This window comes from Corvus moneduloides, chromosome 3, assembly GCF_009650955.1.
Source record: "Corvus moneduloides isolate bCorMon1 chromosome 3, bCorMon1.pri, whole genome shotgun sequence".
Lineage (NCBI taxonomy): Eukaryota > Metazoa > Chordata > Aves > Passeriformes > Corvidae > Corvus > Corvus moneduloides.
This window is the reverse complement of record NC_045478.1, coordinates 20173967-20246055: the sequence shown is the minus strand read 5'-3', so window position 1 is coordinate 20246055 and position 72089 is coordinate 20173967. Positions and strand designations below refer to the sequence as shown.

At 37.7% G+C, this 72089-nt stretch overlaps 1 protein-coding gene across 1 annotated transcript; it reads left to right on the top strand.

The window, feature by feature from the left end:
* Positions 1 to 11775: 11775 nt before the first annotated feature.
* TPO (thyroid peroxidase) lies at positions 11776 to 49051 on the top strand. Its single transcript, XM_032101390.1, has 13 exons — positions 11776 to 11869; positions 14591 to 14675; positions 16297 to 16466; positions 18733 to 18865; positions 23573 to 23702; positions 26407 to 26613; positions 32600 to 33115; positions 38705 to 38963; positions 39486 to 39656; positions 40441 to 40678; positions 44306 to 44514; positions 45343 to 45513; positions 48742 to 49051. Exons 1-13 carry the CDS (start codon positions 11776 to 11778, stop codon positions 48900 to 48902), a joined length of 2544 nt encoding a protein of 847 aa, XP_031957281.1. The 3' UTR covers positions 48903 to 49051.
* Positions 49052 to 72089: the final 23038 nt, after the last annotated feature.

Below are 72089 nucleotides of genomic sequence, written 5' to 3'. Positions count from 1 at the left end.
CAGAGGTTTTTAAAGCATATAAATCCCTCATTCTATACAAAATTGTGATGGAATTCAAGAGAATGGTTAAGTGACAATTAAAAGAGACCCACAACAGAAGAACTAAGGTAAGGACAAAGAATATTAAATCAAATAAGGAGGGAGGAGGAGAGGGAGGGAGGGAGAGGTGAACGTAGAAAGGCAAATGGAGGATGGGGCATGGGAAAGGGCTGGAAACTGGAAATAGAATGTGGGATCAGAAAGAGGGGCATACATGACAACACTGAGAGATGTAAAGGTTGGAGAGCTAAGGGATGTAGGAAAGGTGTCCTTGCCTGGAAAATTGGCCAGTGCCTGTACCTTTGGTTGAGAATTAGAGGAGTGCTCTCAGACATTGATACTGAGCTGATGGAGGCATGTTACTGGGGTGAGGGGCAGGAAGTAGGATGGAAAAAACTCTGAATAGAGCTCGGTCAAAAGGCTTTGTCAGGTAAAACATTTCCTGGTAATGCAGATAAGTTAATACAGTTTGTTACAAGCATAAAATTACTCAAAATTAATAGAAAAAGATGAAAGCTGGAAGGAAGGACCTTAAGAGGCTATGGCCTCATATTTTAATGTCGTGCTCACAGTATTTAAATCTTACAATTTTTCAGAGTTTATTTGTTGTAATTTGTGCTCTTATCCAACTCACTTAGACATTAAGTATACTCACTTTAACGAAAGGGTTAGACAGTTATGTCTCAAATCTTTGACCAAAGTGGGGAACACAGAAAGGTGAAACTTCAGGAGATAAATTTGATCAAGGTAAAATACAGCTGGAAAGAAAGGAGGAGAAACTAGTGATGAAAAGCAAAGTCGGAGCAGTCTGTTAAGGGCACAGACAGCTGAGCTGCCTGAACCTGTTGGCTTACACTCATGGGTCAGGTTAATGCTGACACATAAAGCAGGTTTAAATGACAGCCCACAACTTTATTTTTGCAAAAGTATTGTATCTAAGCATATCCAAAGAGTCTTTGCCAGTTTATTCTTACCTGTTTAATTCTCTGAGCATTTTGTTCTTGAAAACTACTGTACTTGATCAATACAAAATATTCTGAAATATAAAAAAATAATATTAGACATAGGATGTTACTAATAAAACTTTTAATTGAGCACCTTTCACATTTCTGTAAGAGAGCCCATGTAACTACAGCCCCTTGTTCCTGTGCCTCTTCAGCCTTCCAGCATTTTGTAAAACAACGTCTGGCCTCCAGATCTCAGATTCAAAGTCTTCAGTACCCAAAACTGAGCAAACCAGTCAATTCACTGTATAGGATTAGCCACGAAGTATTGGGCTCTTATGGGAACAGATAAGTTCTCTGTCTTCTACAACTTCTCCTTCTTGAGTACCCACATTGAATCTATATATCCCTGGCATTCTCAGGGCTAAAGGAGCATATGTACACCTATGCATGGCTGTACATACTGGAATATCTATAGCTTCATGCGCATCTCCTTCCTGTCTCTCAGAGAAACATTCCTGCATCTGCTGCCCTACAGCCAAGATGAGGCATCTGTTAAACCATTACCCAGACCTGCCACATGTACTATTTAAAAAAAAATGTTATGGCACAAGCGGTGGAGTGCAAAAGTCGTCACAAACTATGGTCTCTGTGGGGCTCTAGCCATCTGCTTGCTAATTATGTATACCACAGCCTGGCTGTTGCACAGAAAACAAACATTGCTTCTGGCAAGTTCGTTCTGCCATATAATTACTGCGACTGGCCCAGGCAGAATTCCAGGAAAGTTATGTCTTTTTCTGCCCATTGCTCTTGCCATTTTTGTGTGTTCCCCCTTTAAAGGATCCACCTGTTCTTTCTGCCACCTTGTACCTTGTTCTAACCTGCTTGCATCTGCCTTTCCCAGCCTGTGCTAGTCTCTCTCTCTCTGACAGTTAAAGTACATAACATTACCTAGGACATACTTGCTATGTGGCAAGAGCTTTGTTCATATTAAGCTAGTGTTGATATAGCAGTGGAGTATTTAGCACCTTTGTGCACGTTCAGCTAATGTTGATATGTCAGTGATGTATTTAGCAACTTTTCTGCAACTTTTATTAAAGTCATCTTTGTAATAAGGCGGATATGTTCACTGCCTGGGCAAATGAAGCTGTTCTTTGCCTCAGATTAGATCTCAGAGGTGACAGTTAATTCAGAGCAATCAACAGTCCTTTGTACTCAAATCTCCATGAAATACCAGATCTGCACTCATCAGCACTTTTCTTTCCTCCCCTCTGCTTTTCCCTGTCTGAGAATAGTTCTCCCCTCTGCCCAAATAGTTGCTAACAGGGGACAGTCCACTGAGTTCATCTGTTACAGACAGGCTTGAGACAGAACAATCTGTGGGAATGAGCATTGGGGCAATGCTCATTCCCACAGGTCACAGGCTGTTTGGGTTGGTGTTGCACTGCTGGCTAGTTATCCTGCACAGGCACACAAATATGATGACTTTTAATTAATGAAAATTCAGGTACTTGGGTGCTATCACATGCAGCAACTGAAAAAAAAAGTGAGGATCTAAACCCCTCTGTGCCTCAGGGGGAAGGGAATATGGACATCATTCTTAGATTTATGTATATTAAAAAAAGCTACCTGGTGTCATAATGTTATTTTGTTTTAAATGATATATGAAGATTATAAAAGTCTGTATGAGTTACACACACAACTTCAGACCCTACTTAATAATTTCTGCAGGGAGAGGAGTCATTTCTTATTCATGGTCCTTCAAGAGTATTGCATTATATTTGTAACATCCCAAAGCTTCTACTGGTCCTGTCGTCAGTGTGTTCTTATTTATGAATGAATACCCACAACAAATTGATTAATCATGTTCCCCTGTTAGAGCTCAGGGAAGTTCATTTCGTCCTTCAGAGTGGTCATCAGGAGAGCCTTGGGACTATTCGATCACACAGTGGAGAGTCTGATATACTTCTGTCTTCTGCAGTGGCCACATTCAATCACCTTGAAAAATTCATTAGAGACCACCCTTTATATACCAAGCTGTTTCTCTAGTGAAGACCTTTTTATTGCTCCAATACTAGTAAATTAAACTATATTAGGAAATGGTTGGGATTTGGGTTATGGTTACCCGTAAAATAAACTTGTGAAAATTTTCTCTGATATGTTTTTGCCCCAGGCCAGTCAACAGTGTGCTGAAATGCCCCTAGGCATGGCTGAAGAATTAGCACAGGCCAGATGGTGTTTTTTACAAGCTCATCTGGAGTTGGAGATCTCCACTAGTACGGATGAAATTTGTAGTGTTTCACACACCTTTAATTTACTCTACAGAAGCAGCTTTCCATTTCAGGGACCCTGGTATTCATATACAAGCTCCACCATATGGCATTGGTGCCTCATACCAGAGAAAGGCACCCATGTCTTCCATGCACTTATTTTGAATAAGAAGTTCTTTGATCTGTGATGACTTTGATGATAACTAGAAAAAAGAGCTGGGTATCAAAATCCTGCAGAATTGCACAGTATAATCATGGTATGGACTTACAGCCCTTATATTACAGTAATATAGATGTGTGTTTTGAGGGCATTCAGAAGTGCAGTGAAATAAGGTTACAACTCTTTTTGGGAGCACCTGTTGCCAGGGTGCTACAGCTACAAAAGCCACTTCCCATGAAAGCACATTTCAATCAAGTGTTTATTCCTCATTGAGACAAATTTTATTATTTCTCATGGGAACTGTGATCCTCTCAGAAGGCAAAAAATTCTGCTGCCAAATACTATTGATCTAAATAGTGCATAGATTTTGTTTTTCTGTTATTCAAGAAAGGGCTACCTTGCGCATCAGGGGTCAACTGCATACCTGAAGAAATGAGCGGTATATTGCTAGGGAAAATGGACATAGATGATTTTCTAACTGTGGTACCTACAGTTGCAAAAATGCCCTGCTGGTTTACAGCAATGAGCTGATCTGCCAGACAAGACCTGATCCCAGATTACCCATAATTAAATGCCTACATACCATCACATACCATGCAATAAGCTGGTGAGTAAAAAATCAGCCAGATGGGTGGTCATCGGTGGGGGATGCCCAGGCAGAGCTCATCGCTGCTTGCTGAAGAGCAGGGCTGGGAAGCTGGGCAGGAGCATGGACAGGGCAGCAGGTAAGTGTTGTATACCAGTCTGCAGGAGGAGTAATGAGAAGATGGGGAGGGGGGCACAAATTTGGTGTTCTTTCTGTCAGTTCTTGGGTTTGTGCTCCTCACACTGAGCTGGTGCGACAGTACTGGCTACTGTGACCCAAGGGAATTGCATGCAGAAGCCCTGAACTAAGGGATGCCCAGGGGGTCAAGACCCTGTGAAGAAGGATTTCCTTCTTCTCTTTCTTCTTCACTGCACACGCTTGTAACCCCTTTCAATTTTTAATTGTATTTTTTGCTATTTGCAAGCTATGTTTTATTTCAATGCCAGGGTTGTTTAATTCCAGTACAGCTCATCTTCTTATACGTTTTTCTGCAGAAATGAAAATTTGCTCCCTATGGGTTTGTTGTTTTTTTTTTTTTTTAAAGTGTAAATGCTCAACCACTTACAATGCCAAAATTCAGCATTTTCTCACCAAACCAAGCACCTTCACTCCTTTAAGCCTCACATTGTTAAAGCTTACTCACAGTCTGCAGATCTCAGAAGTGGATGGGATGAACTTTTAGTAGAGTTACCAATCCCAAATATTGACACCAGGTCTTTCTTTTTTTTAATTCTCCTTTTATATCTCAGGGACACACGTTATTTTCTCTTGCCAGAGCATGAACCTGAAAGGTCTGTTGAGAATCAGTGATAAATGGTCCCTTTATATCTTTTTCTTTCTCCTGAGTCACAGCTTCTCCAGATTCTCTTATTATGTGTTTATTATCTCTACAATTTATTTCCAAAGACACTACTTTATATTTGGCTGTATCAAAATATTTTTGTTGGATTTGTCAGTCTATCATGTATCTATTATTAATTTTGCCTCAGTTCAGGTATGAAGACTTCAATGAAAAATGTCTTCTTTTGTTGTGTCTATGTAATATATCTGTGTGTGTGTTTGTGTGTGAGCGTATATATTTTTTTTTATGTGTATGTACATACAAATACACACACACACTCTTCTTCCCTGTTCCTTCACTTATTTAGTAACCTCAGCTTATTTTTCACAAATTATTGATTCTTATTAATGCTCATTTACATATGATAGGTTTCATTCATGTTATTAGCTACTGTTTAATACTGCATGCTTATTTAAATTCTTATGTGCGTTTTGCATCTGGATGTTTCAACATAGAAATAAGAAAGTTGTATCATCTCTTGTTTGTTCAGTCTGAGAGTTTTCTAAAACATACTTTAGCTACAGAGTGCTTCAAACCCATCAGAGCATTAAAAACAACAGTTCAAGATTTTTGGAACCTTGACATGACGTCAAATAGCCAAGATGTTTTTATTACTCAGTCATAAGGCTCACTTGAACACTAAATATTCCAGAGAGTAGTGCTTTGTGACCTCTTAATATCACCACTCATGAAGAATGTTTCATTTAACTTCTCCAGATCATTTACTTTCCTGATTTGTGACAGTCTAATGGAAATTTGGAGATTAATTTGGAAGCATATTCATTTGCCTGAGTGAATATGAACTTGGATGAAAGAGTTCAAGAGTAACTCATCAGATTTAAAATGTGGTTTTCAATTAACAAAATATGTTTATAATGTAAGATGTGTCTAGAGAACAGTCCATTTAATGAGCTGGTGGCCATCTTGAGATCATCAAACATCACTGGCTGTTTGTTTCCCTTTACTACCTCTTTTTCCAAACTGATAACTCCAAAATGATTCCTGACTGTGTTAATATCTGCCACTGCCTTTATCTCTTAATTGATAAAAACAAATAATTAAAAATTAAATAATAAATTTGGAAAGTCAGTGCCGCGCCTGGGAAAATGCAACCTACCAGGCAGGTCACTAAAGCAGAACAGCAGAAAACATTTAAGTGTGAGGAGGAATTCAAGCACTGCTTTCCAAGTTGTTGCAACATTTGTGTCTACGGAGGGGCTTCCACATCACAGCCTTGACATCTGTGATGCCTCATTTTGGGGATGGTATACAGCCTAAAAATCCCCAGACCTTTTGGTTTAGGACAGTGCAGAGAGAGAACAGTGCTCTTCAGAATGGACTGGACCAATGTTGTCCTACTGAGATACCGGATGTAGCACATGAGAACAGCTGAGAACACACAACTAACATAAAATGTGCTTCATGATATAGCATCACACTGATCTGCAGGGCGCGTTCTCCCTCCATTATGATTCCCTGCTCTTCTTCCTTTATAAATTCCCCCCCCTTTTCTTGAGCACAACTTTTTCTTTCCTTTCAAATGATGGGTACAAAATGCAAACGTCTTCACTGCCTGGATGTTCCCAGTAAGTCGGTCCAGGGAGGCAGGAGGTCAAAGACATTGGTCCAGTTCCTAGTGCTATCAAAAGAGCTCCTAAAGTGAGATATCCATGTGTCATGATTCCTACCATGGAAATATTCACAGAATATTTCACTACAAAAGCAGGACAGAAACATCTGCCATCCTTTCAGTATGGCAATGAATCACTATCACTTCTTGCACTTCCCAGTTTTCCCTCTGGAATCTTAAATTCTTTTGTGGATTTGTCACTAACCATGTTGAGAGCCTCATTCACAGCAGGCAGAATAGTAAAATTGGTCTGTCATAATTTTATCATGTGGTCATTGTTTTTATTTTGCTAAATCCATTTCTGTTTTCTCCTAAGTTACAAAAGATCATGTCCTGTTAGTATATGATCAGCTTTATGACTATGTGACATATGGTGTATCTACTGACCATAAATCCAAGAGATAAGCTTGGTCATACGAAACTGCAGTGGTCTCTGCAAGAAGGCCATGCTTTGGAAGAGGGAAGAAAAATCACCATTAAGCTTGCAATTAAAATGATCTGTCTGAAAGAGCCTGATTTTGGTCTGAAATCAGTGCTCTATGAAGATAAAAAAATCAGTGCTCTATGAAGATAAAAGATTAATTTTCTGTCTCATTTTAAAAGAAAAAGTTTTCGTGATTCAAGCCACTGAATTTCAGACCTTCTATAAACCTTAAAAGTTGTTCATCTGTTCCACAACTTTTCACATAAATCATAATTTTCTCATTAGTTAAGGCAGAGTTTTCAAACCGTGATATACAGGATTAGCATGAATTCAGACAAGAAATTGAGTGGACTCTTCTCTGTAGTTAAATTTATCTTTAGATAGTTTTGTTCTGCAAGTTGGGTTACTCCAAAACAACTGAACATCTGAGGGATTCTTCCTGTAACTAGAGTCTCAAATGCTTGCTTGCATGAGATAAAACCTCAACTTGGGTTTAAATCAACATTTTAACAAGACAGTCTCGTGTTCTAGAAATGTTACATTCCGTCCGCTTCTGAGAAAAATAATTTATCTGAGAACATTATTTCGACATCATACACTAAAATTAGTATTTAATGACCAAATCCCATTGATCTAACTCTGATCCAGCCTGTCCAGATCCCTCTGCAGAGCCTTTCTACTCTCCAGCAGATCAACGCTCCCACCCAACTTGGTTTTGTCAGCAAACTGACTGAGGGTGTCTTCAATCCCCTTGTCCAAATAATTGATAAAGGACTGGCCCCAATACTGAACCCTGGGGAGCTGGCCACCAACTGGATGTGGCAGCATTCACCAGCACTCTCTGGGCCTGGCCATCCAGCCAGTCCTAAGAGCCATTTAGCATTGTATTTTTTATTTGACAAACCCCGCCCCCAAACAGTAGTTAATGCTGGAAGAAGCCTGTAAAAAGAGGATAAGAAAAATTCCAGCCATAGTCAATTTGTGATTCAGGGGTCCCTGTTGTAAATCTTTTACCTCATAGGCCTTAATATATTCTTATTTCATAAAATTGTGAAAACATTTATATGAACTTGTATGCAATTTTTTACCAGAAACCAGCAGTTTCATGGTATAACTTTGTGTTTTCTAAATAGCAGTACTTTTTTGTTTATTTTCAACCTTTGTGACCTTTAGTTCTCTACTGGAATAGACAGTGAATGATTGTTGCATATTAACCCTCCTCACCCCATTTCTGGCTTCAGAGACCTCTAAAGGGTCTTGTCTATCTAAAGAGAGTAATAGCAAAAAACCCTCCCTTTCTAATAAAATAAAATTAATTCCAGAAAAAAACTAGGTGCTTAAAGTAACTAGAAGTAATGGCATCATTGAAACCCAGCTAAACTGATCTTTCCCACTAAGCTACTTTTCTTTCACCCTTTTCTTGCCTTTTTTTACTTGTGACATTTTGCTCAACTTATTAAAATGAGGCTTAATGTTGTTGCTTCTATGTTGTTAAGCTGGAACTTCAGCAACATTGCTTCTGTTGAAGTATTTTGCAGTTATATGCACTTTCTTCCTCTTCTCTTGCAAGTGTTCTTAGAACTTTAAAAGCCAGAAGAGATTAGAAACTAATTTTTCTATTATAGACATCCATATTAACAGTGTCCTTCACGCTTTGCTAGACCCCAGGATGTCGCTAAATGCTACAAAACAGTGTAATCTGCTATCAAAATAGCCCTGCAGCAGCACGATTTGTGTTGGAGGTTCTTTCATTCTAATCCAGTGCTTGTAAGAACTCATGCTGCCTCAGAGAGCCTGGCAGAGCTGCAGGCTGTTACAGTGCAAATGTAAATTGTTTTGAGGTTATAGAATTGTGTCCATTTCCTGTATCAAACATTAGTTGAATTGCATAATATTTTAGGTATGGTCTAACTTTTTCTGAACACCATAGTAGGTCTGTAGAAATTCATATATGTAGTAATCTGAAGTTCTGTTGCTTTGGGATATTTCCTTGAACAGAATTTATCTTTTTATCATCAACTCAAATATTTATTTTATAGGTATTTAACTTTTAAGAACATAGAGCATTGGTCTTCATGTGCAGATTTAAATCTTGGGAATATAGCAAATTGAACAAGTCAATTTAAAACTTAATAATGTTAATATGGTTATCTGTTAAGGTTCATTGCTTCTTTTCTCAAGAGTGTTGTTTAGCATAAGGACTGTTTTATACTGGTCCTGTTCTCCATGTTTAGACCATCCTTGAACTGTGCAGTTTCAGTGCTGAGCATGAAGGTCTGATATCCTTTCTGCAGGAAGAATGGCTTAAGACAGACAGCTAACAGAAAATCTGGGACAAAGGGGGTACATTCAGCAGGATATTCATCAAAATTCTCTGCACTTAAAATGGCAATATGTGAATCATGGATTAAAAAAATTAAGGCTGTTCTTGAACAACTAATTTTTACCCTCCTAATTCTCTTTCATCAGATTTCAATAACAGGATTCTGAATGAGCTCCAGTAAGAATAGGAATTCAGCTGTGCCTGTCTTTGTGGGTCCAGTGTAATTAAGACTTCACACATTTTTTAACTAAAACTGTTATTTGTGGCTCAGTGGGCAGTTAAATATTCATGCTCAGAAAAATACAAAATAAAAGTTGTCATTTAATGTTTTCATCACAGACCAGTTTTTTGGATGTAACTACTTAAGGCCCACTGTTGACAAATACTTCAACTGCAACCAATGAGCAAAGGTTGAGATCCTTATTCAAACAAACCTTGATGTAAGTATGGTCTTTTTGAACTAAATGGGGAAGCTTTGATTTTTGACTGTGAAACTGCAAAGAAAATCAAACTGGTTTTTCACTTTAGGAAAGTCTCTCATCTCTCAGAAATTAAACTTGTAGTACTTGTGAAGTATATGAAAGGATATAGTGAGAGCTCCTTATTGTATTAGGTGCTCAGATTGGATCTGCTTTTCTCAATGCTTTGCTGTGCCTTAGAAGAAGTCAATCTTCTTTATACTTTCTTAGGTAAGGAAACATCATCTTAAAATATTTACAATTTGGAACAGGCTTAAAGAGGTTTTGCAAATTTGACTTCTTGTCTGAAATCTTAAATCCTCCAGCCAAGGAACATAAACCTACGTTTCCAACAGAGGTTTGTTTCCCTTTGCTCTGTGCTTGCTTCTCATCCATGTCCACTCATCTTTGCAGTGAACAGGTTATGGATGATATTCCCAAACCTCTATAATAACATCCTGGAGTTTGTCCTCCAGTCAGTTCACATGCTCCTAGGTTTTCTTTCACCGTACTCCACAGCCTCAAACTCCAGGATGCCTCCTGCTACCCATCCCCTACTTGCCTTATCCCATCCGGCAGAGATCAAAACACTGATCTTTGGCTCCACCTTGTGATGTCCCTGTCATGACCAGCAAAGATTAAATGAGGGAATCTTCAATACTGATTCCAGATCTGATCTTTATCTCTCTGCCTCTATAGGAAATAGGAAAAAAACCCCAGCCAAATAGATTCTTTAGGTCAAACTACTGACTTTAAAAGAATCAATAAGGCTGAAAGGTGTAACTAAAGAAAAATAGCTAGGCTCAGAGAAAAAGATAGGTAAAAAGTGCTGGAAGTTGGTGGGCAGCCTGGGGATTATCATCTGAATTCAAAATGGCCATTTTGGTAAAGCACAAATTATAGAATGCATAAAATAGGACACAAAGTTGGGTTTTTTTGTTAAATACAGAAACAAAAATAACTAGTGAAAAATAGTTTATCTTACTGCATAATGACAATTTTTCTTTTTCTTCTCATTTTCAGGAAAGTAATTCAGATATAAGAACTGACTATGCAGTTATCTTTTGGTTCCTAGCAGGAAAAAATAAACAAGTCAAGTATTAACGTCAGTTTCTGCTTTGTGGGAACATAACTGTGGCCAAAAAGATTTTGAAATAATTTGCACTGTTAAAGCTTGAGTGAGTACCAGTGCATAAAGCTGATAGCCTAAACTGGGCCCCTGGAAGGTACTTGGCTTTCATAATTCAGAACAGTTACTGCCACCGATAAAGTACAGAACTGTGGAAGATAATCTCCTCAGCAGACAAAAGGTCAGACAATAAAACTTTTTCTTGCCATTTTCCAGAAGAAATTCATCATATTAACTCATGAAATGCAAAAGGAAGTGGTGTTTGTACATTGAATTTCTATGGGCAATATAGTTTCTCTGAATTTTCAGACTTGATTAATTTTTTTTTTTTTAATTTTGGTAGGATATGGAACTAAAAATATTTCAAATCTTTCAATTTCCAATCAACATAGTGCATGTGTAAAGTGATACCTCTTGGAGAGTTTATATATTTGCACTGCTGTAAGAACTGCCAGAGTAGCAGTACTGAAATGGAGAATGCAGCTCACCTCAGCTGTGTGAGCATATTCACTGTGCTGCTTTGATACCACAAAAATCTATGGATAGGAGCATAGATTAGGGTCTGATTAGTGTTATTAGTTTGGCCATTTCATTATCTTATGTGTGATCACTAATTTACAATCAAATCAGTCTAATGCACAGAGAAGTTCAAAATGAATGGTGGTAAAATACTGATGTATTTCTCATATGTAGGCTAAGTGCTGCTGGTATCATGAGAACATATTATGTTGTAAAATAAAGTTATGTGTCTCATTGTGCTAGAAGCTTCTCAAAATGTAAAAGAAAAGTAATGAGTAAGGAAGGGAAAAAGAAAATGTGAATTACTTTGAACTTCAAAAACGTAGTCAAACATGGCTGGAAATCTAATTTTAAAGTAAAATTTTCTCTAATGGGAAATTATTTATAGTCTGGCTTATAATTAGAAGATGCATATATATATATTTTCAACAATTATCTCTTCTTACTTGTAGATGAAAATTTTCATTATTTTGGGATTTTCAGCAGCTATAGCCTTCACAGCTGTTTTCTTTTCTTTCCTTGAAATAGGGAAAGACACCATCTTTGGTAAGTAACAGTAAAAATACATGTTAATTTCTTATGTTGACTGTTAAGCTGAAAATACACTGGCACTGCAGACAGTATAGCAATATCAGTATAGCTCAATCTCTTCTGTGTGCAAAATACACTATCTGGCTTCTGTGAGAATTATTCCATGGATGTTTCCCTTTAAAATGCAGTTTCAGAAACTCAGTAAGTAAAGCTTTGTATGTGTAGTATATCTCTAGTGTATCTTGACTAGGAGTGGTTTTACTTTCTTAGTGACGTTCACATGTCAGATGACATGTTGACAAGCACGATTGCTGGGTTTCTTTCCCCATCTGCTAATCATTACCTTTGGTCATCCTGGGCTAGAGGCAGTTGCCATAGAATGTCCCACCTGGCACTCTCCTGCTGTCTCACAAGGGTGCTTCTCTCCCATGGGTCTGTTGGCTGCTGGTACTCTGTGGATTTTAGAGCATTTCAGATTGCAGTATTCCCTATGCTCAAAAAATGTAAGCTTGTAATTTTTACCATCATTTGCATCTGCTCAATTTAAATCAGTTCAATCAAATAAACTAGAAGTGTAGCAGATACTAGACTGAGTTTTAAAAGAAATCTGCAGAAGCTGATTTTACATGAAATTAGGGCAGAGATAGTAAAGAAACAGGATTTCAAACTACAATCTCTTATATAGCTGTATACATCATTCATAAGGCATGATGATATGATTCCCTAGGAAAGTTTTCACCTGAAGTTACTGTAGAATCACAAATAAAATAAAATTATATACAAACATATTAAATTAAAACAAATTCCCAAGCTGTTACTTCTGACGAGAAATCTTTTTTGTACCATGACTGCAAAACAGGAGATCAAGTTTTCTTTCCAGAGTGAATTCTTTACTTTGAGCTTCCATACAAGTTGTTTGGAAAGATGTGGCCTAAAATGACCACATTATGTTGTATGTTAGTTAATAGAAAATGAATCCAAATATAATAGAATGGTTTAGGTTGGAAGAGGCCTTAATGATCATCTTGTTCCACACCCTCTGTCATGTGTAGGGATGCCATTCACAAGACCAGGTTGTTCAGGGCTTCTTCCAACCTGGCCTTCAACACTTCCAGAAACGAGGCATCCACAACTTCTCTGGACAACCTTGTTGCAGTGCCTCACCACCTTCACAGTAAAGGATTTCTTCATAATATCTAATCTAAACCTGCCCTCTCTCCATTTAAAACCATTGCCTCTCATCCTGTCCCATACCTGTCCATATAAGAAGTCCCTCTCCTTCTGTTTTTATATGCTTCCCCTAGGCGCAGGAAAGCACCAATATATATAAATATACATGGACTATAGATAAATAGAATAGATAAAATGTGATTCTTTTTATAGTAGGTGTTCTTTGTTCTGATGAGACAGTACAAGATAATGTTTATTACTCAAGAACCACATTTTTGAAGAGAGTATATTGGTACAAAAATCATACTTCTTAGAAGCAAAGGAAGACAGACAATGGAATTTAAGTATGGCAAGTAGATGTTCTCTTCAAGATCAGAGTCTGAATCAATATTACATGACAAGCCATACTTCAAGCATATTATATTTCTCAGAGCTAAGCCCCTTAAAAGTAATTTAAAAACATGCTATATTAAATTCTAAAAGATATACTTATTGTATGGCCTATGAAAATCCAACTTGTTTTTTAACATAGACTCAAAAAGGTTTTCAGAAGTACCAGAAATCTGAATGATAACATCAAATGAATGATCTGAATATTTTATTATGCACAGGTGAAAAAGAGGAATAACTACTGCTATACTTAGATACTGAAAACTTTAGTAGAGAATAATTTAGCCCAGGAAAGATTACTCCTCATCACACATTTCTCTTCCTTGAGCTGAGTGCCCTATTCAAAAAATAGATGATAGAAATAGCACAGTATGGACTACAGATAGAATATGCTCCCCTAAAATTACACTGTGCATAAATGACAAATGATTGTACATAAATGACTGTTATTATTTGTTACGATTCATTTTCTAAGAAAAAAATGGGCCATCCCACAAAATTCAGATAGAAATAAAACAGTTGGACCTTAAAAATTCTTTTATTATAAAACACGTACACAGAAGAGGAATAAACTAAACCACTATAGTAGTATACGAAATAGCACCGCTGAAGTATTATTATGTTCACATATATTCTTCCATCAAACATAGGTGAAGAAATGAGAATAGGGCTTTCATGCACTGGCCGCATCCCAGGTCTTAGTTTTCTTCTTTCTTTCATATGGACTTGAATTCTTCATATGGCTCAGACCAGCTCATATTACCTGTGAGGGAGGCTCAGATTTGTCCTGTCAATCCAAGGACAGTTTGATGAAAAATACATATGAAGCCTAAGGAACACAGTTGCATCCAGAGAACATGTTTCAGCTGGACCTATTATGTTTGGTACTATACATGTCCATAACTGGATTTATACTTCAAGAAACAGCAAGGAAATCTAACTCTTTAAGTCTTATAAATTATGGAAGAATTTATTTACTGCCCTTACTTTACTTTTCAGAGAGGTCAGAAGCCGCAACATTAATTTCAGGAATAAAATATGGAGATGGTTTTAAAGGGCAAAAAATTTCACCTTAATATTAGATATTTATATATTTTCTAACTGTAAACATTTTAATAAATATATTCTATATTAACATATTTATCTTTGTTTCTTTTTATTTTTTTCCCTGTTGAGAACAAATTGAAGATAACTGCATTACTAAGGCTATCCAGAAGGGTTCCAGTCTGGTCGATTATGCTGCACATTATGAAATTAAAAGGTAAAAAAAAAAAAAAGAAGAATCTATTCAGTAAAAAACCTTTCATAACAGAAAAGTTAGTCAGTCTTCCTGTTCTTGAGAACCCATATAATCACAGATTCACTGCTCCCATTACCTTTGAGGAATCTGGTCTAGAGGAAGGTGGCTCTGCCCATGGCAGGGGGGTTGGAACTAGGGGGTTTCTAAGTTCCTTCCAACCCAAATCATTCTATGATTATGTCACTGATCATATGATCCAATATGACCTTGTGCATTATCACCATATAAGTTGCTCTCTTAAAATGTGAGACAAAAGAAGAAACCCAAAAAGAAATACTAATGTTTTTCTGAACTAAATAGCACAAAAAATTCCATTAACATATGGCTCAAAAATTACAATTTTATGGACACAGTTTTGAAAGTTAATTATGTTTTTTCCAGTGCAGAGTGAGATGGGAACAGCTCCTATGGCATCAGGAACCAAACCCTATTGCCTTAAAGTGGACTGTTAAAGTGAATTTAATATTTCCTCTTCTGTCTACAACAGATGAAAAGAAAGATAAGGGAAAGGAAATAAAACGTTTATCTTGGACTGTGGTTAGGTAACAAATTAGGGAAAGCTCCTTTGTGTTTGAGGTTTAGTATGAGAGTGAGTTCTTTCAACCGTTTTCTGACTAGGTTTCTGTGCTACACAAAATTAAATTTCTCCGAAATTTGGAACACATCAGCTAAGTTTTACAGGGCACAATCACCCCACTTTTGCTTAGACTTTCCTAAAGACTTATCCCTGTGATTTGAAAATAAGTCATGATTTGCAGAGCTCTGTGAGAGTTAACTGTTTATATAGACAGACCTTGTCAAGAACTGTTGCCTCTCTGTACGTAGAGACTGAGGTCACTTTCTGGTTATAGTGTTAGTATTTGGGTGATAACCCTAAGGCATTTAAAATTTAGAAGCATAAATCTCAAGCTTTCAGTGGCTCAGCTGCCTCATGTACTAGATGGAGATACTCATGTTTATCTGTCTCACAGGATATTGTGGCAATTTTTTGGTCAATATCTTAAAGATGATAAATGCTAAGAGATGCTAAAGGTAAATGTTTAACAATGATTGTTTCAATTAGGAATTGAAATTTTATTAGGAATAAATCTCAGACCAGTTACTCAACCCGGACAAACCACCAGACTGTTAAGCTTCCTTTGAAATACTGTGTATGTAGATATATAGACTTTAAAGAGAATTGGTGCTCAGAAATGCTATTGGTCTTTGGTATTAAATGTTATGTGAAAGCAAAGCCTGCTTGCAGTAGTAAGTTGGGACCTCACTTTTGCGACTGTCCTGCACAAGATCTTCCATTTAGTGCCGCAGGCTCTGCTCACCCCAACAGTTTCTGTCTCATCCTAAAGGCTTCCCACAAACTGAACTCTTGTTGTGTGTGTCCAACAGAAAGGGAGTTTCTCTTTTAGAATTTTCCTTGCAGAACAAGGTCACAAAAGAGTCCTCATCTTTGCTTTCCCAATGTACTCTTCAATCAAAATATACCTTAAACTTTCAACCTATCCAGCACAGACAGCTTTATTGTTATGAAAAAGTTCTAAAAATGTATACATTGCAAAACCTTCTGTATTTATCTCAATTATAGAAAGGTCAAAGGAAACGGAATAGCAACCCCTACTTTGCTGCTGGCTTTCTCAAAATTTCCTGAACAGGACAGTCAAGATATTTCCCAAGCAGCTGAACGAATGGAAATGTCAATTCAGGTGCTGAGAGAAAAAGTTTGCCAGAAGCACAAGCGCTCATTGCATCTAACTGGTAAATATAGTGTATTGACATTGGCAAACCACCCTATTGATTTGCTGAATGCCGTCTTTTAGATTAAAGTTGGGTTAAATTCACTTTTATTTTACTTTTGCACTTTCTTTTGTTCTTGAAAGCACCTCGGATAGGTTTACATTTTTCTTTGCTGGAGTGTGGGTGGTGTTCCTGCAGTTGAGGAGAGCAACATTGCACTGTTGGCATCCTGTGAACTCATGACTGTGTGTTGCCCATAAATCAGCCTGCATATCCTCAGTGTTGCAAGCTTCTTGTTTACAGTGAAATATCTATCTTCCCCAGCAGCTTGGGTTTAGTGCTTGATCTTTTATCACACTATGGCACTGGCATTTTCAAACACACTTCCTCTCAACATATGCATATCCCTCTCTTAAAAAAACATGTTCTTATTTTCAAATCTAATTTTATAATGCGGTGCTGTTACACATTTATTTCCACTTTAACTGGGGTTTTTTTATGTTAGATGGGAAAAGAAAGAGGGATAGTCCAGAAAGTTCAGTGTTGTCTAAGTAAAGTAAAATACTTGCTGTTAATTAGAGATTAATTTCTCTGTCTGGTGTCTGGAAGGTTCAAAATAGCAGAAACATTGACTTTTTTCCCCCATAATTTAATTCTGTCACTTCCATGAAGTCTTCTGTCTTATTATTAAAACATTTTTTTCCAAGATATAGAAACATTAGAGTGCTGTAGACAAACATAAAGCTCCACAGTTATTCTACTATTTTATTCCCTTGCAGAAATATCTAGCTTACTAAACTAATGGGATGTTTGTAGAACTAAAAAAATATCTCTATCTATATGAGTATTTCTGTGCATATATTTATGTACCTACACATACACACACAGATACAATTATTTTTGTGCTGTGCGATTTCAAAAGAAATTGAATTTCTAAACTGCAGAAGAAGTGCACAAAGCTCTTGTTAATTTTCAGAGATGAAACAACATTAATGGAACATGAATAGACGCTCTACAGTCTATGTGCCACAACAAAATAATTTTACATTAACTAAAGAACTAAATTGACTTTAAAGAAAACATGGGAGTTACTACCTTGGCAGCCCAGATAACTGGGGAGCTGGGCTCTGAGTATAATTTACACCTGAACTAACACAGAAGTAAAGCTCTATCCACAAATTTGGCATGATTAACTAGTATATAATGACAAGATTATGTAGCCAGTCTAACAACCTATTCTCTCTCTGTTCTTGCTACTACCTTGTACAGATTCTAACTGCTCAACAGAACATTTTTTGAGCTGATTTGGCTCTTGAATCTTTGTTGTTCATTTTTCTGGCTTATTTTTTTGGACTGAACAATGAACTAAAGCAGTTTAATTCAGAGTTGAATGGGCAGAACAAATAGATATGTGATGTGCAGTGGGGAGACAAGGGCAATATATGTTATATGTTACCTCTACCCTCATCTTTAATCATGTGATGGTTGCAGTCACTTTGAATGTCAAGGGTTCTCTGAGTTCAGGAAGGATATTCATGGAATCATAGAATGATTTGGGTTGGAAGGAGCCTTAGAGACCCCGTAGTTCCAACCCCCCTGCCATGGGAAGGGTCACCCTCCTTTAGACCAGGTTGCTCCTTTTTCATGCGTGCATCCACCTCCAACTGGCCATACATATTTCAATACCTGCAGAGGTGAGAACAGGTCTCCCTTACACAATAGTGTGGCTTTGTCCCTCGACATCAGATGCTCACTGGGAACCCCATCTTGGATTGTATTAGAAATATATTTATAACATGCTCTCTACTGGTAGAAAGGGACTTGATTGTACCTAGCTTCCAAATTCCAGCTAATAATTCTGATCATCTTCCAATGAACAATGAATTCTATAGTCATCTGCAGGGTCTTTAAATTTGCATCTTTCCAGTCCCACATTTTTCCTCCTTGGCATATACTTTTGTTCTTGAATGGCATTTTTTATGCCTTTGTTGTAAGCACAGGGACCAGCCAAGCAAAGGACTACAATGCAGGGAAAGAAGGAAGCAGAGAGCAGGTCAGCCCCAGCTCTCAGCTATTGCTGGACCTCTTTCTTTTCATTCTCCATTCATCAGATAATAAAGCCAGCTCTTCCTCTAAGTCCCTGAGACAGCCTCTTGCAGCACTTCTCACTAAGTGCTCTTTCCTAGGAAGAGGGAGAATGCTGTAGATGCAGCTGACAATAATGCATTTTCTACTGGAGCAGCTGAATCTGATAGAGCAAATTGCTTGTCTGGGTTCTTCCTTTCAGATCATTTATCAGCTGATCTGCTCACTATGATTGCTAATATTTCTGGATGTCTGCCTTATATGTTGCCACCAAAATGTCCAAATAATTGCTTAGCTAATAAATATCGACTCATCACTGGTGCCTGCAATAACAGGTATGTATGATAAGAATTGTGTCTGGAAAAATCCTTCTTTTTCATTCTTTCAACTCAAGAAGCTGTGTTTACTTTTTCTGAGGAAATTGGTGGAGGGGGCCTGACATTAATCTGTTAACTTTGGAACCAACAGTAAATGAGGTGCCTGTGAAAGTTCCCAGAGGAAGAGCCCATCATTTAAACTTTGGTACACTAATTTTTGTAGACAGGCTTTCCCTCTGAAAGCTTCTAAGATTATGTGAGGAACTTTACATTTAGGGAGAGCTGATTCAGTAGATTCCTTCTTCTATATAAAAAGCAAACTTAATTCTAACCCAGCATTTATTTTTGATTGAATTGGATAAAATTATCTAAAGCAGGAAAACTATATTACTTCACAAGGAGAACTATTTTTGTATTTTCCCACATTCTTAGATTCCCTAGAATCTAAAAATTCTAGGTGTTCTATTTAATTTTAGATGTCTGGTTGTATATGTTGAGTGGTTATTTTTCACTACTACTATCTACTTGTTGCCTAATCTATGTGACAATTGCTTCCTGCAAAACCCAACATAATAGATGTACCTGTCTTTTCAGAATCCTCCAATGCAATGAGAGTGTAAAACTGAGAATGAGAGCCCCTTTTAAGTACAAGGGTAAACAATATTTGTACTCAGCAGCCTCTGGATACATAGACCTAAGGTCACAAACTGAAAGGAGGACTGTAAGATTACAGTTGAAGTGCTACAGAGATGAAAATGGAAGGCCATTGTCATTGTACAGGTTAAGGTGCTTTGCAATGTGGTGAATAAAGGGCAGTAAAATTCTGCAGTTTTATTATTCAGCAAGTCTGGTTTTATGAGATGAATTTGTTTTGCTACGTCAAAGTTATTTGCAAGGAACATGCCTGATAGACTCTTTGCTGAAAGGACACAACCTGATATGCATCAGTGTTATAAATCTAACTGTGTGGGTATCCATAATTTCCCCCAGGCATGTTCAGAGTTCCTTGGAATCTGAACTAGCAGCTAGTACAATATTTGCACTGACAACTCCATCAGGGCTTGAATACATTGTCCAAGATTCATGCAGCTGAACATAGACACATGGCTGAAGCTCTTAATTTACAGGCATGGTTGTGTAGTCTTTCTCCCTAGATACGGAAAGAAGCACTCTGCTTTCTCTTCAGTGACTGATAATACTAGGATGTGTATAGGCATTTCAGTCTGGTGTCTAAAGCTGGGTAGGGTAAATATGATTCATTGAGTCTGGTTTGTAGCCACTCTTCTACTTTGTATATTTTTATGCTTCACCGCATCAGAATTTAAACCCACCACTCATATTTGGTGGTATTTTGGACTTTTTGCTCTAAATATCTGTAAAAGTTGCAAGGCAGCAAAAAACTCTCCAAAACCAAAGACTTTTGAACCAGTGAGTCAGATCTTAACTGATTCTAAAACTTTGTGAGCTCCTTGAAACACCTCTAGCTCTACTGAAATACATCAGCTTAAAATCCCATTATACAGTAATGTAAATAACATATTCTGTGATGTAAGCCAGCTTTAAAGTCTTCAGACATTAAATGAAGTACCAGTCTGTGCTTTTCCTTGCTTTACAGCTTCCACTTTCAGGTAGAAAATATATCGGGACCTATGTTGCACTTGTACTTTTCCTCACTCAGTTTGAATATGTAGCTGTCCTGTAGATCAGTAAACACTGCATTTCATAAGTGAAATTTAAAAATAAAATTTATAGTGGAATTAATTGTGGGCCTTCAAGAAAAATCTATTTAAATCTATTTAGAAGTGAGCAAGGAAATGCTTTACAGATGTTTTACTAAATCAGTTTGCATGTTTGAGACAAATCTGATCAATTACAAAGGATTTATTCCACAGCATTGAGATTGTTTTGTTTTAGTGTGCACTTCCTAGAACAGAGGTGTAGCAGAATAGCATAAACATGACCTTCTATGGAGAATAGCAACATAACATTCCCAGCAGAGTTAATATCCACTTCTACTAGTAACAGATATTAACAGATTTTAGTTTTCTTTCTGCCTAAACAAGCAAAATAAAATTATATTATTTTAAAATTAAGAATAAGGAATAGAAGGAAAATCCAAAGAGCTGGTTTTTTCCCATTTTTTTAATCCCAACTAGCTAGTATTGATCTGTGTATTTTTTTAATGTCTAGTACAATGAGAGAAATTCAAGGGTGAAGGAATTACAGGTACTAAAGAAATGGACTCTCACGGTGCAATTAGCGTCACCTAATCCTAGCCTTCGGAGGTAGTTATATGTCCACTGCAAGGCTGCATCTTTGTCTGTTCCTGCTAGTGAGAAATAGAATGGAATGACAGGATGGCACTCAGGTCTGTCTTTCTGGATTGATGGACAGGTTTTTAGATGACTGGCTTACTTTTTGTACACCTAACGTTGGGGGCATCTAGGAGGAACTTTATCTGCAGCATTTCTATTTCACTGCCCTGTCATTAACCGTTTTCTCAGGTAAGGACCTGATGCTCAGTCTGAAGGTCCAGTACCAGCAGACTTAGGAGTAAGAGTATGGCTCCCGGATGTAGTGGGAAGAACGAGCAGTCCTGACTCAATCCACTGACTTTCACAAGGAGGAATTGAGATGTTTCCTTTAGGATTGCTACTTCACCTCAGTGAAAGCTAAGTGTTCAATTAGTGGCAGGCTTATTCTCCAGAAGTGTCCCAAGTTTCCACAAGTTACACACGTGGTAGCTCAGCACAACGTAAAACATCACAAACTCCAATTATTAAGTTGCCATATGGCATTCATTCCTTGTATCTGAAACTAGGCAGAACATTAAAATAAGATTCAAAATAAGAAAGTCTGGATTGTGAGCTGCTGTTTACAACTCCAGGTTGCTTCTCAGGCAGCCAAAACAAAATCCAAATGGTACAATACCAGTATTTCACAAGTAAATTAAAACTCCCTCTTCCTATAAACAAAATATATAGTAATCAAATTTGACCACTCTATAAATCTGTAGGGTAGCAAAATCTCATTCTTTCAGCTGCCTTTTTAACTCAAGCAAGATTCCAAGACATTAACATGTTTGATGCAATAATAAAAAGGCATGTGGGAAGGGTTTTACTTAAGTAGCATTCCAGTAATTCTGCTAAAATACAAAAGCAATCAGGAGAAAAATCACTGGTTAAGCAGCTACATTAACATTTCATTATTTTTAATTGAGTGAAATAGCACTACACTATGTGCAGTATTTTATGCAATTTTAATAAAGGCAAATCAACTGTAACTAATTTGAATGCTTTATTAAAGCATACTTCAACCTTCAAGTGCGAATTATTGTGGATAATTAAGTATATTACTGTACCATATAGCTTGGCAAATTGAGCCTCTTCAGTGTGCTGGAGATCAATGAAGTATTAACATTATAATTATTTATCATCCTGATAGACTTACAAATGTATGTTTTAACACTATGTATTTCTATCAACATTCCAGAAATATTTCTGGTTCTTTGTGGCTTACTTTACAGTTTTACTCAACTGAGTACATTGCAAAAAATTATTTCTTCTTTTTAATGTTGATATATATTTATTATGAATATATTTATTAGGAAATATATTGAACGGGACATGTTAAAAAATGACCAAACAACAACAAACCCTAAAATTTCATCTTAGAAAAAATGCATTTAAAATATTCATGATAGAGAGAAAATTAATTGGGTCAAACCCAAGAATCCTTACTATACTAATAAATAGAAATTAGCAAGAATCATTTGCTGACCCTCAAATTAAGTATGACCTGATTCTTGTCACCCTCTTACTTTTACATGTTTGTCTATAGTTTTTTACTCCCCTTCTCCCTTCCAAGTTGGCTGGCTGTGGGATGACAAACTGGTATGTAATGGTGCCAAGGTGCGCCCAGGCAGGTGACATTCAGAGAAATGCAAGTTGTTGTGAGAAAAAAATACAGTGCAATTAGTGCTGGCAACTTAGCAGGATAGTTCAGTGCCTGGCCTTGTACACAGGCCCTCCCAAAGATGGACTCAAGAAATTGGTATAGCTTCAACCAGGGGGAGTCTTGCCCCTGCATTCAGCCATTGCTCCCACCTGCTCAGTCCTGGCTTCTTTGGTCTTGCTAAATGATTTCTTCTCTATGACTAGTGTCCATTTTTCTTTTAAGCTTTATTCACCTGTACTCCAGGTTTTCTTCATATTTTCCTAAGTCTTGATTTCCTAGCTGTTGCCCTAAACAAACATCTTTTTAAAGATGTTAGCAAATGCACTTGGGACTACATCTGACTTTATGGGGAATGAGGACACTATCAGGAAGTCACCTTCACAGCAAGTATTTCAAAAATGTCAAAAGGTAACCAACGTAGGTTATAAACATGAGTAAAACAGTAATAATTCATTAGTAGTTTAAGTTTTCAGTATTTTCCTTTTGAGTAAAATTAATATTGGCATACATGAAGAAAAGTATTTGATGCCCTCTCAAAAATTGCCATGTGAACATCTAATTACAATGGCATATTGCTCTGTAGCTGATGATTATTTCATATTATTTTATTATTATATTTTTTATGCTCAGGTTTTATATTCAGAATATAAATAAAATATAAATATTATATATATAGTAGATTCAGAATATATTCAGAGGTTCAGGATTTTTTCTGTTTTTGCTGCTGTTGCTTTTGGGGGATTTTTTGTTTTGTTTTTCTTTTCATAGGGAGCATCCTAGATGGGGAGCATCCAACACAGCTTTGGCTAGATGGCTTCCAGCAGCCTATGAAGATGGCCTCAGGCAACCTCGAGGATGGGATCCCAGCATCCGATACAATGGATTCCATCTGCCCTCGGTTAGGAAGTAGATCGCAAGATCACTTGAAACTCTTTCACTGGGCTATTACCATATCTGCTACCATAGATCTCCATTTGCATCAGTGAATGATGTATCTTGTGTAAAATACTTCAGATGTATCTGTGGAGCTTAGTTAAGAAGCCAGTGGCTTTGCTAAAGCATAAGTGCAACCACGTGGTGAGAGTTCCCCTGCCCCTGGCTGGGGTAAGCCCACGGAGCAGTGCCGGGGGGCACTGACTGCCTTGAGGGGCAGCCCAGTACTCCATAAAGTGCTGTGGGGGAGAGCAGGCGGGGCAGGAGCTGGCCAAATGCCTGGCCTGGAAGGCACCAGACAGCAGGCAGCCAGCAGACACAGGGTGATGATTGCTCAGGTAGAGAAAAGGTGCAAGGTCAACCCAATTTTGAGCTTCCCATGATGAAATTGTAAAGATGAGGGAGGTCTACAAGGATGCATGCTGCAATGGTCACAAGTTGCTCCAGAGAAAATTTTGTCTTGAAAAAAGAAATTAATTTGTTGTGAGCACAATTAAATAGTGGAATAGGGTTTTGTTGGAATATGGATTCCAGCCTAGAGAACTTCTGGCTTATCCCTAATGGGAAATACCCAAGATCTGTCTTGATGGGGCTCTCAATAGCCTAACCCCTGCTTTCAATTTACAGTTGCACATTGTGGTCTCCAGAATTTCCTTTCAGCCTCGACTTTCTAGTGATTTTATGATTCTTTGCTTTAATAATGGTGCCTTTATTCAGGGAAGGAGGAGGGGGAAAAGAAGGCTGGATGTTAACTAAATAAATATAAAGCACATAGACGTGCTAGCACATGTGTAGGTGCGTGCAGGTATGCCATTCCTCATAGGGTAGCAAGCCTTAACTGAACAAGTATTGCTGTCAAATCATAACTTCATTTTTTAGCTAGTCCAACTAACTGAGCTTAGAAAATATTGCAATATTTATGGATTTTAGCACCTCATATTCTTAAAAAATAGCAGACCCGCCATAGAGGGAAGTTTGAAAAGAGAATATTTGCACAGAGGGCTGGGTGAAAAATTCCCCAGTGCAGTGTGCAATGATTTGGGCTGGATTTATAATTTGTGATTTGTCATCATTGCTTTGAAACCTGACTTTTAATGGACTCAAAGTCTTTTCATTTTAACCATTGTATGTTTAATAAGGATAAGCAAGAGAATTTAGTGTTAATGTCAGCTGCAACTCATGCTATTAATTAAATAACATTGTCTCTAAGCTGCACAATTTAGCGCTCAGAGATGGAAACCTGACATTTACACAGGCAAATTTCCAGTACATAGTACAAACTACCTTTTTCTAGATTCATTAGGGTACATGTTTGTAAAGTAAAACACTCTTAAAAAAGATTATATAACCATACCAAATCTGGTTATCAACATCTGACCATCAGGAAGGTTCTCTGCTTTGTTTCAGAGTAAGATAGGGTAAAAATAATGTAAAAAAGTTTTTTCTCATTTACATAATTGTCCTTTTTTTTTGTACCTTTAGCTATCTAACTATATCCTTTTAAAAGTAACGTGAAAATAATGTGAAGATGATAGATAAGTGTGAGGATTGCTATAAAGCAATACTAGATCACAGTGTAACTGTGATAGTTAACAGGGATAAGACAATTTTACTAACTTCAAGAAAAAGTTTGTGCTTTGTGGCCACCAAAGCTGTTAAAATACTCATCTAAAGTCTTGAATTCCTGATGACCTGTATGTAGCTTGCTCTCAACTATTTCAGTATAAATCCTGATGTTCCTAACAAGCCCCATGTTGCCTGTTGCCCTTACCAATTCCATTTAATGGAACCTGCCTTATACATTCATTATATAGCCCTTATATTTATTACAGGCTCTGTAGTGTTTTATCTATTTTATGTGCTGCCCTTTCAGTTGCTTGACTTCCAAGGTAGCTGTTATATGCCAGGGAATATTTTGCAGCATGAGGGAGGAATCTGTGAATAATGATACCCCTAACATTTCCACAAACTGAGTGCTGATTTTGCTCTGATGGTTTTGCTTGGTTATTAATATAGGCTGGACATGTAGCATCGATGTCTCCACGTGCTCATCCTCAGAGTATCTGTATCTCCATGCAGCTTGCACAGAAGCATGTCAGAAATATATTTTGGCTTCTCCCTGCCTGGGAAAAGGAAGCAGAACTTTCAGCTACCATGTGTTTGCAACCTAGCTCATGTCCTGGGCTGCATAATCTCCTTCATTTATGTATGGAGCAGCTCAGACCCTCTGTGTATCAACAGTGATTTGAGTTTTCCCAGCAAATCTTTTTGTATAAGGAGGAAAAAAACATAATAAATAGAAAAAAAACTTTTAGACAGTCTAAAAGAAACGTGAGGTTTTCAAAATTCAAAAAAGAACCCAGACCAAAGATACACTGCTTACTGGCAAACATAAAAAACTCAGCTGAAACATCTTTGAATATGCTTGTGGCACCTGGGTCTCAGCTCCTGAACAGAAAGAAGAGCCTGACAGAGGTTGGATTTTATACTGTTGTTGGATTTTTTGTTTTGGTTTGGTTTTAGGCAAAGCATTAGAAGCACTATACAACATAAAGTTGGGGAGGGGGGAAGATAGCTTTTATCACTGTTCCCCATAGTTTTTAGTGTTTTATCATTTTGTGAGAAGTAAAAACTGCTTGGCACTCGAGGTAAATTCGTTCTCTTCTCAGGTTCGTGAAGTGACAAGAAAAATTATTCATGCATCTAATGAGGCTGTTACTGAAGACAACCTGTATTCTGATATCATTATGGTATGGGGACAGTACATAGACCATGACATTGCATTCACACCCCAGAGCACAAGTAGAACCACCTTCCTAAGTGGGATGGAGTGCCAGATGACTTGTGAAAAACAAAATCCATGTTTTCCAATAAAGGTAAGGTTCTAACTTAAATTCTTCGAGAGAAATGCCAGGGTCTAAACAGGTGAGTAAAGCCAAGAAACATTGGAGCAGACAATGATAGAAAAATAGAAACCAGTACAACTATTAAATGAAACAGGTAGACATTTAATTTTTTTTTGTAGAGTTAATAAACCATAGTTAATGTATTTAATACATACATGAATTTTTTACCTGTTTATGTTGCTGGGAAACCTTACTGGTCCCTCCCAATGTTATTGCTCTCATGCTTCAAGGTTTTGAGTTCCATTGGGGAAAATAGCAAAGTAAAATTTATATTTTCAGCCAGATAAAGTGAAAGGATCTTAACATTCCTCATTGAAAGCAAAAATACTTCTTCCAGCTAATGCAAACTTTTGAAGAGAGCTGTCTTTTCAATGTATGCATAAAAATGATCTTCAGGGAGCTGCTGAAACATACATACATCACATCTTTGCTTTGAGCAGATGGAAAACGTGTTCAAAGCTTGTTAGAGGGCTAGAAGAAACATAAATAGGTATAAATATAAGATACTGTATTTTTGATCACTTAATTTAAAAGCATAGTCCTGCTTTCACTCAAAAAATTGAGTAGAAAAGTAAAACCATACTTTTGTTTCTCAAAGCACAGCCTGTACAACTCAGGCTACAGGAAAGCCCCATGCCCATCACAGCCCTTGGTGATGTTTAAGTTAGAGCAACCTAAATTGCTTTCCTTAGTGTTGGAGCTTGATTACTGACCAGCTTCTCTATGTACTGTCATGTAGGGCTTCTATCAGAATAGAAAACCTTTTTTTGCCTCAGCAAACTGTAGTTGATAACCACTCCACAGTCTCCATAAGTGCCTCATTCCTCTTTCATTAAACATAGAGGAAAATGTTTGGTTAACTGTAAAGAGAACCAAATCAGGCTGTGTTAAAGGTGGCTCATCTTCCATATGGTGAGAGAGTTTAAATTTAAAATACAGGGAAGGTTAAATGAAATTAATAACAGCCTGCAATTTCACCACAGACAGGTAAATCTAGTCCCTGTCACCCTGGAGATATGGACTATTGAGAGCTTGCAAACTTATCTTGAGAGCATTCAGAAAGAACACAGGCTTCTTAAAGAAGACCATTCTTTCAGACATTGAGTGACTGAGAGCACTGAGTAACCTGAATCAGCCACAAAAGTCCTAATTATTAAGAGTATGCCATAGTTATGAAAAAAATATCTAGTTTGCTGTGTTTCCAATTTCCATCTGGGGCAAGATATTATTTTTTCCGTTTATGTTTTTAAGTAATAGCCTTAGAAACATTCCCATTACCAAAGTCTTACCAGGAGAGGCTAGGGCAGACATCTAGTCCCTGACCAGCAGTGCTTCGTATGATGGGAAAACGGATCCATCTGAAAGATATGCCACAATATATTGAGTCCTATTTTTAAAAAGTCTGCTGTAGCTATAAAACTGCACAAGTCTTCAAAAGTCATTTGTGTTTACGATATATTCTTTGAAATAGCACTACTAGTATTGATTTTGAAGTGCAAAACCCCCATATATTTTTATTACTACATGGATATTTAGTTTGAGAGGAGACTCATACTGTTTCCCATAACTTGAATAAAATGTGGATCACAGGGACCATAGAGGTCTAATCAATGAACCCTGACTAATTCAAACCTCAAAATCCCATCTACTTAAAAAAGAGACATCTTAAGGGATCTTTAAGAATAGGACTCCAAGGCTAATATTATTCGTGTGGTAGAAGCATTCAGTGCAGAGGGATAAAAGGTGCACAGATTGTCATGGCATAGACTTGCAAGTGTCAAGTGCTCTAAATAAGGCACAGATTTTGGATGTCTGTCTTGGAGCTGTGACGTCATTCAGAGAGCATGTTTCAAGGCTGCTCTTGAAGGAAATTTTTGTGATCATGTATTAATCTATCACTGAGTATTTAACGTGTAGCTAAATCTAGCACTGGAAGCTGCTCCTGCTCAGCAGTGGAGCCCAGCACGTGGATGGGTCAAGCCTACCTTTGATGTAGCCATGACTGGCCATGGCAGGGGACATACAAAGAAATTCAGTCACAACCCTGTAAGCATTAGATAAGTTTCCCAGCTTGTGGACCTGTTACATGGTTACAGTCCCATGAATGTTTCAACTCCATTTTGCTATTAATCTGTTATTCACAGCTTTGATGGACAGATAGAAAGATGGTTGTTCTTTTGCTTTTATTATATGTTCAGTATTTTGTTGTTGGAATTGAAAAAAGGCCCAGTGGCTCCGGCAGGAGGAGAAATTGCAGTCCAAAACCAATGTGGTTGATAAGAGCAAGCTCCGTTTATTAGCAATCCAGAGGCACTTATATAGTATATCAGCTTGTTAACTCTTAAGTGGCTTAAAACTTATCAAAGCATATTTCTGCTTCTACATAATTGGACTTACATTGGCAAGCTTCTACAGTTATGTTATGATTTAAAGAATTCAGAGTTCACCTCCCCTTCTCTGGGTCTTATCTACACAGCTGTAAATCTTCAAAACTCCCTCTTTGTTTCTCAGGCTTGGTTCTCACAGGGCTTTTTCTCATGCAGGGTTTTTCTCACACACAGGCCTTTTGCTTGCAGGCCTACTGCTTGTATAGTTCTTTTATTGATCCCATAATTCTATCAATGATCCGTGTCCCTGATCCTCTAACCAAATCCCAACATTTTGTGACTGTTTTTATCAAAGACACAGAATAGAATCTGTATTTAGAAAAAAAAAATTAAAAAGAAAGGAGTGTTGCAGTAAATAGTGTGGTCAGAGGAACTAATTTTTGAACAGCAAAACAAAATGCTATTACCCTCTAGAACTAATCTTCTTTCAGAATTATTGACTAAGTTAATCTCCACATATTAAATATTTGGAAAACCACCACAGTTAATTTTATACATTCATTTTGTATATGAAGAAACTGTGGCTGGTTTCCAAAGACAGTGGAATCAATAGCATATTATACAACAATGTAGACATAGAGGCTGAAGTTTGCACTCTTGCTGTGTTCCTACAAAAGCAGCACCCAAGGGAGAATCCACCCACAGAAAAGGACAACTGTGCCTGCAGCTGAACATCCTCTCTGGGAGTTTCAGCAGGGAGAGGAGGCTCCTGACTGCACAGGTTAGGGAATCTGTCTAGAAAATATTCAGAGTCAATGCAATTCAATGAAGGATTGTAAGCAGCAGTAGTGCATTAATATTAATAACAAGTGTAGGTAAATAATTCATAGGTTGCCACGAACCATTGTGATTTTCTATTCTGGACACTTTTATACTAAAGGCTATAGAATTTCTCTCAGCAATTCTCACACAGAGCCTGCAGCTTCTGGTAGAGCCTGAACATTTTTTTTTTCTGTATCTTTACAGGGTCCCCTAATGGGAAAAAACCCCCACCAAACCTACTAGCTTTAGTTTACACTTCTTTTATAACAGCCTGACATGCAGAACAGAGTTGTGGAGATTACTTGTCATTCCTCAGATTATTATTTCAGGTTAGGGTTGAGACATAAAGAAGCATTAGAAAGACTTTCATAGGAGAGCTACTGACTTTATTCAGTATTAATTACATTGCTGCCAATAAGTTAGACACGGCTCATACACCTAAGATAATGCAATCCAGAAAAGCTTTCAGTTACCTGAGATACAAAAAGGTGGAAAAGAAACAGACTCTCAGAAAAGTGAGGTGATTTGAAAAAGGCAATGTGTAACGTGACCGGTTACTGTCTCAGCTACAAATAGATCTGTCATGTGTACTCAATAACCAGCAAAGTGAGTCCCTGCCTTTCTCTTGTTTAAGAAGCAGCAGCTCGCTGTCAGATGGGGTCATGGATTCTTCTCCAAGTTGCATGTCTACAAATAAGCATTCATATTTTCCTTTTTTTCAAACTTTCACAGACCATAAGCTAGATGTTCTTTTAAATCTACAGTAAAGAAACCTTTACAAGGTCATTTCCCGCAGAATAAATTCACAATAAAAAAGATTTTTCTTTAACTGAAATATCAGTTTAGAGATTGTGGTAGACTTAAACAATTATTGCCTTTCATTTTCCTACACATAGAAGAATTTCACCATAACCAGGTTTGACCATGCTTATATAATAACAATTTAAATCAACAGGCAGCTATACAGGAAAAGTGTTGTCAACAATCAGGGTTTTGTTGTTAATTTTTCCCCTCTAGAACTGTGTGACACAAAGAAAAAAGAATCATATAAATTTTATTCATTAGTTTTGGAAAAAAAATGTGATTCAGTACCCATTTCAGCAGAAAAGGGTCTCTTTTTTTCACTCAGATTATTTTTAATGTCTATTGAATAATAATGTAAGGAACCTCCAATTTACGCATTCAGCTGCTGGCTGCAAACTACTTATCCTGTGAAAAGGGAAAGGACGGCATTATGCAGCTCTGCCAGTCCCTTAATGTTCATTACTGCTGTTTTTCTCCACTGGGGACCAGAACAGATTGAATTGAAATTGCAGAGGCAGTTAACTAAAGATTATTCAGTATGAACTTCAGTATGAATATCAGTGTTGATATGTTTTGTTGTGAGCCTTGCTGCTTAACAGCTTAAAGGCACTTCCTACATTCTTTTCTCAGTGATACCTGAATTCTTCCAGGTTCTCCTGATAACTAGAAGCAGGACGCACTCAAACACACACAGGGCTGTGGCTGTCAAGTTCAGATATTTGTAGTATGAGATGAGTTGCCTGCTTACATTACCACCTGAAGGGAAAAAGAAGCCACACTAATAGCAAAAGACTTAATAGCAAATATTAAATAGAAAACATAAGACAGAGAAATTATTGATTTCAAAAATCAGTGAAAGAAAATGACTTATTTCCTTCAAACATAACCTACTTTGATTTGCTAAAACCTAGGCAATGAAGAAATAATGGTAGAATTTCTTTACCAAACAAAATTGAAAACCAAATTAAACTATTTCTTAATGTAAATGATTTGTTGGTATCAATCCCTACTGACATGAGTTCTCAGTAGTAAGAAAATTTTACTTGGTGTAATAAATGAGGCAACAATGTTATTATATAAAGTTAATTAATTTTATTCCAAAGTATCTTTTTTACTGTTAACCCCAATTTAAAGACTGTTCCATCTTTGCAGACTGTTCTCTGTATGACTAGAAAAATGAAGAAGAAATTACATCACATATGCAGAATTCACTGTCTTCTGCCAAAGAGTTTTGAAAAATGAAAAGCAAGCAGATAGAATACAAATAAGGGTTAGCTCAGGTGTCTGTACAAAATATTTATTTTCTCTTAGTCAGATTTTTGAACCTCATTATTTGACCTCGGTGTCTCAACTGTGTGGGGATCAAACCAATAAAGGAATGGGCAGTCTTTCATTTAATCAAGTCTATGTGCAGCCTTTGCTTTTTATAAAGATAGTCAGAATTCAGTACTTGTAAGACATCTGTTGCTGCAAAATAATGTGGCAGAAGACTTGTGGGAAACTGGCGGAAAGCAGAATGAATATTTACATCTGTCCTTTTTCGTTAGGAAACTGGATTAGAATTCAATATTGAATCAAAGCTTTTGCAGCATGCTGCTGCAGACACTGAAACTCCTCATTATGTTTTTATGCATACAGGTGAACCTGCTGCTTCACTTGCTGTTCAGTAGAACAGAATTTGACCAGATGTTCACATCTTCACTTTAAAACATTTTATGATGAATTTTGGTTGTAAAGCCAGACTGATTTAGATGTAGATGTATTACCTCAGTAGCTTATGATAGAGTAAAAGTTTTGGGGTTTATTTGTCTTTACTTAAAAAAAGGTTAGTCTCTTTCCTTAAACCTAAAGAAAAACAATCTATACAGATTTAGAATATGTCACCCCTGTAGATGAGGTCTGAACAATGAAAAACTGAGTGAATGTAAATATTTAGACAAGACTCAATTTAGCATCCACAGCTGTTCTCCTCACCTCAGAAAATACCCTTATTTTGTATGCAGGTGACCACCAATGATACATTATCTTCAGGGATGGATTGCCTACCCTTCTACCGCTCATCTCCTGCGTGCGGCACTGGTGATCATGATATTCTCTTTGGAAATACATCAGTGCTAAATACAAGACAACAGATCAATGGCTTAACTTCTTTCCTTGATGCTTCTACAGTCTACGGCAGTACTCCTGCTGTTGAAAACAAACTGAGGAATTTAACAAGCAAAGAAGGCCTTCTTAGAGTAAACTTAAAGTATAATGATAACCATAGGGAATACCTGCCTTTTACAGACCAGATCCCATCCCCTTGTGCACAAGACTCAAGCACAAGTGGAGCTGAGAGGGTGGAATGCTTTCTGGCTGGGGACAGCCGCTCCAGCGAGGTCACGTCCCTGGCCACCATGCACACACTGTGGCTGAGAGAGCACAACCGCCTGGCCCGGGCCCTCAAACGCATCAATGGCCACTGGAGCGCCGAGACCGTCTACCAAGAGACACGGAAAATTGTTGGTGCTCTGCATCAGGTTGGCTGCTTGTTTGCTTACCTACACATTGCACTGAATATCTCATAAAGCTTTGAATATGCTTCTGTGAGCAGCTTTTGAGATCATGTTGCCTTTTTTTTCCCACCTATGTCTGGGCTTCAAATTTGTCATGTGCAAAGTTTGTTTTGTTTTCCACTTTCCTAAATGCAATGTCCTGGTGCTTAGTTTGTCTAGGTATCTTAGTGCTCTGATTTTCATGGCAGTTTCTACTCAGATACATATTTATGCAGGCTTCTGCAATGTCTGTTTTGTCTGTTAAAGAGGCCTTTTCAGATGCTTTTTTTTTTTTTTGGTAAAGGAAATTATTTTAAAGTAATGTTTCTGTATTTATACAATGTTCAAAATGTTTACTTTCTTACAGGTATTATATAAATAACAAATTCCCTGTGTAAAAATGCCTGTGAGGTTCTCAATGAAGTAGTAATGCACAAACTTCAGGGGCTGTTAATAGTTGACAGGAAATAATTGACAGGAAATAGCAGGAGAAATAAGTGTGGGAAAATACAGAAGAAAAGAGTCCATAAGGATGTTTATATGACATGTTTTCTGACTCTTAAAAATTTTTTTTTTTCAGTACCAAAGGAGCCTTTTTTGAAGATAAATTGGGGAAGGATGCAATAAAACTTCACTTTTCTGATAAAACATTTTCCTTTCTTCTGCCACAATTTTTAGACAGTGGAATACAAAGCATGTTTCCTTTAAGAAATCACCTGCATTGTCTAATGCATTGTTACTTGCACTCAAAGCCATATATCTTCAGAGAAGTAACACACTTCATTTAATTGTATTTAGTCAGTCCTTTTGAAATTTTTGGCTTTTTGTTTACTTTAACCAAGTCAGCTCCTCTGCCATAAATATGCCATTTGCATTAAAAGAATGGCATTGACAAGTCAGAATAGTTGTTAATACCTGTTAGAAGAAAAGTGCAAGTCCAAAAGCAGTCCTCTGTGCATTCATACTCTTCTGATTTACATACACAAACATTATGGCCTGAGAGAAACCTCTTTGTGCAAGGCAATGCACTGCATGGATCAGCGCTGCTCATTATCTCTGCCGGTATCACAGATTAATGAGATTTTCCTATGGCTCATTAGAAATGTGTTTGAATTATATCTAGCTGGTTTAGAGACATTCATTCAAGACAGATAATTGGAGTATCTCTATTAATGGAAAGCTAACTGGCACACTAATGACAGCTCTGGTTGAATTTACCTTGAAATTTCCACTATCGAGTTTTGTTTCTGTTGCTAGATATTTCCAAAATTCTCTTTCTTTGGAAGGAATGATTTCAAGCATAATTCCTGCCTGTAGGTGTGTAATTATAGAGAATTGAACAAAAAGCCTTTTCTTCTTCCTAGAATAAAGAAGATGAAAAAAAATCTCTCTTTAGACCGTACTTTTCTTCCTGGATTTTTTTTGGCACCATAAATCTCTAGTGACAAGTATTTGATAACAGAAACTTGACAAGGTTACCAAACACAGCAATTGCCTGTTGATATCCTGAACAAAACAGATTTTTTTTGGCTGCATTGTGCAGTTTCACTAAAAAGGAATAGTAACTCTCCTTTCTATTTTATGGGAATAACACATGCTTAACTTTATAAAGTATTAACACTGCAGTATGCAGTAGTAAAGATACATATTCTGATTTACCTCATGTTTTGTGCAAAAAGACATTTTTTCCTTGTCATTTAATACCTGAAGGAAAAAAGTCCAATTATTCAACTGCTAGACTTAACATTACTATTTCATACATATGTAGTTTGCACACACCTGTGCTGTTCTTTGGAGACAGTTTCCCCTGATGTGCTATTTGGATTGTGAAAGATGGATGATTTGGCACTAGTCAGATGGAGGAGGAGTTTTGCAGATCAACCTGAATCCAATTCTCTTTCATTTATTACAGTAGCAGAGAACCATCTCTGAATGAACGCAGTTACTCCCACTTGATCCCAACTGTAGGTGACAACTGCCTTTAGTTTTCAGTGTACATAGAGGTGTTTATTTCACTTCCTTCTACATCTGCTTGTGCTCCCTGAGCATCTTGCATGGTTCAAGGTGTGGGTTGAAAGTGGGTGACTTCTGAAACTGAAGTTACGTTAACTACTTGGATGAAACTTGCTTGTAAAATTAGATGATCAGATAGCTCTTCTCAGAAATATGAAATTATAAAGGATAAATAAATAATATATATTATAAAATAATATGTCTTGCATAATTTCAGAACTCATATTTATAAAGTGTATAGTTTAGACTATTAACAGAACTATAATAATGTGTTCATTTTTTTTTTTTATTAAAAATTGATCTCTCATACAATCACCTTTTACCCAAAAGTTTAGGACTTCAAAGTCATCTTCATCATCTGCAAATCCTTTAGTATTTACAGTGAGAACTCCAAACTAACCATGCATAGCACTTCAATGAATTAAACATCATTGCTATGTTTGATAGGTCTCTATTATTTCTGCAATCTTTTCCAAGTGCAGAAGCTTCATTTAATTGGCACTTCACTGTCTCAGTGAGGTACTATTCCTTCAAAGTTACAGCTGGCCAATGGCAATGACAAGATGCACTTTTGGCCTTACTCATCCTTATGATAGCTCACATATTTTATACTCTCTCTTCCAGCCTTTTTTTTTTATTTTTCTTTTCCAACTGTTGTGCCCTATTCACACTGACTTTGGGATATAGTGTAGAGGTTTTTGCAAGTCTCCTGAACCCTATGAAAAGTGATAAGAATTTCTGTATCTGTTGCATCTAATTGGAAATAACATTTAACATTAACAAAAAGTTCTCAAAAATAAAGTGAAATTATGTAACCTATTTCCAAACATCTAATGTGTGGCTGACTTCTGATGAAGGTGGCTCAGCCTGGAGAAAAATGCAGCCAGGATACTCAGTGGGTTCATAAGGATGCTTGGGAACCCCTGCTGTAGTTCTGCCTTCTGAATGAGAAGAGTGTTGCCTGTAACAGCAACAGCCTACCTGACTTGCAGTATTATAGTGTTCACAGGTCAGGATTCAGTTACTTTTTCTGTAAACAGTGCACATGGGATTCATGATATGATGGAAAATCTATACAAGGCCTTTTCTGACACTCAGGTGCTGTTTCTATCTGGATACTTACCAAATGATTGTCTGAATTGCAAAGAAATTAGTGCTTTATTTTGTCTGATATGACTAAATGAATAACATTTAAATGATCTTATTCTCTCAGTTAATATATGGTTATATAGATTAAAAAGGTCATATAAAAACACTGAGCATGTGGGCCGCTATTTAAAACTAATTTAATTTTCCACTAAATTATGCTGTTGGAACAATGACTGCCATGAGATAGTAGAAATATTGACGTTATTGATTAAAATTGTTTTCTTCATGAGGCTTCTGTAGACCCTGGATTTGATGCTATGAGGTGATGAATGTATCCTAAGAAAAGCTTGGATTACCACTAATATCATAAATGTCACAAAGAGTTGAGACCACCCAGTACCTTGCAGGTTCAGACTCATTATATCCATGTACATTCCTTATGCTACTGCAAACACTTGAAAGTTAACTTATTGTTAACAAATAGACTCAAAGTAAGCCATAAATGATGGAGCAATTCATTATAATAGTTTGTGATTTCTTTCCCATATAGTCACTTTATGTCTGATTTTATTGACATATTTTGCAACAAGCATGTTCCTTTGTTTCCACAGGAGAATCTCATTTATTGAAGGAACACTACTGAAAGAAAGTACTGTGCTTATTTATGAATGGAAATAAACCTTTTATATTATTCTCTGAGAGAGGGGACTGCATGCAAAAGAATTTTAACAAAAATAATTTTGATGCTTGTCAGCTGTTAACATCTTCTTTAAAACTTATATGTGTGTCAGCTATGAGAACTTGTAGTGAGCCTCTTCTTGACTTCACACAGACAAACTTGGGCACATCCAGAGACTACACAAATGCCAGATGCTATTTCTGATGTGATTCTTTGGCAGATTCCCGTTGTAGTATCATATTCTGCTGTATAAGTAACAACTTAGCCTGTATTGTCTAAAACTCACCTCTATTTGATGGAGCCTCATTTAGCCTGTGGAAGTTTCCATCAAACAAATGCCTCTCCTACTGCAGGGTAGGCAGGCATACGACCAATTTTCACCCTTAGCCTTTTAATTTTCATGTCTTGAAATGGCCACCCCTCTTTCTCTATCAAGGAAATTAGAAATGAAGATGTCTCCCCTGGAGCATATGAAAAATCTGAGTTGCCCTTTCCTTCAGGGAGTCTGGCCTTCCTGAGCAGCTTAGCTTGGGATTTCATGAAAAAGAGCCAAAGAATTAGTCATAGATTTTTGTATCCATGACTAACCTACTCCTAAATAAAGTCTTTGACTGTAAAAACTATACATCTAAAATTAGAACTCCTATCTTTCAAAACCTTTGTGAATATAGAAAAAGATTAGCTTTTCAAATGACAGTGTCAGTATTAATTTCTTGCAATAATTTTATTTGTTTCATATGCTGCATTAAAGGAGCTGTAAAAGGGATTTTAACATATAGTCTTTTAAATATTTTGTTCACTGCATGACCTAACCTGAAAGCCTAAACCTCTACCTTCTGGGAAAAGTGAGTGAATTGTGGAAAGATTTGCTTGTCTCTGCTCTGTGCCTAAAATAAAGATACAAGGTTTTATAAGGTCATTTTATGCCGGCTAGTTTTTCAATATGCACTATATCAAGTTCAAAGTACATTTGTCTGTATATTTATTGCATATTATATTGAATCTAGAAGGTATTTTATTGAGTTCATTATGCTTCATATTTATCGCATATTGCTTTATTGAGTTCAGCATAATCTTTAACCTATAATGCATTTTCATTTTATTTGGTACATTAGAACATTTCCCCCTCTTTCCTTTCGTCATATGCTTTTCCATGCCACTGCAATACTATTACATCATAAAAGCATTTGACAGAAGGTGTTTATCAGTCTTTTAATTTTTGAAGTATATTTTTTAGGAGTCTATAAATTGGCCTAAGTTTAGTATAAAATGCCTACAAGGGGATTTTGGGCACTGGTATTCTAAAGCCTCATCATTTCAAATAATAATAAAAGAGGATTTGTGTCACAAATATATGTCTGAAAATAGCATCTGTTCACATTAGCAAGCATTCTTGAAAGACATTATAGTGCTTCATGCTTTCATTGCCAATTTTAAGGCCATTATAATTTGCATTTTTAATCTCAGCACAGCTCCTGTGAGCTGGATTACCCCTGTGGTTTGTAAATGAGCAGCACTGGTAATCCCTGCTCAGGAGGCTTTGGTCTAGCATCTATGGTAAGACCCAACAGGGCCTGACTGTTGCTCTGTTCTGAGCTGTACCATGGACTCTCTCCAGTCATCTGTCCCCTTACTGCAAAAATAAGACTGATATTGTTTTCCAGGTAATACTGCTCTTGGTTATGCCAAATGCTTGGGCATAGATGAGTGAAGAAAAAAGCATTTAGCAGCTGGGATTCATTATTATTCTTCTATAGAAAAGCTGAAATATGTTTCTTTTTCTTTTCTTTCAGATTATTACTTTAAGAGATTACATTCCCAAAATCATTGGTCCAGATGCTTTTAATCTGTATATTGGCCTTTATACAGGTTATGATCCCACAATGAATCCTACGGTTTCTAATGTATTTTCAACAGCTGCTTTTCGTTTTGGTCATGCAACAATCCAACCAATAGTAAGGCGATTGAATGCTCAGTATTTAGATGATCCTGAACTCCCAAATCTTCATTTGCATGAAGTTTTCTTTAGTCCTTGGAGGCTCATTAAAGAAGGTATGGTCTTATTTAAACTGGTTTTGTTGATTTTTGGTTTTTTTCTCCACAGAATATTGTAACTTTTTTCAAAGTTATTTATCCTGAATTAGGAATTGTCACATTTATCTAATTAAATCATTTATTTAAGTTGTTGAATGGATTCCAGAGTACTAAAAAGAACTCAAATGATAATTCTCACTTAAATAATTGACTGAATCAGAAAAATGTTACTCTCCAGATTAAAACAGTCTGGTAGATTGACAATAAAAGGATGAGTGATGATGAAGATGTTTCTTTTTTTTGTGTGGGGGGGATGAATTTATTAATAGGTTGCAAGTTCTTTTACACCTGAAGAAGATGGAGTTTTTCATAGCACTATTACTTCTACTTTAAAAGAAAGGAAATTTTTACGGATGTTTGAATGTAAAAGCCTGTGTGGACAATGTTTAAAAACATAGAAACATATATGTACGCACATTTGTTACGGAAGTTATAATGGTTTATATATATGATATAATACCATTATTTTTATGTTTAAAGGAGGCTTGGATCCTTTACTAAGGGGTCTTCTAGCACATCCAGCAAAACTGCAGGTACAAGATCAACTGCTGAATGAGGAGTTAACAGAAAAACTATTTGTGTTGTCCAATAATGGTTCACTTGATTTATCATCATTGAATTTACAACGTGGCCGTGACCATGGACTCCCAGGTCTATTGATTTTTCTTGATTTTTTTCTTCCAACTGGTAACTGAAGTATAATTGCTTATATTTGGGATGTAATCATAAGCTTTAAATAATATCTTTGGTAATCAGAAAAGTAACTTAAATCTCTTTCAAAATGTAAGTTGTTAATATTTTTAACTTTGATGGAAAGAAAGTATTCTACAGCTTTTGAGATTAAAATAATCTGGTAAATCTAGAATCTAGAAGAACAGCACCAGTGAGTGGATTTGGTTGTGCTCAGTATAGGTACCTGAGGCTTGTTCTTGCTGGAACCAGCTCTGAGGAGTGGGGGTTTCTGCCTGAAGCAGCTACTTCCCATCAGCAGGCTGTCCCCAGCCTGTGGGATGGGTCAATTTAGGCACAGCCTCATCAGCTCCACCAACCACAGATGGTGTTAACAGATGTCTCCAGGAGCAGTGTAGATGGCTTAGTTAGGTACTTACCTCATTTTAAGAAATATTAAATGTTTGTTCCTGGTTTTTTGCACTACATTTTTTACTCCAGGCAGCCCAGGGTAAGACTGAACTAACAATCAAGGAACAATAGCCCATCTGGCCATGGATATACCTGCTTAGAGGAAGACCCCTGAAGCTTAGTTCAGATCCTGCCATAATTTCTCTGATCAATTTAACCAATAATAGTAGACTTTTTTATACATAACTGTCTATGAATATGATTGAGGTTGTCAAAATCCAGTGCTTATAAATTTATTAATTTCATATATCATGCCTAACAGACAAATCTAATCTTCCTTTAATCATATTTGCAGGTTATAATGAATGGAGAGAATTCTGTGGTTTATCAAAACTGGAAACTCACACTGACTTGAATACAGTAATAACCAATCACAATGTCACTGAAAAAATCATGGAATTGTACCATAATCCTAACAATATTGATGTTTGGCTTGGCGGTCTCGTAGAAGACTTTCTTCCAGGTGCTAGAACTGGTCCCCTGTTTGCATGTATAATTGGAAAGCAAATGAAAGCACTAAGGGATGGTGACCGGTGAGTTTATTCTGCAGTCAAATCATGTAGAAACCCGGTAGCAATGGAGATTTTACAGCCACTTAAATATGTGTCAAACAGATAATTCTTTACCCCTTGCACATTTTTGTCTTAGCTCCTTCAGTTTTTTGGGGTGAACTTTTAATTATTCTTTGGTTCGTACATCGTCTCAATTCCAGATGACATGGGGGTTTTTTCTGTGGTACGGAGGTGTCCAGCTGTGCAGTCCTGCTGAAAATGCAAGGTGCCACCAGAAGTTCATTTTGGCAGGGGCCAGTAACTTCTGGGTGGATGGGTGTAGTACTGTGCAGGTTTTATTCCCCCTGAGTGCTGCACTGGGCTCAGGAGCTGGAAGAACCTCAATATTTTTCTTTGGTAACTGCAGCAAAGTCAGAAGGGATAGGCAAAAAGCTGTGATTCAGGCTTCATAGAGGGGATAATAAAAACCACATACCTGGCCTTATGGGAATTGGGACCACAGAGTGTTCCCAGAGTTGACTCACTGGACACAGCATAGTATGTCACTTTAACCAGCCCTGCACAGGTGCCACCAGGATCTTGTGCCAGTACAACCCTTCACACCAGAAAAGCAGGAGAAATGCAGCTTCAGGTCACAACGGGGTAGAAGAAGCTGTCTATATCTTGCTATATCTATGAAGCAATTATAAAACCAACCTTTTTTCATTTCTGTCATGTGCTTGTGGCAGTAATTGTGGATCTCATGAGATGACTAATTTTAAACTGCTCAGACCATGCTACCAGGGGTGTTTTAAGTACATCTGGTCCTTACAATGACCTTTAAGCTCCTCTTATAAGTCGCTGTTATGGAAAGAAACCATTATGGAAATAATCATCCAAGGAAGAATTTAAATCTGAACTTTAAAAAATGTTAATTAATTAGCTCACAAGAAAATGCAATGCTAATCATAACAGTGGTGTCTTACTTGCAGGAACTGTATAGAGAACAAACATTCTATTCAGCTGTGTTAAAAACATGGTTGAAAGTCATCTAAATTGTACAGGCATACTTGTCCCTATCAGGGGAAGGAGTACCTATGGAGGTCCTTTCAGCCTCCTTTCTATTATTCAGTGCCTTACAATGTTACTTAATTTTCAGCGTCTTATAATACTACTAGCATGAAATAAATATAAGCATAATTTAATACATTATCTCCAAATTGAGAAAAAGACAGTTCTAATAATGACAGAATTCCCCAGGTTTCTGCCACAAAGTTTGTGGCAGCTAACTTAAAAGCGAAATGGTGTTCTGTCATTAATAACAAAGAAACCACCTAAGAGAAGTTAGCAGTATGTAACAACATGTTATGGTTGTCACAAAATAAGAATGGAAAAGTCTAACCCTCATTGCAGTGTCTGGTCAGGTGGAGTGTTGGGTGTTATCTGTAACTGCACCAGTGACACCTACATGCACTAGATACCCTAATTGACAGGTCTGTAAGCAGGGATTTAAAAATAACTCTTCTAATGTATTCTTTAAGTTCAAAAATCAGGACTATCTGGAATTTTCATCTGACTAAACTCCTACTTCTGATAGCCCTAAAATCTTTAGTCAACAATCTGACAAAACAGTAAAGGTTTTCTTCTTCCTGTGTACGAAACTCGGGCACTGTCTTAACCCTGACCGCATGACCTGAAACAAATTGTTTCTGATCCATTAGCCTTCTTCCGTCTCTTCTTCCTCTGAATATTTTTGTGATCTCCGGATTTGAAATATTTGGGAAAAAATTATTTTCATTTTCATTCTTTGCATAGGGATTTGGTCACCTGATACAAATTTGAATGGAGCAAACCAAAGTGTTTGTTAGCGTAAACACCTATCTGTTGGATAGATTAAAAAATCATTTTTCATTTAAGCCTGTAGATAAAACTGAATTTTGTGATGAAAGTAGAATAACTTTTAATGTGTGTGAAAGGGGAAATGAAAGGTGTAGGAGAACTGAGTGGAGAAAAGTCTTTGATGGCTTTGATTATGGGAAGGGGCCTGGAATGCTCAGGGAGGTTTCAGGATGCTCTGAGAAGTTTAGGAACCATGTGCAGGTGAGGTGGAGGAGGAAGGCTCCTTTCTTTTTTTCTTCTTCCAGCTCCTCCATCTCTCCTGCATTTCTTGTCACAGTGCTGCTGAGGTGTGGGACATTCACTCCACCCCTGGTTCTGTACATTGCGTCCTCCTTCAATATAGGCAAATTGGGACAGGTTTTTTAACAAATCAGGCTGCTGAAGGTAACTACTGGCCTAAAAATAAAGCCAGTTTTCCAGAATTTTGCATGCACTTACCTTATTTAGCAGGTATACTCCTGTTGTCAAATTTGCCCTGACAAGCCATGCTAGGGCACACTGGCAGTCTCCATCATCCCCAGAACACAAACAGAACTACCAGACTTCTCATTTGCATGGTACTTTTACAGGCAGCTCATAAAAACTTCAAATGCTGCACATGTGCCAGGTTTGCATAGATTTCCACAGTCAATATTGCTGCTCCTTTCTATCAGGCAAATGTAAACACAAACTCGCAAACTTCTCTAGAAACCCCCAGCCACGTGCCCCCTGTATTATGGATCATAAGTCCTGTGTTAAACCTGAAGTCAGTCTGTACTGTGTGATCACTCCCATGCTCTTCTGCTGACTGTCCTCAAGCATGTTACCACAAATCCTGCCTAGCATTTGGGATATCCTAACTGTCCTGAGCCTGAGTACCACAGGGAACTAAGCAGTTTAGCAGTGCTTATCACTTTTAGTGTAGTAATAGAAATGTTCTATCAAACTCTCCGGAAGTATTTTTGCCATTAATGATGTCTTTGTATACAAGATGTTTTTTCTTTCTTTTTCTGCCCAGTGTGTTCTTTCCCTTTACCTTTAGATGTATATGTATATGTGCATGCATACATATATATTTTATATAATGTCACCATTTGATAGATACACCTTTGTAGCACAAACTGGTTCCTCTGCTCTGGCACCACACTCCTGAACTGACAAAAATAAGCAGCTCTTTTTTGTTCCAGATAGTCCCCTTAGCTTACTTTTTGTATGATCAAAAGCATAATTACTGTCTCATGTTTTTCTACTGTAATTAATCTGCATAGCTACAGGTTTCTTAGCAAATTAAGTATTCCTTATTAACCAGAGAAGTATTCAACAATACCTGTTTTCCTTGCAACCATTCAGTAAGGGTAAGCAGAACTCAAAAGCTTTGGTATGGGGAAATCTATTATGTCTACTCCTCTAATTCTTCTGTAATTTATGCTTTAAACATTTTATGAGTGAACAGCACATACTAGTGTGCATAGGCATAAGGATCCAGTTCAGTCAAATCTGTTTCAAGTTCTCCTCTCAGGACTGTAAGTTTTTTTGTGGACCTGTTTAATCAATGAAAAGCAATTCTGCTGGCTTTAACACATTACCTGAGTTGATCAGTACATTAGACTCACACTAGCCTTTTTTTGACTGGGTCTGTATGGTCATGGCATTTACTTTTATTATTGTTATATTCACCTGTTTTTGCTGTAATTCTTATTTTTGGTCTTCTATATGAGGTACTTTGAAAGTAAGAATAAACAGCTCTTTGAATTTGATCTTTTCAAAACAAGTTTCTATCAATCTTTCCAGATTTTGGTGGGAAAATGATAATGTTTTCACAGAAGCTCAGAAGCATGAACTCAAAAAACATTCATTGTCCCGCGTGATTTGTGACAACACAGGAATTTCTGAAGTGCCAGCAGACGCCTTTCAACTTGGAAAGTTTCCACAGGATTTTAAGCATTGTAACAATATACCTGGGATGAATTTAGAAGCTTGGCAAGAATTTTATCAGGAAGGTAATCTAGTAGTTACTAATCTTTTCTGAGGAAAGGGGAGAGTAAGGAGCAATACTGACTTTGGTTGTAGCAATCTTGAATTATGGGTCTGAATCAGACCTTTAGTATTTCTGTCATGTAGAAGTGGGATCATAGGACCATAGAACCTTTTGGCTTGGAAGGGATCTTTACAGTACATCTAGTCCAACCCACCTGCAATGACCAGGGACGTATTCAACTAGATCTGATTGCTCAGAATCCTGTGCAACCTGAATGCAAATGTTTCCAGGGATGGGACATCCACCACCTCTCTGGGCAATTTGTGCCAGTGTTTCAGAGCTGTCATTTTAAAAAATTCGTTCCTTATATCTAATGTAAATCAACCCTCTTTTAGTTTAAAAACTTTACCTGTTGTCCTATTGCAACAGGGCCTAGTAAAAATTTTGCTCAAATCATACTTAAAAAACTTGTTTGAATTGACAGGCTGCAATAAGGTCTCCCTAGAGCATTTTCTCCAGGCTGAACAATGCCAACTCTCTCAGCCTCTCTCTTCAAAGGAAAGGTTCTCCAGCGCTCTGATCATCTGTTTTATCCTACTCCGGACTTGATCCAACAAGTCCATGTCCTTCTTATGTTGTAATGCTAGTTTTATGAGGATTATAAGTCAAACCTGTGGTATTCCATATAAATTCTTTTCCAGAAATTAACAATTAAAATCTTGATCACCTTAAAAAATGTGAAAAATTTCACTGAAGTTAATATGTATGGCAATAATGGAGAATACCATCCATTTGCAAGTGTAAGGTGGTAATTTTTTAAAAGCCTGTAATACAGACTCTCTATTTGTAGATGAACTATGCGGAACACCAAAGAGTGTGGAAAATGGTGATTTTTTATACTGTTCAGAATCTGGAAAATCTACAGTGACTTATACATGTCACTATGGATTCCAGTTACAAGGAGAAGAGCAATTAACCTGCACAAGTAAAGGATGGAACTTTGAGGCTCCAGTTTGTATAGGTATCTATTATTATTATTATTATTTCTGAATTTTCTTACAGATAAAGTCCAGCATAGCTCATCAGATGTGAATTCACTCTTATGCTCTCTTGTAGTTAGCCTCCTGGGGATATAGGTGTAACAACACAATAATGTGAAACTCTCCTTTCTCCAGAATTGCTATCTCAATCTCTACCCATTCTGATTCAGCAATCAAGTTGATGATAGGGAAATGGCAATAAAAATTGCCTAATTAAGCAAAAATCAAGTCTATTAACAGCTGGCAGGGGAGGGACGGGGGGGAAAGGGGGAGGAGGAAAGAGGAAAAGAGATAGCAAATCAGAATTATACATTGCTTCCTCCTACGTTCAACATAACAGCTTCGCAGACGGTTGTCATTTTCCTGGCATTGTTTCAATGGATGCTCTAGATAAAAATTGAGCTCTGCACCACTAGGTCATGTGTCATCCTAATAAATTTAGTAAAAGTGAAAAAAAGATTCTATGAAGTGAATAAGTGAAATTAAGGAAATAAATAATCACTTTAGGTCCAACCTCCTTCTCCCTAAGAGCTGTGACAAGATTTTCCAGAAGTTAATTACTTCTGCAGGTAAAAAAGTAGAGCAGGTGAAAAATCAGTAAAAAGATATTTTATTTCATGCACATTTTCACAGAAACCCATTTCTGTTATTTTAATCACTCTTTCATCTTCTGTTTCCTTTTTGCCTTTTACTGTTCAACAGAATAGGTTAGAAAGAGAATGTGGAAAATATTTCAAGACTTTCACTCTTCATGTTAAGAATGAATTCTCTCTGTTCACATATCAAATGTGTGTGTTTATAATGGAGGTGTGTACACATATACTCATATATATATGTATGTATATATATATTCACGCTGCTCTGCTTTATAAGAACATGAGAGAAAACTAAACCCAAAAAGGCCCTATTTCAAAATAAATTATGGGTGGCAGTAAATGAATTTGAATGCAAGTACTGCAGCTCATCCACAATAAAGTCTGCTTATTGGTATTTCTGTGATAGCAGAATAGAAAGCTTTTCATTCTAATTGTATACCTGGTATGGAAAAAGTCAAATGAAATTTGCAGCTCTTTTCTTTATTCAAATCCTATTTATTCACTGCATTCCCCCCACATAAATTCCATATAAAGAAATAAAGCTGTTAAAAGAATTATAATAAAACCTTTTCAATAGATTAATGTTCTGGCAGTGAATGGAATAAGTAAGTTAAATGAGTGAATCATTCCTTGTCCTAGTTTCTTTTAATATGTTCAGTAATGTAAACAAAAGACTGTATATTTGCTATAGGAAGACAAGCTGCTGCATATATTAAATAAGAAATGTCTTTATTAAAGGAAAACCATCAAAGCCCACTTATGCAGATGCTACTTGAGTTTTACAGTAGAAAGCACTTTGTTCCATGCATGTCTGTGCAATATGTTCCCATTCTTTTAAATGTTCAGCAAATTAGGAATAAATCAAGCAATATAATGAGGAGGATAGAGCTTAGCATTTCTGCAGATGGTTTCAAAATTATATGCTGCTCTGGAAAAGACAGAGTGGCTTGCTGGCAAAAGCATAGGATTCTGAGAGCTGTTAATTCCCGCTTGCTAACTTGCGCTTTGACTGATATAATTTCTATTGATTCAGGAAGTTATTTAGTGCTAGAATATGCTATCTTCCTTTATATTAAGTCTGTCATACTCCTAATAGATAACTCTGATTACTTTGCTTTAGTAAACTACTGCTCTCTGAGTAGCAGAGCAGAGCTGGTCAGCTCTGACATGCACTATTTAGTGATGAAGAAGAGTTAGCTAGTTAGCAGATAGCATGACTATGGATCTACAGAAGCTGAAGCAGCATATTTGAATTACAGCTCAGGCAAAGGCACAGGTTTTCTTTCCTGGACAATGATTAAGCCAGTGAACATTAACTCAAAATGTAGTTTTGAAGGGAGTAATACTTACTCAGAAATCTTCATCCTGAACAACAGATTCTTTTCCTGCTTCAAAGAAGTGTTATGAAAGTTATTTTTTCTTAAGGGTTCTGAAGTTTAAGATTTTTTCTTGCTGTGTTAGTCTTTTCACTGTCTTAGTTGATAACTATCTTTGAGCACAGCTACTGTTTCCTACTAAAATTAGAGAATCAGGCTTGATCCTATTTCCAATGATAGAATTCCCTGAGTGGTTTGAGTGACAATCCTAAACTAAGTCAGTAAATACAGGTCAGTTTTTAATACTGATTGAAAATAACTACTTATATTGACGTAGCAGATCAAACATTGTGATAGAGAAGGAAAGGGATAAAGCCAAGACACTGAAGACTTGGCTAGTGGTCCACGTATGGGTTTGCAGTGCTTCACGGGAGCATTGGTCAGAGACATTAAACAAGCTGTCAGATATACAGAACCAATGGGAAATTAACTAAAATAACACTGGACACTTAGTCAAATGACTTCAGTCATGCAAGTAAATATTACACAGAAAGAAGAAAGGTGCAGAAATAGGGAAAGACCACTTCTTTTTCCCCCTTGTTGAGTACACTCTCCTGCACTGCTGTTTCCCATTTCATCACATAATCAGAAAGTGAGAGTGAAAGATCTTGAAAGGCCTCAAGAACAATATGTGTATGCACACTTTCTGATGGATAATTGTTCATCTGCTCAACATTCTGCCAGGATATTGTCATTTCACAGAATTGATATAGCATCTAGAAACAGCCATCCTTGCAGTGATATCACAAATTCTGGTTATAAATTTTGTAACCAAAGCTAATCTGAAAACTTGGCTCCTCAAAATCATGCTTTGAAGTCTACAGAACTGTATCTGCATTATTATTTTCACTATCTCAACAGAGCACAGGATGAAAACATTTATAGAGGAAATCAAAGTCTTAGGACATAAACATGTGCAAGAAGAGCTCTCAAGTTTAGGGTTTGCATTTTTGAAAATCCAGCCGATTGCCATTTGTAGCTTTTGATGGATTACAAAAGCAAATTTTTTTCTTCATCATTTCCAGCTTTAAAACAAACAAACAAAAAAATCAAGCAAAACAACCCTGCACTCTGTGCTTTAAACTGTAACAATACAGATTTTTATTATTATCTGTGTTTCATTGAAAGTGTACAATGCCTTTCATTTATGAATACTTGTAAAAAGAATGTTTATGAGAAATTAGTAGCCCCTTTGTAATTTGCAATTATTATTGATCTGTGTGTATTCATTTTGCAGACATCAATGAATGTGAAAATGAAATTAATCCACCATGCCCTCCTTCTGCTATATGCATTAACACTAAGGGCAGCTACAAATGCCTCCACACTGATCCCTACAAGATGGCAGAAAATGGAAGAATGTGTATTGGTAATGGTTGTGAACATACTGCCCATTAAAACTTTCTCTGATCCATTTTACAATGCTGTAAAAGTTCATCAAATTGGGTTTTATTGAAGAGTTGTTAACATATGTGGAAAACCTCTACACAACCGTGGGCATAAAGACACTGACAGGTTCTGTAAATGAAGGTGTTGAATAAATAATACTGTTACAGAAATAAGCTTTTCATTTCCATTCCTCTTGTATATAAACCACTAAGTATTTCCTGACAGTGCATATGAAGAGGGAATCAAATCTGTCTCCGTTTCTCCTAGTTAGTATCTAAATTCAGCATCTAAATATCAACTAAGTCCCACCTGACACATCCCAAAACAAACAACCCTTTCAGAGCTAGCAGAAATTATGCATTTTCTTGCTTTTTTCAGCTTTTCAGCATGCATGGAAGCTGTATAGTAGAATTTTAGGGGGAGTATGAGTGCAGTTGCCCACTGAAGCTGAGCATTACCTGTTTTGGGGAAAGCTCCATGAAAACCTACAATCCAAACTCAAGTGAATGGATATTTGCTTAATCTAAGTGCTCAAGGGAAGCACATAATGCTTAAACCACTCAGATCTTGCATATAGAGTGCTGTATGCCACACAATCATAAGCACACTGAATCTCACTGATGGCACATTTCTTGTTTCCTTTTTCAGAAAATACCTTGGTTATGATGTGGGATCACACTGTCCCTTACTATAAATTGCTTTAAGAAAACACAAGATGATAATTCCCCAGCAAAAAAATACCTAATTGCAAACAAACAGATATCTTCAATGATATGAGGTATATCCAGTCAGTTTTCCAGCTCTGTTTCAAAGTCACATTGAGCATATCCCACACGTGAGACCTCATTCCTCAAATGACACCTTAAGTGAGGCCCTGTGACTTCATCAAAGGCCTAGGAATGAAGTACAGTGGGAGACTGCACTAACACAGCAGGTACACCAGTAGAAAAACCTCCCCAACAGGAGGTTGACAGAATGAACCTACCTCTCTCTTGCTGTAGTAAAAGCAAATGCAAATCCTCAGGGCCTACTTTTTATGGGATTAGACTAAAAAGTTATGGTGGTAGCCATTCAGATTTTCATCTGAATCAGAAAATAGAAAAAAATCCACCTTTTTTTTTAGATGTTTCTTAACTTTATTATTTACAGTTTATTCTTTTATCCATTCAAACGTGGTTACATTTATTTATTCCTCTAAATCCAGAAACAAATACCTGCTTTAAATTTTAAATTAAATTTAAAGATTTAAATAAATTAGTTTAATTTAAATTAATTTAGTTTAATTTAAAGATGTTAATTCACTGGTGTTGAGTGCAACAACGATTACATGAGGACACTGCACTGGCACATGGCTGCTGTTGTAGTGGGTATGTGCTGTGGACTTCCTGATCAGGAAGAAGTAGATGGGTCTTCAAACAACGGGAAGATGCTTTCTGTTCACAGACCCTGGCCCTCATGGGGAACTTTACACATTGTAAGGACAATACAGCAGGGCACATGCAATCTAGAAGATTTTTGGAGAGCATTGACAGCTTCCTGACAAAAGTTGATCAAGGAGACAACAATGAAAGGTGCTCTGTGGGACCTGGTGCTTAAAAGTGGAATCACAGAACGGTTGAGGTTGGAAGGAACTCTGGAGTTCATCTTGCCCAATTCTTCTGTTCAAGCGTATCGCCTAAAGCCAGTTGTTCAGGACAATGTCCAGGCAGCTTTTGAATTATCTCCAAGTGTGTAGGCTCCACAACCTCGCTGGGCAAACAATACCAGTGCTCACTTACCCTCCCAGTAATAAAGTGTTTCCAGAAGACACTCATTGTATACCAGTTTGTGCCCATTGCCTCTTGTGCTGTCACTGGGTACCACAGGAAAGAGCCCAGCTCCATCGTCTTAGCACCTTTCCTTCAGATATTGATACAAATTGATAAACTCCCCTCTGAATCTTCTCTTCTCAAAGGCTAAGCTGCCCCTGTGCTCTCTGCCTCTCCTCATAGGAGAGATACTCTAGACTCCAATTGTCTTTGTGTCCCTTCTCAGGACTCTTTCCATTATGTCCATATTTCTGTTGCACCAAGGAGCTCAGATGGCCCACAAAACTCCAGATGATGCCTCACCCAGAAAAGAGGGGAAGGATCACCTCTGTTGACCTACTGGCAATACTTTGCTTAATGCATCCTTGTAGTGGTTTGGTCCAAAATACTCATTACTGTTTATCTGCTGTGAGATAAGAATTAGGAGAAATGCAAAGCAGGCACCAATCTTGAAAGAATATAAAGAAGTTTATTAACAGACCTAAAAGAAGGAAAAAAAAAATCTACCACCTTCAGAACTCTCCTCCTCCCCCCACCTTCCTCCCTTCTCCCACTGACAATGTAAAAAGACAACCCTTAAGATGTTCAGTCTGTTTACCACTTCCATAATAACCTTGTTCAGTCCATTTAGAAAGAGAAGTCTCTTCTTGCTCATGCTATGAAAACATTATCACAACGAGACAGCCGCCCACTTCCAAATAACTTTGTTCAGTCCATTTAGGAAGAGGAGTCTCTCTGCCTGCATGTGAGTCCCTTCCCCCGACTTGCAGCTTTTCCCGCAACTGCTTTCGAGGATCCACTCTTGAAGTTTTTTGGGGTACAATTTTAAGGTTGAGCCATTCAGAAACAAAAACAGAGGCCCTTCTCCTTCCCTGGGAGCAAAGGGTCTTCATCATCTTCATCGTTAGGACTATCTCTGGGAGCATCTCTAGGGACTGAGGTTTTCTCCTTTCCCGTTTGGAGCAAAAGTCCTCATCTGGTTCATCTCTCCCTGTCCAAACTTCTCATGAAATTACAGCTGCGTCAGCATCTGCCTATCTCAGCGCAGGTGCTTTTGCTTACGAGTTGAACACTCCACCCCCCATATCTTCATGGAATTACAACAGGATACTCTGATATATCATAGCTTTACAACAGAATTTCAGCTTTAAGCATCTCCTCTCTCTCTTCCCTCAGGTTTTCAGCTCTTCACAGCAGTAAAAGGGTTAATCTCACCTTGGCCTTGCAGCTTTGCAGCTGGAATGTTGAATTTTTCTTATCGCAGTGGAGAGGGGGGAGAGCCGAGCCGCTCCGGCTGCCCACGGCAAGGCAGTGGGGTGGATTCCACAGCTGGAACAGGTCCATGGCTTCAGGATGGCCGTGGCCCGGCCCGGCCTGGCCCGAGCAGGACCTGGGCAGGGCCCTCTGGCCCCCACACGGGGCCCGCAGCCACCTGTCCCAGCGCCGGAAACGAGAGAGAGCTTGGGGGGGGTTTGTCTATTCTTAAATGTGGATCACAGAGGTGGTCACAACTTTAAGTGGCTTAAAGAATTGTCCATATTCAAACTGGCCAGCTGATAGGTTCTGTTAGGTCACAGAGGAAACTGTAAGCACCCCTCAGCAAGGACATCCCTTCCGGGACTATGCTTGCTAACCTATGACAATCCTAGGACACCATCACCTGCCTTTGCAGGAAGAGTGCATTGCTGACTCATGTTCAGCCTGGTATCCACCAGGCCCCACAGGTCCTTTTCTGCCAAGCCGCTTTCCAGGAAGTCATTCGCTTGTGTGGACTGGTGCCTGGGGTTTTTCCTTCCCAGGTGCAGGAGTCTGCATTTCCCCTGATGAACTGTGAGGTGCCTGTCAGCCCATTTATCTCATCTGTACAGGCCCCTGGGCAATCTGCCCAAGCTGATCCTGCTTGAACAGGGAGATTTGACTAGGTGACCTCAAAAGGTCCCTTCCAACCTCAATGACTCTTTGATTCTGTTTTAGCAGTGTTTTATATAGTTTTAGCAGTGTTTTAGCAGTGTTTTATATAGTTTCTATGTAAACTGTGTGTAAACCTACATACTAGTGTACATCTCTCACTGTCATTTCTCCTACTTTTTGAATTGAGAAAAGAGTCAATTAGATACTTGATAGTGGATTGCTCACAAAAATATTTTTAGTATTAAGGGAAAGGAGAATGTTACAGGTAAGTGTATTCTAGTTTGTTTAATTTCCATATTAAAAAAAAATGAAAATTTTACATAAAACAAGCCTTTTGTGTTTTTACTTCAGATAATAAGTTTTTAACAAGGTCATTGAGTGGCTTCATTTGTTGCTCTATTGTTTTTGCATTTTTAAGGACATCATTCATAAGGCCTAGCTAACTTCATCATACAGTTAGAATGAGGTTTTGAGACCTTGTAAAAAAAGGCAGTGCAACACTTTTCTAAACCAACATATTGATAATAATAGATGAGCAGCTGAAATTGAGCAGTAATAAGAATTTGGGAATCTGCAGTATAGAGTGATTTAAAATTATGAGAGCACTTCACATTATTATGAGCATTTCAGTCTTCAAAACTAAAATGCTCTTTAAAATTTTGAAGAGTTCTAGTAATGCTAACTATTCAATACTGTAAATCTATGTAGCCTTCAATACTGCTTTTATTGATGTAATTCATCAGTAGCTTCAAGGCTTTCTTTTCTAAGTTTGGATAAGGGCTTTGACTCAGATGGAAACTTGTATAGGATAACTTTATTCAGGAATTGAATTTGTTGAATTGCCTCAAATAAAGGTTGCTCATCCCTTACCACTCTGGCCCATAGTTTGTGACATTTTTTGTAGTAAAGAAAACAAACCAGACAAACCCCAAAGAAAAACAACAACAAAAAAAACAACAAACAACAAAAACCCATAAAATTCCCTATTTTCCATCTGTGCATGCTCTCACCACATTAAAAAGATTGTCACAATTTAAATATCTTCACTGTTGACCCACAGTTATTTTACCTCTGCATGAAAAAATTTACTTTAAAGATTCCCCATAGTCTATTGTAACCTTTGGATAAATGTTCTTACCTTTTTGCATATTTTTACTGCCACGTCAAAGCAACATAAATCCTGAAAATGACACTTCCTTAAACTTTGATGGAATTATAATATTGGACCAACTTTCTTTGCTGTGCTGCAGAATGCAGAATGCTGGAAGGAGTGACTCATCACAGCAGGTGCTTTAGTCTGCAAAGTCAATTGGTACTCTCAGCACTGCACCCTGCGGGCTTGAGAAAACCAGATGGTTTGAGATGGCAAGAAACAAGACTTTTGAGACTTTTATCAAAACTATAGGAAAAATATGGCTCATTTTGAGAAAAAATTACAAAAGGAGCTTTATATTCTGTGCTAGTCAGGTGCTTAAAAAATTGATTTTTTTATATGCTCCATTTTGTATTTTCCAGTGGATGGATTCATGTCATTGTAAAGACTTAACTGAGAAACTGAGATAAATAGTGATCTATATTCAGGGGTAGGTAAAGAGAGTAGACTGAAGAAAAGAGTTCAGCACTTCAAATTAAACATGTACTAAACTGAAAACACAGTTTTATTCCACTAATGACTGGGATGTGTAAAAGCAAAACTAAGTATTGAATTAAAAGAGAATAGGAAATGGTTTTTAGCAGCATTGTTTAGCAGCTATGATATTCTTTTCTGACATATCTCCTTTAATTAGATAGTTTCAACAAAAAATATTAAAACTCTAATATGATTTCTGTGAGTGCTCATGGCAATCACTTTGTGCATTTCAGCATACATAAGAAAAGTTTTTTATATTTATAGTTAGTTAAAAGCATTCACAATTACAAAGCTAACTTACTGGCATAATAAATTTTTAAATTTGTACAACTTCTGGTGAAAAACTAAGAAGGAATTAACATTCTCATTTTACTATTATTCTTCATCCTGCCTCACAGCCTGCAAATGAAGTTGCTGTACCTCTCTTCAGAAGTCTATCAGTCATATGATTACACCCTTTGGATACTGGATTTCAAGAAAAAATGACAATCAGACCTCCCAGCCTGTAAGGTTATTTTTATTTTGGATGGTGCTACATGGCACTGGAAGCACACACATCTGCTGAGCTGATGGCCACCTGCCCACTCCCCAAACAGAAAACCAATTTTGCTAGCCTAGAGATGGCAGCTGAAGATGCATGGCATGCCCATCACTGCAGAGGCAAATCCCATCCCCCCAGGAAAGTTTTGTTGCTCTGACTGTGTGGCAGTTTGTACTTCATCATGTTTGCCTCAGAAAGACAGAACAGTAGAGTGAAAAAGGCAAAAGATGCTGTGGCACTTGATGCAGTAGAATAGATTTGCTGTGATGGGCCACATGCTGGAGCCCCAATCCTGGCATACAGCAAAGACAGCCAACCTCCAGGCAGGCCCTGTTAGCTCAGGATTAACTCAGAGGCAAACACTTCAAGAGAAACTAAATCCAAACCACAGGGCTTAACTCATGCTGAAAAGCCAGTGAGAAGGCAAAGGTTTGTGTACTGAGCATTTCCCCCAGTAGGTGTTTGCTCTCTGTTGCATGGTGCAGCCTAAGAGCTGTGATTTTAGACTCTGTGTCACTGTAGAGCGATGTCAACGTGCCTTCACAGCTCTTGGAAAGGGGTAGGCAGCCCTCCCTCCATCAGGATTATCAGGCTCTTCCCATTTTCCTTTTGGGTGTTTCATGCACCTACTTGCTTATCATACACAACCTACATGTTCTCTGTCTTTTTATCATAAAAATGTTGAGTGCTTATCCTTTTTTTCCACTCATGGTTTCTTGAGATTTCTATATTAATTGTAGTTAATTATTATTTTGCTGATTTGATTGCAGAATGAAATTTGACCACAAGAGAAAGGATGAGCATCATCTTTTGAGGAACATAGGAAATTTTAATATTGGATGAGTCCCACGAAGGTACCAAGAGAGACTTCAGCCAATGCTCAAAATGAACTGCAGTTTTCCCAGTTATTTTTTCCCAGTACTAATCTGTCATTCAGCTTGTCTGAGCAGTACACATTACAAGTGCTCAGTTTCACATCTTTGATAATTTTTGACATGACTGAAATAAGAGTCCTGTATTCCCTTTCCTTTTTGAGCTACTAAAATAAAGAATAATGGTTAGTACCCACTCTCTGTATAGCCAAATAACAGTAAACAAGCACAGGCTGAGGTTAGTGCCCCTCTAGATGAGCTATAAATCAAAGGTACTGATCCATTTGGGTCATTAAAATCCCATGATCCTTTGTGTGAATTGAGAGACTTAGAACTATGGATCAAAGTTTATTCCACAGTGCTTCAGGGATTTTTTGACATTTTTCACTAGGATGGCAAGTAACCAAGATGTCAGCTGGAAAGCATTTAAGAAACACTGATTTCTTTGACAAAGAAAAATACATCACCATTTGTAACTTTTTTTTTTTTTACCATTTTCCATTCTGTGAGAAATTTTTCAGGATTTTTCTCTATTCTATTATTAATTCTAGGAAAAATACAAAGCTCTCAGCTTCTCTAGGTCATTCTGCAGCTGGAACAGCTCAAGAAATACCCTTAGTTTTTTTAACTCTGCCATGTCAAAACTTGTACTAGGGACTCTGATCTGCCACTAATGGTCTCTGAATACCAAGTGGGTAGACTGTTGACCACCCCAAAACTTTGTGAGCTTTGCAGGTGGAGTTGGCGGCAAGATAGTCAGGTTGTTGCTGGCTACAAAGAGCATGTTGACTATATCCCTGAAAAACTGCTGATGTTTACTTCTAGCCTACAAAGTCAAATGTGACTCTTCATTTTAACTAAAATATAAGGAATATGCGACAATGACAGGTTTTACCAGAAGGAATTTAAATTATTGTTTTGTTTTGGAATTATGCTATTCATAATTGACACTGATCGTGCCATAATCAAACCTCTCCTGATGGGAGAGAGTTTTTAAAGTCCTTGCTAGGAGTTCCAGAGACAAACAGGGACTCAGCCTTTGCTGCTTCTTGATAGTTGTTTATTAAGTCTTATCAGAGAAAAAGAGTCACTAGTGTGATCCAGACATAGCACAAAGCAGGGAATGCAGGAGAAAGCCCAATTATCAAGATTACATGGCCTTTTTAAAGGTAAATCATCCAATGGTTACTAAAAACGTACATTATTTTTACTTTTCTACCAATTATTTAGTAACACAGCCAGGAGCTGCAGAATTCTTTGCCCAATCATCCCAAACTACTTTTACTGCAGAATACGGAGTAGTAGAAGAAGAAGAAGAAGAAGAAGAAGAAGAAGAAGAAGAAGAAGAAGAAGAAGAAGAAGAAGAAGGTTTGGAGAACAATGACAATCCTCCATTTTGATGTTTTTTGCTTTGATCTATTTACTACATTAACAAACCCAAAACCTCTAAATTTTTCACCCTGTGACAATCTTACATAATAGTCTATGACCTAATTTACACTAGTGTAATTTCTAGTTTTTCTCTAAGAGTAGGCAATTTTTTCCAAGGGTGGAGGTCAAAAACAGTGCTGTTCAGGAGGGTGAAACCTCTCAAAACAGGCAGAGAAATATTCTCTGCACTCTGCGTTCCTACAATAATCAGCACTGACTCATTTTGACTATTTCTGAATTAATTTTCCCATTATATTCCTCTGACATATTATTCAAATAAACTCATGGAACGATGTTATTTCACAAGGAACAATTCCTCACACTGTAGAACTCTGCCATTTTCTTCAATGGGACAGAAATTCTTCCTTTGGGCTGTTCCCAAATAAAGACCTAACACTTTCTCTGACCTCTTTCTGAGCTGGTGATATCTGGCTACTATCTGATGTATATTACACTTTCAAAATAAAGGGAACCTGCCTGTTTAGTTGAGATAAGTACCTTGAGAGTATTTACGTGAGCTTATTATAGAATGATCTTCTTGTGTTTTGTGGTATTTTTACACTTTTTCTTGGATTATTGCAAACTCTGGTGTCAATTCTCTTCATGCTAAACATAAACCCAAATAAATATATATACCTTCAGTGGAAGAAACCTGCTGGAGATGCTGGAGGTTCTCTGGGTTGGCAGGGCAGGGGAACTCAGACAGGGCATGTCCCACCTCCTGACCAGGAGCAGGGCAGCCAAGGACACCAGGGCAGCCCCAGCCCAGGCATTGGGCACCTTGCTGGGGGTTGGGGATAGAGAAGGCTGAACCAGGAGATGAGCCTCCAAGTGGAGTTCATGTTTCACATCAACAGAGGACGTGGTCTGCCATGGGCATTGCTGTGCAGCATCTGTAGCAGAGAGCAGGAGGGAACAAGCAGGAGGGGGCTCAGCTTGAAAGCAGATCCCAAGCTAAAGCAATTTCAAAATGCATTCAAATGCTATAGCCCTACTTTTTTTTTTTTTTTTTTTCTGGGAAAAATGTGGGGGTTTTTCTTACTTTATGCAATCTTCTTTATCTTTTCAGTCTGAGGTTTCTCCCTCTTAAAATAAAGACTGCTTGATATTTAACAGCTGAGACACCTCCTGTGAAAGCTGTTTCCAGCTGATGATAAATTGTGATGCATCTTAAATAGGTAGAAATTTTTGTTTAAGAGAGTGCTTTATTTAATTGACCTGTCACTACAAAAATCTCATAGACAAGACTGAAATTTATTTAACAAAATTAATAAGGCCTAATTTTATGTCTACAAGGTATTTCTTCTGCAGGCTCTGGAAACACTTTGAAGACTGCTAGGCCAATCTAAACTAGGAGTAGGACTCTTAATATATTTCTAAGTAATTACAGCAATCTTTCTTTACTAGAAAAGCTGTGAATGAGGTTTTTTTATTTTTAGAAAAGGAAGCAACACAAATTCTTCAGTTTTAATGGCAAAGAGGAATTAGATTTTCAGTACACTGGAAATTTAGGAGCAGCAATAAATTTAATACTTTGAAAAGTATTACTGAGACATAATTACGTTTTTAGTAAGAATATGTATGAGGAAGTGTCTTGTGGTGACTTTATGATGTTGTATCCCCTCTTGCTGCTCTATGCCCAGAAATTAATTTTGTGCCTTTCTGTGCCTTTAAACTGAGCCTGAGAGGGGGGAGAGGAAAAAACTGAGTGAACTTTTCAAAGCAGTTTGTTCAAGAACACAGACACGTACTCCTCTGCTTCTGCAGCAGCAAGAGGGGAGGAAGCACCCTGCTTGCTCTTCAGGCAGCTTTCAGCTCCTTTTCTCTGGAGGGAGACGGAAAGTTGAACTTTGTTTTCCTGGGACTTCGGGGTTTTATTTCCCTTCTTCTCTTCTGGACTGTTTCAACATCAAAACACATTGGGAGAATTTTCCACTAAGGCCCCGGAGGTGGGCCCACACCGACCCAGCTCCAAGGAGGAGGAGAGAGACCATACCTACAAAAGGACTCTGAAATCTTCCCAGGTTTCTCTCCACAGCAAGAGGTTTTATTATTCAGCATTATTATTCTTTTCCTGTGTGTTTTTTAAATAAACAGTTTTTACCTTTCACTTTCCTCCAAGGAAAATTTCTTTTTTCCCAAACCTGGTGGGGAGGGATGGTTGTAACCTGCCTTCTATCAGAGGATATTTTCCTCCAAATTTGTACAAACCGGCGCAGGAAGCTAGATGTTTTTTTAAATATGTGAAATATAATCCTTTCACGGTGTTCCAGTTTGCCTATGTACATAAGATTATTGAACACAGGGAAATCTGACTCTTTTCGCTGCATTTGACACCCAAACTGCTTTCCTGCCTCCAACAATATCAGATCTACCCTCATGTCACCACGACTGAACTAAATTCTTATATTCTTGCACTCATCCCCATTCTAGCATATTATTCATGATGATGCTATTCTGATATACGTGAGAAAAAGAACAAAAAAAAATTAGACATATCTGTATATATTTCAAAGAGTTTTCCGGTTTCTGCAGAAACTCAATTCTTTTACATAACACCTAAAACTTTGGTAATATTATTAAAAACAAGAAGAGTACTGTGACAGTAAGGTAATGCTAACTACAAGCCTGGATTTACTTCTCCTTTCCTGTCCTGAATCAATTGTCTTTATTTCACTTCTCTGCCCTCTTTCTCCTGAGTATGCTGTCTGCTGCATCCCTTCAAGTACAGTTCAACAGAGAAAAACCCCTTGTTTTAAAACTGACGTATTGCAAATCTCTAGGCACTTACAGGTAACTAATTTTTTTTAATAAAAATTGCTCTCCTAATTCGCCTTTCATACAAGACAGAAACTTACACAAAGTACTGGAATTTCCTGTGCTTATTCAAAAGTGAAGCTACATTTTCTCTTGATCATTTCTACAGAGAAACTTGGTTTATTTTCTTCAGACATAGGAGCCTAAGGGCTAGATCAAGTACAGCAAGCAAGCAGCTAAGTCTAGACAATCCTGAAACCTCAGCTCCTGGCTGAAGGAAAATGCATTTCTGCACCCAAGATCTAAACCTTAGATTCTGCCCCTGACTTGAGTTTTCCTGAACAAATAGCTGGGATCTGCCTTTTCCTTTGCAAATAGACCCTTATCCCATAACAGCGTACAGTCTGGAGAAAACATTTCACAGGGGCTCTACAGCTACATGCAACTCATCCCAGGAGATGGCACTAGTCAGGAGACCAGGCCTGATGCTGTTAGAGTTATGCCATGGTGTACTGGTATCCAGGGTTAGTAGTATAAGGAGGTCTTGATTTTGTATATGTTTTTATTTCTGGTTTTATTAATATATGAGATTAATTGCTTATGTAAAAATTTAAAAGTATCTTTTTATTGTTTTCCCATAAGCCTGCTATGCCTGATAGGCTTTGTTGCATTACACCCCCTTTGCAAAAAAAAAAAAAAGTTCTGATAAGTGACACTTTATCGAATTAAATCTTTTGGTGGCCCTGCATGGAGTGCAGATTGCATCTCCATTAGGTGAGAGAAAAAGATCTGTGTAAAAACACCTGCACTGACGTAATTTGCATGTTTGACCCCCTTCTATGGTCCCCGTGTATAATAGCCAACCTGCTTCAGGAGAATTGTATAGATGATGAATTAACATTTTGTTGTCTGCATTCTCTGATAATGTTGTGTTGCATCCCTGCCCTAAATTCACACAGCATGGAGAGAAACACCCCTGCCAAGATCTTTTCTGTACTTAATAATTATTCTATGACTGTGGGTGCACACATGTGAACAGGATTTACACTCACCTTTTTTTCTTTTTTGGTTTTTCTTTCTTTCTAAACTTGCCTTTTTCTTTTCAGTTTTTCTTTCTTTCCCCAAATTGCTACTGAGGAATCATTTTGATTTAAGAATCTTATCTTATCTTAAATGTCCATAATAAGTAAAGCAATGTTTACCATTTCTATGGGGGTTTTATTGCTTGCTTTACAATAAATTACTCTGAAAATAGGAATGACTGCGAAGGGTTAAAACTGATCTGTTTCCTTGTCTGTGCACATGTGGGTGTTTGCCTGTGTGTACACGTGCTCTTTGGCAAAATACTTGTCAATTAGTTGGAGGGAGATGAAAAACAGAGAAATTTGCAGGATTTTAGAAGAGTATTTTTAAAGCATCTTCTCTGCCCCACTTAACTGATATAAAAGAGTCGGAAACTCTTTTCAAGAGCTAAGGCTGAAACCTTAACTATCCAGACAGCCACCAGCACTGACATTCAGCTCTCAGAAGCTTCACAGTATTCCAGTTACTCTGTGTAACTTTTTCTTTTTCTTTTAATGTTTGAAAGCTGATTTAAAGAATATATTTCTTTTATTTCCAAATTTTGCTCTATCATTTCTTTAGGCTTTACTTGAAATGACCCAGAAGATATGTTTTGATTCATGCTGAATTGCTCATTTTATTGGCTGTGTGAGAAGTTCAGAGTTTTCCTTCTTTTGTTTTAAACAGGACATATTCTGTTAGCACATCAGGTCTGTTGAACATATTCAATGGATGGAGTTAATCTATTTAGTAAATAGAAGATTCAAAAAGTGCTGTGAAGATGAAAACATCTCAATCCACTCTATTGGCTGATCCAGCCAGTAAGGTCTAATGTCCCCAGAATCAAAGCACCATAGAAAACATTTCTGAAGTCCTACATCTGATCAAAGTTTTTCTTATAAGGAAGATATTTACTTGAATTCCAGCAATACTTTAACAGAAGTGTGGGCATATATACATAGCATGACCCAGTTTCCAAATCCAGGGTAAGGATTGTAGATTTTAGATAGGGGTGTAGAAAACAGATGCATTTGAAAGTTTGGAAGTGTTTATATAAAGTCCTCCAGATGCACTGGGACTTTCTTACATGGTTTTACCAATGATTTATTCATTCATGAGCAAATTACTGGGTTTTGGTTTTAATATACCTTTGAAAATAAGTGAAAAATTTGAATTGCTATCAGAGGCAACCTGTCACATGCTAATACAACAAAATTTAATCTCACCCAGGAACTTGACATCAAGTGAATTCTTCTTTCCTTCCACATGAGGTACCACAGAAAGGAAGATTACAAATAAGCCTTGGAGACTAGGGATATCAACAGAACACTGCATGCAAATTGGGGTGCAAAACTGCTTGCAGACTGTTCTCTGAGCTGAGTACTAAAATAAGCAGGGAGCTAGTGAAACTGTATGAGATTGGATGCATCTGGTGACATTGTGGGTTTTAGCACACACATGAAAGGGCAGATGACAGCTGTGCTCTGAATAACGTAAGGAACATGGACTTTGGGATGTAGAAAATGTTTTTTTAAAACCCAAGGTGAGGAAAGGTGAGTGGGTGCAAGTTGCAGAAAAAGCTATTGTTACAGTGGATGCTGAGCAAGGTGCACAAAAATTGTGAGTGGAGCTCATAGTTCATGGCATATATTGATGCTAACAGTGAAAGTTCCTTTTCAGAAAAAATAAAATCAAAAGGTAAAAGACAGAGAGAAAAAGCAAGGGAAAACTCTCAGTGGCCAGTGGGAAGTGATGGACGTCGCCAGGTAAGCAGCCACCCCAAGGCTCCTCTCGACTGCAGCAGGGTTTCCCCACAATACTCTCTTGCAGCTGAGATACAAGCTTCATGTTCAAACTCTTGTCGATGGTTCCTGACTATATGCGCTTACCTCTGACATGCTGACTGGGGCTGGTGCTGCATCCTCACTGCTACACTCAGTGAAAGTGTATTATTCGATCTTCAGTGTACCGCAAAGACCCAAAAGAGGTGAAAATAGGTCAATATTGAGTGTTTCCCCTGCCTGACATATCTGCTTCCTATGAGAACCCACCACAGCCACACTACCAACTCATTTGGTGCAAAGCCACGAGAATAGATCCGGGACAGGAAAATCCAGGCTCAAGGCCCTGGGAGATCCTGTCCAAGTGGCTGGGGAGATGGGCACCCCATGACTGCTGCGGGAAGATAGGCTGTACATCTGCAAACAGGAGGCTCTCAGTACAAGGGAAGCTATGTCATCCAAAGCATTGTGGAACACACTGCATGCACACAGCAAATTAGCACCGGGCATTCGCCATTGTAGCCTCTGATGAGGCTGTAGAGTAAGAAAATTCTCTTCTGAGCTGTGAGTCATAAAACAATTTTGTTAGCACAGCCATTTATCAGCCTCAGCTTTCTAAAATTAGATACTTGGGATCCAAATCAGCAAAACATTTTCTACATGTGCATGGATTTCAGGCAAAGCTTCAGATGCAAAATTTAAGTAGTCTTTTCCTTGTCTTTAGAACCATCATAAGCTTCCTACCATTAAAAACCTTAAAATGTCTTAGAAGACAATGGAAAAAGTCAGAAAAAAATTCATTAGTTGGGAACATTCAGTGTCCAGACACTTCTGAACTTCTTCTAACAAAGAGCTTGCATAGTTTCTTTCTTCTTACTTTAAACATTTTAGACTTTTAGTGTCCTTTATTGTGATTAATGTCATAAGACAGAGTATGGTTACTTTAAACATTTTAGACTTTTAGTGTCCTTTATCATGATTAATATCATAAGACAGAGTATGTTAAAATTTAATATGTGTGCTCTTCCAGTGCTTCCAGTGAAGTAAATGAAGAGCAGTATAGTATTTGCACTGGAAAATCCAAGATGTGCTCTTAGTTTCTTTGTAAACAAAGATAAATAGCTCTATTGTTATCTAGCTCCAGACTAATTTTAGTAAAAATAAAATAAAATAAAAATAAAACCCAACCAACCAAACACCCACACAAACTGACATACTGTCTCAAAATCAGACACTTTAATTTCATTTACATAAATGCTTTATTCTCAGCCACTAACATGTGCACTTGGAATATATCTTCCTTGCTCTCTATTCATCCCCACTGCCGCTTTTACATGCTAGCCATTTAGAATCTTTAGAGATTCTGGGGTCTGGTAATCTTTGTCCAAAAAACAAATTAGAAACCTATAAGCAATACAGATTCATATGCTAAGAAATGCAGATTAAATTAATTGCATTTGTACCAATGTATGGCAGTATATCACATTGTCATTTTTTGCTGGTATTTATATCCTCAATGATCTCTGCACATGACTCATGGTTAACACACTGTGTCTTGATTACAGCTTTTTATGCAGGTTTGAAGGTGACTTTTTAGCTTTCTCATCTGCACAGCTACATACAAAAATGTCTGTGAATTTTTTTTACATTTTTTATAAATTTGACTGTGTTTTCAGAAAAGTAAGCTCATTTTTATTGCTGTTGGTTGAGTTAAACACAATCCCATTGCATTCTAATAAAACTTGCACAGAATCACAAAATGGGTCAGGTTAGAATGGACCACAGTGGTAACAACAGGTAACAACCTCCCCTCTCAAGCAGGGCCATCCCAGAGCACACTGCACAGGATTGTGTCCAGATGGTTCTTGAATATCTCCAGTGAGGGAGACTCCACAGCCTCTCTGGGAAATCTGTTCCAGTGCTCAGTCACCCACACAGGAAAGAAGTTCTTCCTCATGTGCAGGTGGAATTTCCTGTGCATCAGTTTCTGCCTGTTGCCTCTTGTCCTATTGCTTGGCACCAGCAAGAAGAGCCTGGTCTATCCTCCTGGCACCCTCGCTTCAGATACTGACAGACATTGATCATATCCCCTCTCAGTCATCTCTTCTGGAGCCTGAAAGGCCCAGATTCCTCAGCCTTTCCTCATAAAAGAGATGTTCCAGTCCCTTAATCATCTTTGTAGCCTCTCATCAGACCTGCTCCAGATGCTCCATGTCTCTCTTGTGCTGAGGAGCCCCAAACTGGACACACCACTCCAGATGTGCCTCACCAGGGCTGAGTAGAAGGGCAGGATCACTCCCTGCAACCTGCTGGCAAAGCTTTTCCCAATGCACCCCAGGATACCTTTGGTCTTCTTGGCCTCAAGAACACACTGCTGGCTCATGGACAGCTTGTTGGCCACCAACAAGTATGTTGCCCCAGGTGCTTTTCCGTGGAGCTGCTCCCTGGAGCTGCTTCCCAGGAGATCAGCCCCCAGCCTGTACAGGTCCATGGGGTTATTCCTCCCCAGGGGAAGGACCCTGCACTTGCCTTTGTTGAATTTTACAGTTCTTCTCTGCTCATCTCTCCAACCCATTGAGGTCCTTCTGAAGGCCTGCACAGCCCTCTGGGATACCAGCCACTCCTCACAGATTTGTGTTCTCAGTGAACTTGCCTCTCAGGAAGCATCTGCACCTTCATCCGAGTGAGTGACAAATAAGTTTTGGTAAATTAAAAAAGCCTCAGTCCAGGACTGAACCTTGAGGGACACCATTAGTAACAGGCCTCCAACTAGACCCTTATCCATTGATTACACCCTCCAGTATCTGCTGTTCAGCCAGTTCTCAATTTACCTCAATGTCCACTTATCTGGTTCACACTTTCTGAGTTTACCTATGAGGATGTCATGAGAGATAGTGTTGAAAGTCTTGCTTTTTCTATTTTTGTTACTTCTCCTTTCTGAGCTTCTCTCAATATTTTCAAGAACCAGTAGAATATGTATTTTTCATAGCAAATACTCATTTGAAATAAGGCATGAGAAAAAAAAATATATTGTAAATGACTTTTTATTTAATAACCATAGGAGACAGACAATCTGTAAATTAATTTAAAAAACATCTATAGCTTTGTTTGTTGAATGCAGCAATTAGAAAGTAACCAAAACCAGAGCGAATGCAAAATACCTTTCCTAAGGCTTATGAATTGTTACAAACATGAAAGCATGCATAAATCAGGAAACGAACCCCATACTCTGATGTTACCTAGACCAGAGGTATAGCAAGGACTTAGTCACAAAGACTGACAAAATATTTGAGTTGCCTCACTGCCAATAGATATTGAAAATATGTATAAAGTAGTCACACTGAGGTTTTTCCAACTTCACTGTGCCTTCACAGTTCTTCTTTTCTTTCTGTCTTCAAATTCACACTGCGTTTTCAAAGGGATGGTTGAACAGTGCCCTGTTTCTGCATTGTAAGGCATACCAACAATGTACTGTGGTACAATGGATTTAGTTTAAGGAGTTATAAGATAACAGGGAACTTCTAATGAGCTCCATTTATCACTCAGAAGTGAAAAACTCACCCACACTACACAGGGAGAAAAAATATTAAACTCTTGCTACAATACTGAAAAAAAAGAAAACTCAATTGGTCTTGAACTCTTGCTTCTTGCAGTAAAAACTCACATTACGTGTTCTATAGGGTCTATAGATTAAATGTAGAATCATGAAGAAACACTCAGTTGAACTCCAAAAGTGTTGTTAGCTCTGCACAGCACAACATAGAGACAGTGTCTCACACCTCTGGATGTGTCATTGAGGAGCCAGCTTTGGGGTTCTTCCCCTCCAAAAGCTGCATAGGATGCTGTGGATATACCCATAGGCTTCTACAGATTAACGAGCTTGCCACAAGACTGACAAATTGACATGTACTTCACATGACCCCAGAAGGCACCAGTCAGCAGCAGGGCTGACATTGTTCATTATCAGCAACATGTATCACACAAACTACACATTCAGCAAATGTGCAGATGATGTCAAATTAGGAATGACACCAGATCAGGTGGTTTTATCTGTAGCAGGATAAACACCGTCAAACCTGTAAGAAGCTAACAAGCAGATGCAGCTTCAAGACTGCTGTAGACAAAACTGGTCAGTATAAAGAACCATTTTAACTTTGTACACAGGCTCCTGCACTAGCAAATGCATTAGGACTTGTCATTGATATTTCTCTAACAGTCATCCATGTGGGGTTTTGATTCATATCACTAAAAATTCTATATTGTCGGGGCTCTGAGCACCATTTCCAGCACCCAGTGTGATTTGCTCCAAGATTGCTCCAAGACTGACTTCCAAGATTAAGATATTATCATGAAAACCACAAACACATGAATCATTCTGAATTAGAGCTGAATTTAAAAGGTGTGCAGTGAGTATCTCCTAGGGCCACATATTGAGCACGAAAAGATAACACTGAAGACAATAAGCAAAGCTGTACTGGATTGTGTGGAAAAAAAGATACAAGCATATAGCTAAGCAAGTGAAGCATAAACACAAGGGACAAAAGTCACAGACAATCTTTAAAATGTTATCCCTACTTGAATTTGCAGTCTTAATAAATTGTTTTGTTGTTGTTCCTGCTGGTTTTATGTAGCAAATCTATTATTTTTCTTATTCTGGCCCAATTTCCTCTACCTTCCTGTTGCAGATCTTTAGGATAAGAGGATATAAAATTCTGCCAGAAGCAGGAAATTAGCTTCCATGAGTAAGACTATCCAGAACTATGAAGTTTTCTTAGAGATAGAAATAAGGGGAAGAGTTAGAAATCACTTCCACACTGCATTCCTGTCCTGGACTGAGTTGGTTCCACACAATTTTTTCTACCTCCCTCTCTCCTGCACTTGTATGTGAATCAGGAATGTCCCACAGTATTGATGCTGAAATCCATCTCAAGTTCACAACTACCTCCTGTCTCCACTTCCTCACCAGCCCTTCTAGCTTTGACAGTATCAACATTGCAGGGCATATATCCCTGGTATATTGATAAGCAAAACAGTAAATTTAAGGTTAAAAAAAATTTGCAGCCACTGGAAAGTCTGCTCTTGGTCTCAGTGAGACTGACATGTCCTCTTGAATAAGCAATAAATGCTGGCCTGTTGATTCTAATAATCCTTTTCATAATTAATCCATCATCGTTTTCTTAAACATACTTTAAGTAGTAACAGAATTTCCAGTTCACTGTATCTCATGGGCACTGCAAACAGGCAGTCTTACACTGATAGTGTAAAGGTGTTTTAATACTTGTTTATTAATCCATCATAGTTTATCATTGATATTTGCAAAGCATTACCTTGGTAGAAAATAAGTCTAGATTGCCATGAATCACATAAAACAGGTTTCTGCCATGAACCAACCTTGGCCTTCTCTGCAAATATTTAATCAGCAGAGACATACAGATTTAGGCTGGCCTGGATTATAGCCACATGTCACTGGATTAGGGCCCAGGGTTGGGAATCCAACTTTCTGGCCAAAGTCAGCTTGAGTGAGAAATCACTAGTTTGTGACTCCTGACAGACTAATTGCTATGTATGGGGCTCCATAATAATTTGTCTATATTGATTCTGACTATGCTGTGTGAATTGCTAATCTAATACCCTGGAAATCCCTGTATTGTGCTCTATTTAGCTGTGTAAATGTGCTTGCCACTTATTGCAGAGCTCTTACAGTGGTGGTTGCTCTGCATGGTTTCAGGCAACAGTATTGGGGAGCAAGAATAAAGAGGGGTTCTAGAGATGATACATCTGTGATCAGCCAGCTCTACCAAAATTTTCAGACAGCATTACAGATTAGTACTACAACTGCTTATCTCAGTTATGTGACTTGTTTTCACTGGGTAGCAGATCTTCAGTAGCAGTGTGAAGTTTTGTAACTTGTAAGAAACGTCTTTGTATGATTACCTTTCTAATAGTTTTTTGTATGCAATTGCTATTGATTTGGGCAACATCCTGGGGTAGCTTCTATGGAAGACATTTGTAAATATTTTCATAAATCATGATATTTGCTTAAGTAGCCAGGAAAAGCAATCACCAGCATCATTTTCTACCATTCTCCATGGTATAGAGACAACTTTTCCTTCATCAAGAAGAAATACTGAGGGAAGAAGGAAATACAGATAATTAAGACAGCAGCAAAGATGGTAATTTGGAGTGTGGTTGTGAAAGGGTCTGTGAGAACTGTGAAAGCTTTAGACATAAACCAAAAATAGAAGGAATGAGGAGGTTTTCAACTAATTCCAGAGATTTCAGACACATGCCATGTAAAGTCTGCCCTAACCAATGAGAGATAGTGATTTAGACTCCAGATGTTTTTGTGAATGAGCTTGATCATGTCACAGCAGTTGAAAATACTAAAGACAAAAAAGAGAGAGGGGAAGAAGGAGGAGTGCAGAAAGAAGAGGGTAGTATGATATAAAAAAAGTTTGCATTACACAAATTGTTTCAATATTGGAATAAAAAGCAGAAGTGGATTTTTTTTTAGATAAGTGAAAGGCACATGAAGTGGGAAAGAAAGAAAAGCAATTCACACAAGAAAAATTGCTAGCATTGTTGGAAATAAGTTGAGTCAGGGATGTTAAGCTATATGTCACTTCTGTTTAATTTTCAAAGCAAAACCTACCTGTCACTGTAATAATTTATTCAGCACTGTAGTATCACAAAGTCATAAAATCATTCAGGCTGGAAGGGAATTCACACTGACTGTACTTCCACCTTCTGCTCCAAACAGAGTCTACACCAAGGTTGGACTAGGTTTCTGAGGTCTTTGGCCAGGTGGGTCAGTAAAATCTGCAAGGAATGGGGTTATGGAATCTCACTCAGTAACTTGTTCCTGTTTTGCATACCGACTTGTTTTTCTGCTCACCATGGACTTCAGCAGAGAGTCTGGCCCCATGCTCTCTGTAACTACCATGCAGGTGTCGCAAGGCTGTTGTCAGGTTTCCCCAAAGCCATCTCTGCTCCAAGCAGCACGATCCCATCTCCCTCAGCCTCTTCTCTCAGGGCAAGTGCTCCCACACCCAAAGCATGTTTGCTCCCTTCAATGAACTCATTCCAGCTTATCCTGGAGTCTCTTCTGGACAGAGCAGACCAGAAGATGTTTAACAAGTGCTGAGTGAAGGAGAACAATTGCTTCCCCCTTAGCACAGCCCAGGATACTCTTGGCTTTTGCTGGTGCCAGGACTCACCGCTGGCTCGGGTTCAGCTCACTGCCCACAGACTTCATGAGAGTTTATTCTGCCTCCTCCTCCTCCTTCTCTTTGCTAATAAAGATATTATACAGAGGACAGTGTACTGAGGTGCTTCACCTGCTTCAGGCATTTAGGTGGAGCACAAAGCATTGACCACTACTGCATGGGCTCAACAACTGGACCAGTTTCTTACCCAGCTGGTAGTGTCCCAGTCTGGACAGAGATACATCTACTGTTAAATATGACAACGTTTAACAGGCCTCTCAGAGAAATGATGACAAGCTAGGAGCTCCTCATGCTGAGAAGAGTCTGGTAAATGCAATCACACAACTGAGTGTTGCAGGTGTTGAGGCAAATGTGAGCAAAGTAAATCTCTTCAGTGGTCCGGATGATTTCACAGGAGTTTTGGTTGCCTGCAGAAGGCCATAAATTGGCCTAAACCAAGGACCTTAATACTTCTAAGCACTTATTGGAAGCTGTCAGTCATTGCAGTCACTCCATGGGTCTTAGTCATAAAATGGCAACTGGCCAAATATGTCTGTTATTTTATAATTAGTTCCAGTATTTTTCATGTCAACACTGAAATGCAAATTAATGCAAATGTTACTGCAAGTTCTGTTACATTTTAAAACTAAATTAATATACCATGGATGGCATTGCATGTCTTGGGAGCCACTCTAACTGAACAAACAGGCTGTTAGGGAAAATGTTGCTGCATGTAGTCAAGATACTCTGCTGAGCTCTGCCCAAAAATGCACCTACATCTGACAAGTGGAGCTGAAAGACAGTCCCTGAAGCCAGCACAGACACTTCTTTCCTTCAAACCTTTGCCATTATAGCTGGAATTTCACTACATCACTCTAAATGAAAGAAGAGGGAAGTCTCTGTTCTTATATGCTCCATCTTAGACACCCTACTTCATAATTGCCTTCATTTGATATTATTAGAGCAACGTTTAAGGTTTCTGAATCAAAGCCTCTGTTACACTGCTAATTTGTAGCACTTATTGCAGGGTGAACATCCTGAAGACAGAAATGGTTTAACTATAGATCAGATGTACCTCTTCTGATAGGCACACTAGACACTGTAGGCTGGCTGGGAGCTCGGTATCGCTAATATGTTTCATTCCTCCTTTTTATAATTTAGATGTGTTTGTTCAAGTGGAAAAGCATTAAATACAGTAAAATGATCCCACTGGTTTTCTCTCAGCTTCAATCTTTGAAAACAAAATGAGGAAACCTTGTTTGGTTTTCCCTCTTTCTTTTGCATATGAAGTTAATATTCACCTAAATGAGAGCCTTGTCAAGTTGTTGAATTTATGACATCATTTTGAGTTAGTATTTTTATTGTTTTCCAAAAAAAAATTAAGGATCACAGCTTAGATATGTGGTACTTTATATCCGATGTAAATATGTATTTGAAAGAAAATTATTTCAACATGGCCTTGTCTGAAGGACTTTGACATGCAGCAAGTGAAATGATGCATTTTTGGTGAAAATTTAAACTCTGTCTGTGGAGAAAATATGTTTTAAAATCAAAATTTATATTGCGTTACTGAATTGAGGGACATAATTATGAATTTCCTCACATGATTTTTATCCTACAGATAAAAGCCTCTGAATACTCTGTACTTGCACTTAATTTGAAAACCTATGCAGTGCTGGCTGATTCATTCAGTCTTTCTCAGCTCTTCAAAGTCGCAGAAACAATTGTTGAGGACTTATACCTGCTCTTTCTAATAATTAAAAATAAAAATGATGTATGAGATGGTGAATTTTTACCCTTGGGAAGATGGGATTTTCATATTTACTGTTGAAGTTCACTTGTATCCAACCTCATTAGTTATACTTTCAAAAGACTTTGTACTTTGTTTCATACTGTAACTTATGAGTCTAGGAGCCCTATTAAACCAAGCACTACTGATTTATACATAATTCAGATAAAAATATACATCATAAAGTACACATTAAGTAGGGAATATCCACACTAAGATATAAGTAATAGTGAAATTCAAACTGGGAAAATTCAACAGAATTTCACTTTTGCATCAAAATTCTAATATAGCACTATTCTGGACAGATATATTTAGGATAACTGCATATCCTTCAGTTTAATTACAACACTCATACTTCCATTAAGGCTAAAAATATAGAGAACAGATCAGTGTTATACTATAGAGTAGA

Bases quoted from the DNA above. Each gene is read 5' to 3' on its own strand.
- TPO (XM_032101390.1), top strand. From the start codon at position 11,776: ATGAAAATTTTCATTATTTTGGGATTTTCAGCAGCTATAGCCTTCACA. The intron at 11,870-14,590 runs GTAAGTAACAGT...TTCCCTGTTGAG, and splicing joins AGGGAAAGACACCATCTTTG to AACAAATTGAAGATAACTGC. The intron at 38,964-39,485 runs GTATGGTCTTAT...TTATGTTTAAAG, and splicing joins TTGGAGGCTCATTAAAGAAG to GAGGCTTGGATCCTTTACTA.